This window comes from Humulus lupulus, chromosome 4 (assembly GCF_963169125.1).
Source record: "Humulus lupulus chromosome 4, drHumLupu1.1, whole genome shotgun sequence".
Lineage (NCBI taxonomy): Eukaryota > Viridiplantae > Streptophyta > Magnoliopsida > Rosales > Cannabaceae > Humulus > Humulus lupulus.
Window position 1 is genome coordinate 147,187,602 of NC_084796.1, and position 69,216 is coordinate 147,256,817.

At 42.0% G+C, this 69,216-nt stretch overlaps 1 protein-coding gene across 3 annotated transcripts; it reads right to left on the reverse strand.

Moving 5' to 3' along the window:
- Nucleotides 1-23,750: 23,750 nt before the first annotated feature.
- Nucleotides 23,751-52,519, reverse strand: LOC133830889 (non-specific lipid transfer protein GPI-anchored 10). Of its 3 annotated transcripts, XM_062260995.1 has the most exons (4): nt 52,031-52,513; nt 24,719-24,968; nt 24,281-24,370; nt 23,751-24,100 (listed from the first exon to the last, which is right to left on the reverse strand). In XM_062260995.1, exons 2-4 carry the CDS (start codon nt 24,822-24,824, stop codon nt 23,958-23,960), a joined length of 339 nt encoding a protein of 112 aa, XP_062116979.1. In that variant the 5' UTR covers nt 24,825-24,968; nt 52,031-52,513; the 3' UTR covers nt 23,751-23,957. The 3 variants fall into 3 exon arrangements, 2 of the variants coding, with proteins under 2 accessions (XP_062116979.1, XP_062116978.1); XM_062260994.1 differs by lacking the exon at nt 52,031-52,513 and having other exon boundaries at nt 24,719-25,264; XR_009892265.1 differs by lacking the exons at nt 23,751-24,100; nt 24,281-24,370; nt 24,719-24,968 and adding an exon at nt 26,868-33,572 and having other exon boundaries at nt 52,031-52,519.
- Between the last annotated feature and the right edge of the window lie 16,697 nt (nt 52,520-69,216).

Here is a 69,216-nt window from a genome sequence, read left to right on the forward strand (position 1 = left end):
GGGTATTTTCTGAGAGAGCTTAGAGAGAGAAAGCTTGTATTCTCTAGAGAGAGAAACTCTGTATTTTTCTACTTATACTTAAGAAACTCAGTTGGCTCATGTTCATCTGATCTTAAGTGTAGGATATATATATCACAACTCCAAGTGGATTAGGCTATTACCAACGAATTGGGGTTGAACCACTATAAAATTACTTATGTTATTTATTTTCTATTCAAGGTTTATTGTCGTTTTTGCGTCTACTTGCAGTTGGCCAATATCTTGGTCAACATTTTTGGTGCTTTCATTAAGAGCTTGAATAAAAGACATACACTGCTATCCTACCAATATGGCGCCCAAGAATACCAGTATGGCATCCAAAAAGCCAGATACATCAAAAGACCCTGCTAGATCATAAGGTCCTGGACCTCAAAACCCTGAGACTGAGCCCAGGGTCTTTCTCGAGGAGACAACTCCAGAGGTCGAATAACTCCGGGAGGCCATGGGGGATTTCCAGGAGGAGATGATGCAATTTAACTCCCGACAGGAGTCTTTCGCTAAAGAGATGACCAGACAGAGAGCTGCGTTAGAACAACAAAGGTGCGATATGGAGGCCAAAAGCGAAGAGATCAGATAACAACAGGAGGAAGTCGACCGAGACATCGTGAAGCAGCACTTGCTCTAGAAGCGACTGCCCAATTGGCCCAAGCCAATGCTCAAGCCGTAGCAAGAGCAGCCGCCCAAGGAGCACGAAAGGACAACGCTAGTCGAAAGTCCCCTGCTGGAACGACGGACTCTCGGGGGCCTGACCGGAGTCGAACCAATCAGATTGGTCGGGCAGATGATGGAGTCTGCTCTAGAACTGCATCAACACAAAGGGAGAGCTCTAAAACCCCTTCCAGAAGTCACCGGTCAGAAACTTCCTAGTCAGAGAGTTACCAGTCGGATAGTAAGCACACTCCACTTGGAAACAACTAAACCAAAGCTCCTCGAGATAAAAAAAACTCCTAGCTACAAAGATGGACATGGTCGAGATGAGAGGGACAGTCATTAGACCGATTGGTCAAAAGAAAAAGAAAAGGAAGGCACTGACCAGCAAAGAGGAAAAGACTACCCGAGACATACCGAAAAGCCACCCCACATCCCGACTAGTAGCATAGTGGGAGAGAGCAGGTCCTGCATAGCAAGCCCTCTGAAAAATCGAAGCGTACTGTGTTCGATCGACTAGGAGAGCATGCTTCCCGGAAGGATGACATTGTCACCAACAAGAGGAGGACCATCCCAGTCAAAGGGCAATATCTGAACCGCCCTGCCAGTAAAATAGAAATACTTGACGACAGTGCTCCAGATGGAAATGCCCGACCAGGAGGTCAAAACCTTGGAGCCTCGTCAGTTGCTCCAGCCATCCAAGCCCAGCTTGATGTGCTAACAGCTGCAGTGCAGGGTTTATCAAAACGACCTTTCGGAATGGATGCTGTAAACCATAGGAGTGGCAGTCCATTTTGTGCCCGGATTAGAGCAGCCCAGCCGCTGGCAAAATATAAAGCACTGGTGTAACGCCCTGGATAGCCAAGACCATTACACTGTGTGTTTACAAATGTGCAAGACTTGCTAATCAAGTCATTTAGTTAGAAACGTGTTACTGAAACTACAGTTGAACTAGGGTTAAAAGATTTTGGTCACAAAAGTTTCATTTCTTACAATAAAAAATTCTTACATGGGATCCCAAAAGTAGCAACGTTAAAAGACAGTTTACGAAATTTCAGGACAAAAGTACAATTACTAGCCACTCTAAGGGCAAAACAAACAATTAGGCTCTTCTTGTCCTGTACCACTCCTCGTCCGTGGCGGCCGATCAGCTGACTATGTACATTCAGCCCCAAAGCTCTCCATCTCAGGACTGGTCCACTTTGCCCTTGCCTTTACCTGCACCACGTAGCACCCGTGAGCCTGCCCAACAAGAAAACACAATAATGGAGCATAATCATCAAACAATCAACCAGATAATCCATACAGTATAATCATATACTCAACAATCCAAATATTCACAATAATCAAGTATTTAGCATACCAAGTTCATCATTTCATACTAATAACCAATTCACATATGATAACCAGGGTCAACGCCCTTAGGTCGCACCCTCTATTTATCCCACTGACTCCGGCCCGCTTAAACCAAGCTCATTGAATATCAAGCTGTCCTCAGCTACTAGTGCCCGAGCCGCGCCCTGTGCGCAAATATTGATTACAACACTCTTAGGTCGTTTATCACATGTCCCATGGCATAATACCATCTATGACACCATACAGATATAGGGAGCTCTTAGTCCCAACACAATCACATAACCGGGTACAGTTTTCTTACCTTTGGATTCTGGTAGCTTTGATCAATGATGACACCCCTCAAGCACGATCCCTTCTGAGCCCTAGCATACACCTAGTCATAGCCATAGATCAGAATCATCACCAAACTTCAATCCCAAAACCTAACCTCGGGAAGCCCTAATACCACCAAACAAGGTGGTGGAATCAAACCCCGAGCCCCCGGGCAAAAAAACCCTAGGAAATAACCCAAAAATCCTCTTCTGGGAACAGGGTAGCGCTACAGTGCCCTAAAGTGGGTGTTACAGCGCTACAAACAGAAGCCAAAAATCCCCCTGACCACAAGGCCTAGCGCTGTAGCGCCCAAAGGCTAGCGCTACAACGCTAGTCACAGCACAGCCAACCCTGTTTTCCTTTTCCTTCGATTTTCCCCGAGCCAAACTTTTCCAAAACTCAACCAAACCTCAACCATACCCCAAAGCAAGCCTACCAACATCTCCAACTCACACCAAATGACCTAACCATATGAAACTCAATCACACACACCCCAAAACAAAGAAATCACCATGGTTGAGCTTAAAGCTCAAAACTCAGCAGAACAACAGAAATCTCAGATCTTAAAGCTAGAACTTCTTACCTTTGATGGATGAATTCGACCTAGGTTATCTTCCACACTTCCTTAGCTTTCACCTCCTCAAATCCTTAGGCTTAATTCCCTAGAATTCCCACAGAAACTCAGCTTAGAAAACCAGTTCAACACTAAAAACTAGGAACTGAAAAACAACCTTGAAACTTACCTCAAATGGATGAACTACTCTTGCTAACTCCTCAAGCCAAACAAGGACTCTAGCCCCAAGCTCCAGCCCAAACTCTCCCTGAGTTACAGCTCCAAATTCCTTCAAGAAATGGGGAAGAAACCTAAACCAAGAGAGAGAAGGAAAGACTCCTATTTTTCCTTCTTTCCTTTTCCTCCTTTTCCTTTGTCTCAACCCTTCCTTCAGACTTCTACTACTTTTTACACATTCCACTAAGGCAATAAAGAAAAATAATACTTATCTCTACTTTTAACTCAAATGACCAATTTGCCCTCCCATAATAAATCCTAAGCCATTAAATCATTCTAAGGGCATTTTGGTCATTACGCCCAATTCCCGTTAATTCCTCGAATGTCTCTAATATTTACCGCTTACTTCCCGACACCTAACTAATCACCAATTATATTTCTCAATATCAAATAGACTGCAATATATCTCCTAAATTTCACATAACCACTCACTAGGATTGCCTCGAGTCACAATCTACAAATATATCCACATAATAATGTGGTCTCAACAATTTATCACAGATATTTACATTTATGCCCTCAACGGGCCAAAATTACGAATATGCCCTTCTAACCTAATCGGGGCCTACATGCATACTAATACACATAGTCATGCTTCACATATATCCAAATAATCAAATAAACATGCTTTTAATCATTTAAATCACATATAATCCAGTTATGCCCTCTCGACACACTAACCAAGGCCCTTAAGCCTTATTAGTAAATTTGGGTCGTTACAACCAGTGCTGCTGGTATATACAAAAAAGGCAGATCCCATTAGACATGTTGGGAAATTTGAGGACTAGATGGAAATGTTCGGGGTAAGTGATGATTATCGGTGTAGAGTTTTCCCGACTACATTGTCAGATACTGCCCAAGAGTGGTATTGATTGTTTAAGCCAAATTCCATCACCTCTTGGGAAACATTTAGGAAGGAGTTTTGTAGACAATTCAGTACTGCTCGGACTCCACCAGTTTATGCCAACCACTTGGCAGATATCAAAGAAGGAAAGGATGAATCTCTAAAGAATTATATACCGAGATTCATGAGAGAGGCCAACATAGCAACTGTTGTAGGAGGTAAGGGGAAGATGGTTGTCATATCCTCTGGAATCACTTACCGGAGCCCTTTGTGGGATAGTATAGATAGAAATCCAATTTCAACACTTCAACAATTTCTTGACCGAGCGGACAAGTATATGAAATTGGATGATGCAATCGAGAAAAAGGAGAATGGCATAAAAAATCCGGGTGGATCAGCTGACCCTCCTAAGAATGGTGGAAAGAAACGTGGGAATAATGGGTCTAGCCGCCATGATGAAAAGAAGGCTAATTCAAGTTCAAACGAAAAGTCAACCAAGTATGAGCCTCAGTTCACTAATTACACCACTCTCTCGGCTAGCCGGGCGGAAATATATCTTGCTAGTCATGAAGAGGTTCCCTACAAGAAACCTCCACCCATCAGGAAAGAGATGAGTAAGAGAGACATGAATAAGTTTTTTCGTTTCCATGGAGATTATGGTCACGACACGAATGAATGCAATCACCTCAAGGACGAGATAGAATTTCATCTCCGGTCGGGCAAGTTGAAAAGTACCGGGCAGAGACATCCCAAGGAGAAGGAGGCAGCAACAATCCTGGGTTCAAACGACAGAGATCTCCACCCTTGCAATCCGGGCATGTGGAATTTACCTTAGACACTATATGTGGAGGTGCACACTTGGCTGAGGATAGTAACAAAGCAAGGGAGAGAGGTATGCCCAGACACTTTGACATGAGCGGGAGTGCTAGGATCATATTTGGTGAACGGAGCCTGATTAGGAACCACTGGAATGGCGAGCATCTGAGGATATATTATCACTAAATACCACTTTCAGAGTGGTAGCTTAATTTCAAGATGTTTATCTTGTTATTTGAGTTTGTTTTTATGAGCTGGTTATTTGCTAACCAGTCATGTATTTTTTTGAACAATTTTTGTTGTTTAAGACTCGTTATTAGACACGTTTTTTCCTTTTTTTAATTTACGAGTAATAAAAGAGACTACGCGCAGCGTGGTCGATTCTTGGTACAAATATGAATGTGTGTTAATTTTTCGAACAGTGTTCAACTGGTCGGTAAAATCAGACAGTGTTCAATTAGTCGGTACTTTCAAGCAGTGTTCAACTGCTCGAATATTTTCCATATATTCTATGTGTTTCATGAGTAATTAACTGCTCGAACAGATTCGGTCAAGTAGCAAGTGACCAAGGATCTTTCAACCCTCGATCACTTGGGGGGAACATGGGGTATATTGGTATATAATTTAACACAGGAAATAAGAGCATGAGTTAAGATATTTGTTTTTAGGCTGACTTGTAAATTTTTAAAGTAAAAAAAGGCCATTAAGCTAATTTGTTTGACAAAGCTTAAGTAACTTAGAATTTTTCAAAATTTCAAGTTAGAAGTAGATATTCGTGTAACAATAAACATTATGCTCATATAATGTTAGAACAATAAGAGTGTGAGAAAGTATACTTAGTAGGGAATTATGAAATGTCTAGAATTTCTAAGTTAGAAAACTAAGTACTCATGTGAAAATACAAGGCATACATCAGAGTGAATTTACTATTCACAAAAAACTTATAATGTTTTAAGTCTAAAAAGACTTAGAATGTTTCAAGTTAACAAAGAAAAGTAAAGTATAAATGCCAACAACTCGGCTGTACGAGAAAAATATCAAAGTTGCTAAACAGCAATTGTCTTCACAAAAGTATAAGAAAAAAGAGTAAACTACTGGCCAGGTACAAAGTTTAGCTGGTTAGGTGCAAAGTTTTCCTGGTCGGGAGAGCAGATACAACTTCCCTGGTTAGCTGAGCATGTATCACTGGTCGAGTAGGAAACTCTGTTGTTAGATAGGAAGCTCTCAGGTCGGCTAAGAGTATTTACTGGTCGGGTAAACTAGTCCCTGGCTAGTCCACCATCGTCGATATCCAGGACCTCCTCTGGTCGGAGTGATAGATCAGGAGAGGCAGGCACAGTGTCAGCTGGAAGAGCTGCCTCCTCTGTGACCTTGGCTTCGCATTTGGTGAGTTCTTCAGCCTTGGCTTCTTCAGAGAGAAATTCAAGATTGAGAGGCTTGTTTAACTTCCCAATCTGATAGAAGTAGTTGAAGCAGATTTCTTCAAAATGAGCCAAATCACTTTCCTTCTCATGTTTCAGCTCTTCATTATCTTGAGTCTTCTTTTTCAGCTGGTCGATCAATGACTTATTGGCCTAGACTTTCTTGTTGTTCTCATCAGTCAACTCCTTCAAGGTTCCATCCCGGTCAACAATTGTTTTCTTAGCCTGCTTAGTCTTTTCTTGGAGATCTTTCTCAGACTTAGTCAGGCTTTCAATCTTTCCCGGGGCTTCCACCAATTGATCATTCAAGATATTGACCAGCTTCTTATAGTTGTGTAACGCCCTAGATAGCCAAGACCGTTACACTGTATGTTTATAAAGGTGCGAGGTTTGCTAATCAAGTCATTTAATTAAAAACGTGTTACTAAAACTATAGTGGAACTAGGTGTTGACGCGGTTCTTCGCCAACAGAAAATTAAGAAAAGAAGAGAAAGGGGTTAGTGCTAATGTTGAACCGAAACAGATATATGATCTTAGAAATGAAAAGGTGACTCAAGACACGGTTTTTAAGTGGTTCAAAGGTTAAAAATCCTTCTACTCCACTAGTCAGTATTATTGCTATATACTGGATATTTGATTACAGGGTATTTCTTACAAGAGAGAATCCAACCCCTATCAACTCCCAGGGTCTCCATATTTATAGGAGAAGGCACCTGGGAGTTGGTAAGAAGGTCATCCCGTGACCTTCTTACCTATCGTATCAACTCTGTGACATTCATGATTAATTCCTAAACCTGACACATAAGTGTGGTCAAATCAATAGGTAAGGAGATAATGGGCCGCACGGCCCAACCCGGTCGTGGGTGTCTGAATACGCACGTTCCTGCTGCGTGTCCGAGAAGTCAGGGGCATATCAGACACGTGATGTCTGATATATGCACGTTTACCTTGCGTGTGTTGACTTTACAAAGGGTCATAGCCTCCAACTCTAGTTCGTACCACGAGCCGGATACCTAACTTGACCTTCGGCCTTCAGAGTCTGGACTCAGTTTTCAGGCGATCTTGGTGAACCCTGGGTTTATCTCGAGCTAAGGAGGTACGATCTTATGATGGAAGCTCCGGTTTTGGGGATGTCCACGAGATAACCATGATTAGGCTGCAGCTCAGCTCGCTAATCAGCTCGCGGGAAAATCAGGGCGTACATCTGCCCCCAAGCCCCTGCTCGTGGCAAACGACGTCGTATAAGGCCACAGTAGGGACTTTTAGGCTTCCCCATGAACTCTCCACATTCCACACTTTACGCAGGCGCCTGATACGTGGAACATCGTGGTTGGTGACGGTACGTCTTCCGAGAACCGCATTTAATGGCCTAGCCTATGCCCAGCCGTCGTTTCATATTTCGAGTGGAGGGCCTTGGATCCCACATCAGGGCCATCCAACGGCCCCTCTTTACGTGACCCTTCACGTATATAAAAGGGGTGGCCACCCTACGCACGGGCCACCCTACGCACGGGCCACCCTTTCATTTGAAATTTCTCAGAACTCCTCTCCTTCTTCTCTCTTCATCTCAGAAGAAAAACCCTCTTCTTGCCGACTGCCATTTTCAGCGTTCAAGAAGCTCAGGCGTGAGGACTCCTTCAAAGCTTTGGAAACAGATACTCCGACGAAGCTCCCACCTAGGTGACACCTTCATCCACCTCCCAACCAAACTCCTGACCATGCGTGTTTTGAAAATATTTTTACTGTAGCTTAGGTAAATATTTACTGTAGCCACATGCAAGGGTTTACTGGTTTTTGTGGGTATGAAGAGTGAAAGCCTTTTAAGTTAGGGTATTTTTGCTATAGGAAATCGTTTAGGAGTACGGTTTACAGGATGCATTTTCTGGGAAAATTTCTGGGTAGGAGTTTTGGAATTTTGGGTGCAAAACCGGGTAGCTTAGGGGACACGCTTCACAGGCGGTTTTGCCCTCTTTGCCTACTGAAACTTTCCCCCCAAGGCAAATTCTATCCTGACCCTCCTGGCACACGAATTTCGAGTAATCGGGGATCTGTTGGGAGCACAGGCGCGTGTTCATAGAACCGCGTGGTCTCACTCTCCATGAGCTGGGCTTATCTCAGCTCGTGCAAAGAACACTTGATTTTTCCTCACGCTTGGGTCGCCTTTCCTGAAATATTTTCTTTTGTTCGCTAGGCGACTAGATGGCACCGAAGAGGAACGCTCCAAAGAAGACCGTCGGCAACTCGGCCTCCCAGAAAGACAAAGGAAAGGCGGTGATGCCGGACTCGCCGATCCCCAACTTTGGGCCGGCAGTGGAGCAGGAGCTCGAGGTGGCTCCTGATGCATATTTCGAGGCGGAGAGGATCGTCTCAAAGATTACCGACCAGACGAAGATCAACAAGCTATTCCTCTCCCACAACATCGGGCTGGGGAGAGCGTCAGTGGTTTCCCGACCTCCCGCGGAAGGAGAGCGGAGCTGTGCGCCGCTCGACGAGGAATTCGCGGCCTGGAGCGGCGAGCATTTCAAGGCGGGGGCATTCCTCCTGCTGGACCAGTATTTTGCTGACTTCCTAAATTATGTGAAGTTGGCCCCATTTCAGTTCCCCCCCAACTCTTATCGGTTGTTGGCGGGGTTGAGATATTTATTTTTGAAGCACGAGTGGGAGTTCCCCACTCCAGCAGACATTTTGTACTTCTTCTGCCTCAAGGCCAACCCGGATCAGCGGGGGCGAGGCGACGGGTTTTACTACCTAACCCGATTTCCCAATACGGCTGCGGTCATCGAGCTGCCCAGCCACCCCAATGATTTCAAGGATCAATTCTTCATGTCGACGGGGTTCAGAAACTGCGAGCTCCACTATTTCAATCGTCCTCGTAAGTTTTTTTCATCCTTAGCTCGTAAGTTAAGTATCGTTTAGCTCCTCCTGTATTCCTTTCTAACTTAGATTAATCCTGCAGCCATCTTCGCGAGGACAGAGAAATCTGTGACCCTCGGGGCCCAGTACGAGACACAGGCGGGCTTGCCCCCCAGTGAGAAGGATTATCGTGTGCTCGTAACAGACGAGACGATGGTAGCCTGCAAGCTGATTTTCCCAAATCAGACTTTGAACCTAAGGAGGCCCCGGGGGCTTCCCCCTGCTCGCGACACCAGACCCATCATCGTGGAGGAGGTCGCGGGGAATGAAGATAAGGAGGATGAGGATGAGGACGACGAAGTTCCCCTCATGAGGAACAGGAAGCGGGCGCTGGAGGTCGCCCAGAGGACGGGCGAAGAGAGGATCCAGTCCGGAGCAGCCGCGGGTCCTTCTGGCCAAGGTAACCCTTACTTGTTTAGGAGTTTAGATAGGGCCACAGCAGACCCCCGGCTAGCTAGGTTCAACCCTAGGCAGCTCATCCATCGTCACCAAAGTGATCCGGATCTAAACACAACCCTGCTCCACTGTGTCGATCGGCTTGTGCTGGACTACCAAGATAGCCGGCCTAGGGGTACCGTAGTAGTAGATAACACCCTAGCCTTTAGGTCGATCCTATTTGAGGAGTATGGGACCAACCTTCGGTCCTGGGCATCACTCCGGAGGGGTGCCGTAGCTCCGGGGCTTAGGCAATATGTAGAAGAATCTAGCCCGGAACCGGAATCAGATACAAAACTTTCACCAGCTCGAGAGATAATCGACTTAGATTCTTTTGCGGGAGCTCCGGAGCCGATGGTCGTAACCATAGGTTCTTCTAGCCCGGGGGGTAGGATCCCTTTTAGTATACGTATACTTTGATTTCTCTTTTTCCCCCTTTGTTTTTGTTTCTGTGTGATTGCTAACTTGTACCAATCATGTCTTTGCTTTGACAGAAGAGATGTCTCAGCCCGAAGAGAGCTTGCGAGGTGCGTTTGCTGGGGGGAACCCCACAGCTGGCGCCGCTGGGCCAAGAATGAAAAGGCTCCGGACGTCCAAGCACGCCGCCGGGACCCCTACCAAGTCTCCTGCAAAGGAGAAGGAGCAAGCCCCAATTGCCCAGGTCGTGGGAGCGGTCCCTTCCGCTGCAGGGGGAAGCAACATGCCCCCACCCCCTCCGTGAGCTCCGGCCGCCGCCCAGGACGCAGGAATGGAGCTCGAGGCTTCGGCGATTGTGCCCTCTGAGGTACGCATCCCAGTCAATCCCCAGGACCTGGAGAAGATCCCAGAGGCCTTTCGGGGAACGATGTATGAGTCGGCGAACTACGCCGTTAGCCACATATACAAGTTCACCAAGAAGGAGCTTCGGGCCATCGAGACAATGAGCCCAGTGAGCGTGATGGAGTCTTCAATGGGCATGACCCTAACGGTAAGCTGACTTACCCTTTTATGGCTTTTTATTATTACACTTTGCCCTATTTTTTTTTCTCTTCTCTTTTTTCTAAGGCAATTATCCCTCATTTATCGCAGGGCGTCGTTGCTCTTTACCGGAGTATCGCCAAACCAAAACTCAGCTCGAGGATATGAGGAGCGAGCACCAGACCTCTCTGCAGGCGGCTAAGGATGCCTTGGCGGCCTCGCAGGCCAAGTTGGAAAAGACACGCTCGAAGGTCCAAGAGCTCGAGACCGTCCTCGCCACCTCACGGACAGATCTAGATGCCGCGAAGGCTGAGGCCAAGGCCACCCTGGAGGCCGAGCAGACAGCTTCGGAAAAAGCCTTGGAAGACCTGTTCTACCATTGCTGGGTCTACAACCCGGATGCTGACTTCTCCTTCCTGTCAGCGAGCCTTTGGGAGCACTTGCTGGTGAAGTTCCAAGCTCGCCTTGATAAAGAAGCGCCCTCCAAGGCCGAGGAAGGCTCTGGAGCAGCTGAGCAAGGCGAGACGGCGACCTCCAAGGGGCCACCTGGCGGAGCTTAGGGCTTTCTTCTCTTGTGCCCTTTCCTTCACTATTTTTTAATACTTTTTGTGTAACCTTTGCATGAGGTGTTTCCACCTCGAGACAATTTGACTCAATTTTGCTTTTAATTGATCTTCTTTCTTGCCCCTACGTATTTTGGTTACAATCTTTGAAAAACTTAGTTCGCGTTAATCTTTATCCATATCTTGAGCTCTTTAGGAAGAACAACGATCAATAGATTTAAATCAACTTCTAAGTTTTATGACCCGGTTATATCCAGGAACTTAATTTGAAAACTTAGTTCGCGTTAACTTTTATCCATATCTCGAGCTCTTTAGGTAGAACAACGATCAATAGATTTCAACTTCTAAGTTTTATGACCCGGTTATATCCAGGAACTTAATTTGAAAACATAGTTCGCGTTAACTTTTATCCATATCTCGAGCTCTTTAGGAAGAACAACGATCAATAGATTTAAATCAACTTCTAAGTTTTATGACCCGGTTATATCTAGGATAAGACTTAGTTAGCGTTAATCCTTATCAATATCTCGCGTTTTTTAAGAAAAACAACGGTCAATTGACATGAATCAACATCTAAGTCATTAAGGAGACCTAGTTATATGCAGGTACCATATGCCCCCCAAGTAACTGGGAAAGGGTCTTTCGTGGTTACTTTAGATTACACATGAACATGTACAAACATAAACAAAAAGCTGATTCTCATTGCTTAATACATAAAAAATGGCCTTCTAGGCCTTACAAGTGAATCATTGATAGTATTTCTTTAAATGGATGGCGTTCCACGGGACTACCCCTCCATCAAGCCGAGCTAACTTATAAGTTCCCTCCTTAATGACCTCGATGATTTGATATGGTCCTTCCCAGTTCGGTCCCAAGACTCCATCTTTGGGGTCCTTACCGGCTAAGAAGACTCTCCTTAGGACCAGGTCGCCAACGCTGAAAGCGTGCTTTTTGACTTTGGAGTTGAAATAGCGAGTGACTTTCTGTTGATAATGGGCGAGCTGGAGTTGCGAATCTTCCCGCCTTTCATCAACTAAGTCGAGGGAATTGCACAGTAGCTCGTGGTTACGGTCCTGGTCGTAAGATTGGACCCTATGCGAAAGCACCTTGACCTCCACGGGGAGGACTGCCTCACTCCCAAAGGTTAGGGAAAAAGGAGTGACCTGTAGGAGTCCGATGCAAGGTCCGGTATGCCCATAGGACCTGGGGGAGCTGTTCTGGCCAGACCCCCTTCGCTTCATCTAATCTCTTCTTGAGGCTTGCCTTTAGAGTCTTGTTGACAGCTTCGACCTGGCCATTCGCCTGGGGATAGGCCACGGAGGAGAAACTTTTCACAATTCCGTACCTTTCACAAAACTCGGTGAACAGGTCGCTGTTGAACTGAGTGCCGTTATCGGAAACGATCTTCTTGGGCAGGCCGAATCGGCAAACAATACTTTTAACCACGAAGTCAAGCACTTTTTTGGACGTTATCGTCGCCAGAGGTTCTGCCTCAGCCCACTTCGTAAAGTAGTCGATGGCCACCACGGCGTAACGGACCCCGCCCTTTCCAGTAGGGAGGGCGCCTACCAAGTCGATCCCCCAAACTGCGAACGGCCATGGGGACGAGATCATCTTCAGCTCGACTGGAGGAGCTCGGGCAACTGCAGCGAATCGCTGGCACTTGTCGCATTTCTTCATGTATGAGATCGAGTCTTTGGAAAGAGTGGGCCAGTAATATCCTTGCCTTAGGACCTTTAGGGCCAAGCTCTGCCCCCCAGTGTGATCTCCGCAAAAACCCTCATGCACTTCCTGCAGGATGGCCTTTGCTTCGCCTGGAAGAACACATCGGAGGGGAGGTAGGGAGTGCCCACGTCAGTATAGCATCCCGTCCACCATCGTATACCTCGGTGCTTGATACAGGACTCGTCGTGCATCATTACGCCCTTCGGGCAACTTTCCCTCGACGAGGTACTCAAGGATGGGGGTCATCCAGGTCGGCCTGGCATCGATCATCTCGACCTCCGTCCTGACATCTTCTATGCTTGGTTGTTCCAAGAATTCTATTGGTACTAACCCCAAGGTCTCCGTTTCCCCAGAGGTGGCGAGCTTGGCAAGAGCATCTGCGTTAGCGTTCTGCTCCCGAGGTATCTGCTTGATCGAGCCTCACTCAAACGCGGACAGCTCAACTTTTACCTATGCCAGATTGGCGGCCATCTTTGGTCCCCGAGCTTGATATTCGCCCAGAACCTGATTTACCACGAGCTGGGAGTCACTGAAGCACTGGACGGAGCTCGCCTTCAACTCCTGGGCTATCCCCAGCCCGGCCAGCAAAGCTTCGTATTCGGCCTCATTGTTGGAGGCCTTGAATCCGAATCTCAGTGCCGAGTGGAATCTATGTCCCTCGGGGGATATCATAATGATTCCAGCTCCAGAGTCGTTCTCGTTGGATGAACCATCCACAAAGATCCTCCACGATGCCTGGGGCGAGGTGACCTGGGGTGAGTCCTCCGCGGGATCCTCCTGGAATCCCGCACATTCTGCCATAAAATCGGCCAGGGCCTGACTTTTTATAGCAGTTCGCGGAGTGTACAAAATCTCGAACTGACTGAGTTCGATTGCCCACTTTAACAAACGTCCCGATGCTTCAGGTTTTTGCAAAACCTGCCTTAAAGGCTGATCGGTCATGACGTGTATCGAGTGGGACTGGAAGTACGGTCTGAGCTTTCGAGAGGTCGTGATGAGGCAGAATGCCAATTTCTCCATCAACGGATACCGAGATTCAGCTCCGAGAAGTCTCTTGCTGATGTAGTAGACTGGTCTCTGAGCTCGGTCTTCTTCTCGTACCAATACAGCACTAGCTGCATCCTCCGTGACAGCTAGGTAGAGAAAAAGAGGCTCTCCTGCCTTTGGTTTGGATAGTACGGGCGGCTCGGCCAGTTGTGCCTTCAGGTCGAGGAATGCGCTTTCGCACTCCTCGGTCCATTCGAACTTCTTGTTTCCTCGGAGCAGGTTGTAGAATGGCAAACACTTATCGGTGGACTTGGAAATAAACCGATTGAGGGCTGCCACTCTTCCTGTCAGGCCTTGGACATCTTTTCGCGACCTGGGCGAGGGAAGCTCGAGCAGTGATCTGATCTTGTCGGGGTTTGCTTCGATTCCTCGGGTATTGACGATGAACCCCAGGAATTTCCTTGACGTGACACCAAAAGTGCACTTCTGTGGATTAAGCCTCATGCCATATTCCCGTAGTATCTTAAAACATTCTTCCAGGTCGGAAACATGGTCGTCGGCAGTCTTTGACTTGACTAGCATGTCATCAACGTACACTTCCATGTTTTTTCCGATCTGGTCCGCGAACATTCTATTGACTAACCTTTGGTAGGTAGCTCCGGCATTCTTCAGCCCGAATGGCATGACCTTGTAACAATAAATGTTAGTCGGGGGTCATGAAACTGGTGTGCTCCTGATCCGCTGGATTCATGGCGATCTGATTGTAGCCCGAGTACGCGTCCATAAATGACATGAGCTCGTGCCCCGCCGTGGCATCTACCAACTGGTCAATCCTTGGTAGTGGAAAACAATCCTTGGGGCAGGCTTTATTCAAGTCGTAGAAGTCTATGCAGGTTCGCCATTTTCCGTTGGGCTTTGGGACCAGCACGGGGTTGGCAACCCATATTGGAAACTTGGCTTCACGGATATAGCCACATTTTTTGAGCCGGGCTACTTCTTCTTTTAGGGCTTCAGCCCGGGTCGTCCCTAGGCGTCTTTGCTTCTGGGACTTGGCGGGAATGCTTTTATCCAGATGAAGTGTATGCATGATGACACTCGGGCTGATTCCCACCATGTCCTCATGGGACCACGCAAATACGTCCAGGTTATCCTGCAGAAATCGAATCAGCTCCGCCTTCCTCTTGCTGCAGAGGTTTTTCCCGAGCTTGACCATTCGTGATGGATTCTACGGATCAATGTTCACTTCCTCGAGCTCCTCAATAGCCTGGAGCTCGGATCTGTCCTCGCCTATTCAGGGGTCAATATCCTCACTTAAGACGACATTTTCCCCTTCGGCGCTTTGAGGTTTTTCAATCTCAGGATCAGCTAAGGGTTCCTGAGATTCCTCTTCACCACTTTGGATGGCCATTGCCAGCTGCCCGGGTTTAGATTTTCCCTTCATGGAAATGCTATAGCATTCCCTGGCAGCGAGCTGATCACCATGGACAGTGCATATTCCCGTGGAAGTAGGGAATTTCATCGCGAGGTGGCGAATGGAAGTGACGGCCTCAAACGCCATGAGCGTAGGTCGTCCCAAGATTGCGTTGTACGCAACGGTGCAGTCAATGACCACGAACTCGAGGAGTTTCGAGACTGTTCGAGGTCTTTCTCCCAGGGTGATCACCAGCTCGATCGTCCCTATGGCCGCCGATCCTTCTCCCGAAAAACCATATAACATCATGGAGGTCGCCTTCAGCTCGACGACGGTCAAACCCATCTTCTCTAACGTGGACCAGAATAGGAGGTTCACCGAGCTCCCGTTGTCGATCAGCACCCTCCTCACCCTTCGATTGGCGAGTTGAACCGCCACAACCAAAGGGTCATTGTGAGGGAATTGGACATGGCCCGCATCTTCTTCCGTAAAAATGATCGGTTGCTTTTCCAATCGCTGCTGTTTTGGCAGGCGCTGCTCCGAGACGAACTCTACTCCATTATGAGCCTTCAGTTCGTTCACGTATCTCTTCTAGGCCCCCCTGCTTGTGCCAGCCAAATGCGGTCCTCCAGAGATGGTGGATATCTCCCCTCCAACCAAGGGAGGAGGGACGTCCTGATCTACCCGAGGCCCGGGCTGACTGGCCGGGACTTCTGGAGCAGGTCGACTTGCTGGAACCCTGTTCCGTGCGTATTGAGCCAAGGGGCCGGCTCGGATGAGGGTCTCGATCTTATCTTTTAAATGCCTACAATCGTTGGTATTGTGGCCAACATCGTTATGAAAACGGCAAAACTTGGAGGTGTCTCTCTTCCCCTTGTGGTGCTTTAATGGCTCCGGCCTCTTCCAGGGGACTCGAGCAGAGTTGGCTAGGAAGATATTCTCCCTAGACTGGGTGAGCTCTGTATAAGTCACGTAGACGGGCTTGAATTTGTCTATGGAATTATTCATCTTTTGGCCGTGCTGGCCGCCTTCACCATTCCCCTTTCTTTTGCCTCCACCGAGCTGGTTGTTCTGTGTGACGTTTTGGGTCGCTGCCACGACCACCGTCCCCACTCCAGCGGGCTGCTCAGGGACCTAGCTGGTTCCTGCAGCTGAGGCTTTGGCTTCCTCCAAGTTTATCCATTCCTGGGCCCTGTTAAGGAATTCGTTAACCGAGCTGACTCCCTTTCTTTGTATGTCTTTCCAAAGATCCCCTCCGACGAGGATTCCAGTTCTCATGGCCATGAGCTTGGAGCTATCATCCACGTCTCTGGCCCGAGCAGCGACGTTTGCAAATCTGCTCAGGTAGGCGTTCAGAGTTTCACCGGGCTGCTGCCTCACGTTAGCCAAAGAGTCGGTCTGAACGCGGGCAGCCTGGGAGGCTCGGAATGCCCTTTTGAAATCTGCTGAGAAAGTCTTCCAGGAGCTGATTGACTGTCTTTTACCTTGCTTGAACCACTGCCTGGCAGGTCCAGTCAGTGTGGAAGGAAAGATTAAACATCTCAGCTCGGGGCCAATGTTGTGGGCCATCATTAGGGTGTTAAACATCCCTAGGTGATCCGACGGGTCTCCGTCTCCATTGAATTTAGACAGGTGCGGCATACGGAAACCAGGAGGGTAAGCCGTTGCTGCTATGCTGGGGGCGAAGAGCTCCATCTCATCCCCAGAATCATATTCATCCTTTTCTTTTGCTGACAGGAGCTTCCTCATCAGCTCCTCCATCTGAGCTAGGCACTCGAGGCTTTGGTCCTGATGCCCTTGGTTGTTCCGGGGCTGTTCAACAGCTCCGGATCCATTGTACATATTTGGTGGGTTATTTCCCCTCCTATCTTGAGATAGGTTATTTGGGGCATTCCCTCCGTTACGTACTTCGGACAGAGCCCCCCCTGAGCGAGAATGGCTGTCTCCTCCTACATGCTCCCCTCTATGGGAGTTAAGGCGATCTCGTAGGTCGCCTCCCTGGGTGGTTTGATGACTTTGTGCCGAACTCAAACGTTGACGCAGGTCTCCCCCAAAGAGATCGCTCTGGCGACTGCCGGTCCAGTGGCTCCTGCTAGATAGGCTTGGAGTCCGCCCTTGGTGGTGAGGATCTGGGCTTTCCCTTGGCGCCCTGCTACGTCGGGAAGGTCCAGCTGACGGCAGGTTTCTCCTACTACTTCTGTAGGCTGGAATATCTCAGACGGGCCGAGGAGGAGATGGATATCTGATTGGAGATGGAGGATGCCTGACTGGAGAGACGATCCTGGTTCTGTCTGGACGGATCAAGTTTGGTGGGGGCCTCTCGGCCCTACCAACTTGTTGGTCCCGAGCCTGGCAATCTGGACGAGGCGCAGGACGATTGTTGGGGACGGGCTGATGCTGCGAGCCCTCCCCGGATCTCCTTCGGGAATTTCCTCGAGCTCCCCTGGGCGCTCTCGAGGATGGTTGGGAGCTAGGAGTCGACGTTCTGACCGAACGACTGTATTGCTGTTGCCTAGCTCCAGGCACTTCTTCGAAGCTTGCCTCTCGATGGTGTGATGAAGGAGTGGAGTTGGCTGTCGAAAATCTGTCCGAGTGGCTATGCCTGGAGCGGTTACCCCGGCGAGACTTAGGAGCCTCGCCTTGCCTCTCTCCGACGTTAGCGTCGGTTGTGAGAGGGGGTAGTCGGGCCAGCACATCCTTGATCTGTTGCCTAGCTATTGCTAGCTGGCTCCTTAGCTGAGCGTTCTCCATCTCCACCGCTGTGTAATAACACAGGTTTGGATTAGGTGGCCGGGGTGCCGAACTTCCGGTGTCATCTTGGCCCGCCGGCTGCTTTCCTGGCCGCTGCTGGGCTTCAGGAACTTGTTCACCAGGGATGGCAGTATGATGAGCCTCCTGCCCATCATGCTGTTCTGCCTCGTTACCGTGCCTGGATCGAGTAGTCACCATAGTTGGATGTTTGCGACAACACTTAATCGAACTTGCTCTCAATGAAAGCACCAAATTGTTGACGCAATTCTTCGCCAACAGAAAATTAAGAAAAGAAGAGAAAGGGGTTAGTGCTAATGTTGAACCGAAACATATATATGATCTTAGAAATGAAAAGGTGACTCAAGACACGGTTTTTAAGTGGTTCAAAGGTTAAAAATCCTTCTACTCCACTAGTCAGTATTATTGCTATATACTGGATATTTGATTACAGGGTATTTCTTACAAGAGAGAATCCAACCACTATCAACTCCCAGGGTCTCCATATTTATAGGAGAAGGCACCTGGGAGTTGGTAAGAAGGTCATCCCGTGACCTTCTTACCTATCGTATCAACTCTGTGACATTCATGATTAATTCCTAAACCTGACACATAAGTGTGGTCAAATCAATAGGTAAGGAGATAATGGGCCGCACGGCCCAACCCGGTCGTGGGTGTCTGAATACGCACGTTCCTGCTGCGTGTCCGAGAAGTCAGGGGCATATCAGACACGTGATGTCTGATATATGCACGTTTACCTTGCGTGTGTTGACTTTACAAAGGGTCATAGCCTCCAACTCTAGTTCGTACCACGAGCCGGATACCTAACTCGACCTTTGGCCTTCAGAGTCTGGACTCAGTTTTCAGGCGATCTTGGTGAACCTGGGGTTATCTCGAGCTAAGGAGGTACGATCTTATGATGGAAGCTCCGGTTTTGGGGATGTCCATGAGATAACCATGATTAGGCCGCAGCTCAGCTCGCTAATCAGCCCGCGGGAAAATCAGGGCGTACACTAGGGTTAAAAGATTTTGGTCTCAAAAGCTGCATTTCTTATAAATAAACATTTTCTGTTTACACGGGATCCCAAAAATAATAAGATTAAAGCCTTTTACAAAGACTTAAGATTTAAGTACTAGCCACTCTAAGGAAAAACAGACGGTTAAGCATTTCTTGTCCTGATCCATTCCTCGGCCATGGCGGCCAAACAACTGGCTATGTACATTCAGCCCCGCAGCTCTCCGTCTCAAAGTTGGTCCAACTTGACTTTGCCTTTACCTGCACCACGTAGTACCCGTGAGCCAAGGCCCAGCAAGAAAACACAATAACAGAGCATAATCAATCAACATATAATCAAATATCTCATATTGCATAAGCATGTACTTAATCAGTTTAAGCTTTCATGACAATCAAGTATTCATCACACCAAGTATATCAATTCATATCAATAATCAATCCACATATGATAACTAGGGCTAGCGCCCTTAGGCCGCACCCTTTGTTTATCCCACTGACTCCGGCCCGCTTAAACCGAGCTCAGTGAATATTAAGCTGTCCTCGGCTACCAGTGGCCAATCCGCGCCCTGTGCGCTAATATTGTATACGACACCCTTAGGCCATTTATCACATGTCCCATGGCATAATATCATCTATGACATTATACAGATATCAGAAGCACTTAGTCCCATCACAAACAAATAACCGAGTGCAGTTTTCTTACCTTTAAATTCGCTAGCTTCGTTCACTTTGATCCATGAGCACGATCCCTCTTGAGCCCTAGCGCACACTTAGTCACAACCATAGGTCAAAATAATCACCAAACCTCAAGTCCAAAACCTAGCCTCGGGACTAATCATGAGCCCTCGGGAAGCTCTAATTCCACCAAACGGGGTGGTGGAATCGAACCCCGAACCCCCGGGCAAAAACCCTTGAAAATAACTCAAAAACCCCTTTCTGGAAACAGGGTAGCGCTACAGCGCTCTAAGGAGGGCACTACAGTGCTACAAACAGATCCCAAAATTGCCCAGAACACTTGGCCTAGCGCTACAGCACCCAAAGGCTAGTGCTGTAGCGCTAGTCACAGAACAGCAAAACTTGCCATTTTCTCCTTCGATTTTCCCCTAGCCAAACTTGACCAAAACTCTTCCAAACTTCACCCAAACTTAAAAACATGCTTACTAACATGTCTAACTCATCCCAATCATCCCAACCATACACAACTCAACCACATGCACCCAAAATCAAAGATTTCACCATGGTTGAACCTAGAATTCAAAAACTCAGCAAAACAGCCACTGAAACCACAAAGTTCAAAGTAGAACCCCTTACCTTTGCTGGATGAGTTTAGCCTAGGTTGTCCTCCTCCCAAGCTTGAGCTTCTCCTCCTCAAATCCTCAGTCCAAAACTCCCTAGGATTCCCACAAAACTTTGCTTAGAAAATCAACTCAAAACCAATACTAAAATTGATGAACTACCTTGAGTCTTACCTCAAATGGATGGTTTATTCTTGCTGAATCCCTGCTAATTCTTCCAGCTAGATCAAAGAAATTAAGCTCAAGCTTCTGCTCTGATTCTCCCTAAGTTTCTGCCCCAAAATACCTCAAGAACTGATGGAGATATGCCTAAACCGACCTTGGAAATGGCCTGCCCTTCTTTCCCTTCTTTTCCTTTCTTTCCTTTTCTTTTCTTTTCCTTCAGACTCTAGAATTTTCCCACTAAGGCATAAAATCTGATAACACTTATCCTATAGAAGTCAAATGACCAATCTGCCCTCCCTTTAATTCTAAGCCTTTAAATGCACCTAGGGACATTTTGGTCCTTTCACCCAATTCCCACTAATTCCTCGAATATCTCTAATATATACCGCTTACTTCCCAACACCTAACCAATCACCCATTATATTCTTAAATGTCAAAATAGACCCCAATATATTCTCTAAATTCCCATTTATACCCCCAGGCTCGCCCCGAGCCGGGTATAAATCCCCGCCGTGACTTTTTCGCTAAACTGCTCACTAGGATCGTCTCGAATCACAGATCACAAATATATCCACATGATAATGTGGTCTCAACAATTTATCACATATATATACAGTTATGCCCTCAACGGGCCAAAATTACAATTATGCCCTTTCTAACCTAATCATGGCCTACATGCATACTAATACACATAGTCGTGCATCTCAGATATTCAAATAGTCATAAAGCATACTTTTAATCATTAAATCACATATATTCCAATTATGCCCTCCCGGCACACTAATCAAGGCCCTTAAGCCATAATAGTAAATTTGGGTCGTTACAAGTTGACTGCTCGGCGTTGAGCATGACTAACAAAATCCCTGGAGTAAACTAAACCGAAAATGAGTGCAAAACAAAAAATATATACACTACTCTGCGAAAATAATTTCTTTGAGGAGAGGAATCAATTTTCCCCAAAGAAAGACATTTAGGGGGCTAATAATACTACTGAGAGATATAAATAAGGTGTTTTAAGTGTCAAATGGTGTTCAGAGGGATAAGGTTTAGGCTATGTCGTGTGCTTAAGCGGCTATGCCGTGTGCCTAAGGGGATGTCCTATGTGCCTGAGCGGCTCGTGAGGCACGCCGAGGGGGGTGCGCATCCGAGGAGCTCTATGTGTCCGAGCGGATCGAGGGGCACGGCGAGGGGTGCACATTCGAGGAGCTCTGTGTGTCCGAGTGGATCGAGGGGCACGCCGAGGGGGGTGCGCATCCAGGAGCCAGGCATGTCGAGGGCTGCCGTCCGAGGCTGCGCGTCCGAGAGGCTAGACATATTTGAGGAGTGGTGTCCAAGGAGCAAGGCATGCGTCCGAGTAGCAAAGAACAAAGCACCGAAGGGCTAGCAGTTAAGAAATTATTTTGGTCCCGAGGAACAAATAGGCATTTCCAATCGGCTAAGCAAACACAAGTTTACTAAAAAACGTGGAGCACAAACATGTTTTCCTATTCATGGAGTACAACAACAAGATCAAAAAGGGAACTTCAAGGTTTCAACAAGTTTCAAGAAAACTTCAAAGTTCATATAAACCCATGAACCCGAAAGTGCGATGGAAGATGGGAAACTGATAACTACCGTTTTCATGGACTGAAAAGTTTAATCGTGGGTTTACTTGAAAAGCCGAGAGAATATAGAAGGTCATTTTTGGAATTTTAAGACACAACAATTATTAAATTTACTGCAGATCCTTGCAAGGAGTTAGACGAAAAGTTTATCATATGAGAAAATCATATAATAAACTTGGGGGGCAAATGTTATCCCCAAAATTTCATTCAATGACGTGGCAATCAGATGGACAAGTGGCAGGGCATAGTCAATAAATGACAAATTAATAGTCAATAAATGTGTTATTTAAAGAGGTGAAAATGCTGAGAATTGACCTGAGGAGTTGTGATATTACTGGCCAGGAATAGGTTTAGCCCGACCGGTGGTGTGTCATGCCCGACTAGAGGTGTGCCATGCCCGACTGGTGGTGTGCCATAACCAACCAGTGGTGTGATTTGTCATGCCCGACCAGTGGTATGATTTGCCATGCCCGACTGGTGGTGTGCCATGCCCGACCAGAGGTGTGCCATCCCCGACCGGTGGTGTGCCATGCCCGACCAGAGGTGTGCCATGCCCGATCAGTGGTATGATTTGTCATGCCCGACCGGAGGTGTAACATGCACGACCGATGGTGTGCCATGCCTGACCAGTGGTGTGATTTGCCATGCCCGACCGGTAGTGTGATTTGGCCAAAGTTGTCTTGGTCGACCAGTTACTTCGGGAATGGATTTGGTTGGAGAATCTTAGAAGTTACCGTCTAGTGACTCTTCAGTAAAGCCTCAGTAACAGCTTCAACCCGAATCGCTCGTAACTACCGCGAGAATCTCTCAAATATCCTAGAATAATAGCTATTTTGTTCTAATTTGACTTTATTTGTATTTTATTAAATAAAGTTGGTTGAAACAACCAAGGACCCCGTCAAATGGGATATTTCTCATGTACGATCCATGAGCCTATAAATAAATTGCTCATGGCATCATTTAGGCTGATTTGATCTTTTTGAGACTTGAGAAACTCTCTAATTTTGAGACTTTGAGACTGTTACTTGGGGCATTATTGGGGTATTTTCTGAGAGAGCTTAGAGAGAGAAAGCTTGTATTCTCTAGAGAGAGAAACTTTGTATTTTTCTACTTATACTTAAGAAACTCAGTTGGCTTATGTTCATTTGATTTAAGTGTAGGATACATATATCACAACTCCAAGTGGATTAGGCTATTACCAATGAATTGGGGTTGAACCACTATAAAATTACTTGTGTTATTTATTTTACAGTCAATGTTTATTGTCGTTTTTGTGTCTACTTGCAGTTGGCCAAAATCGTGGTCAACAACTTTATATTATTATTTATTACAAAATTTTAAAATATTTTGATTTTTATAAATATAATTATTAATTTTTTATCTAATATTTTTTTAAAAAAATAAAAAATTATTTTTAAAAAATATTAACAAAACACTTCTTGTTTTTGAACTCCAAAATCTATTTTTTTGTTTTTATTTATTAACAAAATTTAGAAAACAATACAGCGGCCCTTTAACTTCTCAGCCTATTTTTGCTCCCTACTTCAAGGTTGAATATACATTAACACCTCTCAGCCTATTTTTGGTCTCTTACTTCACCGGTTAAATATGCATTTTTGGTAATGCAGTACTTATTCCATTGCTTAATTGAATCTGCCATGGTATATTTTTTTTGCGGGGTTCAAATCAAATAAAAATAATTTCAGTAAATTTTCTCATATAACTCTAAAAACTCCAAGTTAACATGATAGAAAATAGAATTATAATAAGATCTGCTTAAAAATGTCATAGAATTGAAATTAGCAAAATAGCTTAAAAATTCATAACACTACTACTTGTCAGTACCTAAAAGTCACAAAAACCCCAATATAGATTTGGTCCCTGTTTAACATTTTCAGATTATAAAATATGACTTAAGTAAGCAGAGAGGTAACCAGAGCTGCTACCATCACCACTGTAGTAAGATCACTGCCCCTCTTCAACCTGATGCTTTCACCTTCACTCAACCCATGTGCAGTATTCGGAGATCGTGGTACTGTTTGAAACATTGGAGCAGCTGACATATCCCATTCATCAAAAAAGGAAAAAAGAAAAATAGCATAAAAACTTGTGGGAATTATAATTAGATGTCTATATTTATATATCAACAGCTGTGTGTACAAATCAGGACCAATAGCATAGCACAGAAAAACAAAATGTGAGACATAGTGTTCTAAGTAAATATATTTGTGCGTACCTGCAATGGTAGAGTTTACACGAGTAGTGGAATTGTTGTTTGTCGACCCTAGAGACACTTGAGACCCAGGAGGACTAGTCACATTTCTCCCTAATAATTAAAATGTGACTTTAAATCAATCGCACAAGATTATTTCCACTAATCTGTTAAAAACAAATTAAATATATTGGTGCTTCTAGTAGATTAAACACAACGTATATGTACACGTAACTGTTTCTAACAACATGAAATGCCATAAGAACAATCTTTTTAAAACATCAAAATTATATTGTAATAAAATGGTACACAAATTTAATTAATGATTTGTATAATTTTTTATCATTCGGAAACTCATCATAAAATTATATATTGTTCACTAGACAAAATTCTTTCAAAAAGAATTTCCAGCATTTTCATTGAGTTCTGCTTGTTTTTTTGAATATGGTAGCTAGAACTTACCTGAACAAATAATGATGTCTACTTTAAGACTGCACAGAATTGGCAACTGGAGAGCAAGTGTGGTATTGATCGGAAGAGAGTTGAGTGTAGTTTCGTTGAGCAGCATGCAGAGGCACCGTGGCTGCTGAGCATAGAGTTGCTTGAGGTTGTTGCAGCACGACTGGGCTGGTGAGAGGGCGGTACCCTGCACAAACGTGGCACAGGGCGCAAGTGGAAGCAGCTTTGGGGCGCACTGAGCCACGGTTGTGTCCTGCGAAAGGGTGATAGAAGGTGAAAGGGAAATAGTGAAGAGGAGAATGAAGAACGTAAAAGAGGACATGGTGTGGTATCTAGATCGAGGAAATTGAAAAGATGATCGAAGCTCTAGTTGTGAGCAGTAGTGCTTCTATTGGCTAATGATCTTGAATGTGGAGGAGAAATTAGGAGTAAAATAGTTGAAATGGTTGCATGCTTGGAGTGTGAGTTATTACATGCATCGAGTGTGTTATTATCCATGAAAATTATATGCCTATACCAAAAGGTGCATAACTAACATGCTATATATTATTATTCAGCATAAAATAGATATATATATATTTAAACCAAAATATTATTTATAATTTTTTAAATATATATATATATATAATATGATACTCTTTTTAAACATAAATGAATATTTTATTTAAATAAAAATTAATATTATGTATTATATATTATTATAATAATGATATTTTATAATATTTAAATTTATATTAACATAAGTATTAAATATCTAGTCTTGTATTGCATATTATTCTAATAATAGTATTTTATATTATTTAAATTCATATTAATATAATTAGTAAAAACTTAGTATGGTATAATATTATCGTAATAATATTTTATAATATTTAAATTTATATTAATATAAATATTAAATATCTAGTTTTGTATTATAAATTACTATAATAATAATATTTTATAACATTTGAATTTGTATTAATATAATTAATAAATATATATTTTTAGTTAGTATAAAAATATATTCTGTTAAATATTTTGTTAAAGTTAACAAAACAAATTTTTTGTTTTGTTATCTACATACTTTTTATACAGAAGAGATATTCATATATATGTATATATATATATATATATGAGTGCATTCTTAATGGTTACTACCCATGGATGGTTACTTTAACATTACCTATTGGATTAAGATCAATAGTCCATATTTATAGTTGTTAATTAATATTTCTAAAAATAAATTTGAGTTTTTCAAATTTTTTGAAGGGTTACCTGATGAAAAATGTGTATTTATTATGAAAATATAATATTGTAAATTTTTTCATTTTTCAAATGTATGTCAATTTCTAAATATAGCTAGTGTTTTTTATTGGTCGAAAACACCATGAATTATAGAAAAAAAATTAATTAAATTCGAACTTAATGTAGAAAAAAATAACCATCGATAAGTCTTCTATATATATATATATATATATATATATGGAAGACTTCTCAATGGTTACTACCCATAGATGGGTAATAATAATTATGATGATGTGGCAACATAGTGACTTGGTATAGCAAGTCACCAACAAGTAAATATTTTTTTTCTATATTAATTTCGAATTTAGTTATTTTTTTTGTCATAATTAATGGTATTTCGAACTAATGAGAAATAATAGCTATATTTTGAAATTGACATGCATTTGAAAAATGAAAAGCTTACAATATTATATTTTCATAATAAATACACGTTTTTCATCAGGTAATATTTCTAAAAATTTGAAAAAAAATCAAAATTTACTTTTAGAAATATTAATTAACAACTATAAATATGGACCATTGATCTTAATCCAATAGTTAACATTAAAGTAACCATTCATGGGTAGTAACCATTAAGAGTGCACCCATATATATATATATAATTATGGAACAATTCTTTTATAGGAGCTTCACTTTAAGCCCTACCGGTAGGGCTCTCAGTGTTTCTCAACCCGTGAACAGTTTTCGGCGTGATTTTTTTATGACCGTGTATATTGTAGCTATTTAGAGTATCCTGCAAATTTTCAGAAAATTCCGAATAGTTTACAGTACTAAAAACTAGGTTCAAACATGTTGCTTTCCACGCGCATTAAAAAAATTAGTCACACGTGCAACATGTTTGAGTTTAGTTTTCGGTACTGTAAACTATTCGGAATTTTCTAAAAATTTGCAGGATGCTCTAAATAGCTACAATATATACAGTCTTAAAAAAAATCGCGCCAAAAACTGTTCACGGGTCGAAAACACTGAGAGCCCCACTGATAAGACTTAAAATGAAGCTCCTACAAGAGAATTATCTTATATTTATTTTTATATATATATATACACGGAGAATTCTCCCCATATATATATAAATATTCGATCGATTCCATCACGCCCGCCTCATACAGAAGGGGATGATTCACACTCCATTTCTTTGTTAATTAAAGATTTTTTTACACAAAGCTAATAATTGTGGCAGTTTTTGTCGTACAAATCGTGATAAACCCTAGTTGCTTATATAGGTTATGATCCCACATTGAATAAATTAATTAATATTTCACCTATTACAACCGATTTTGGTGACGCTGTCACTTTTATATCATTAAATTTTTTTTGTGGATAAATGAGGTTGTATATGTAATTGCACAAAAACTCTAATATTTTATTATTTATTTAAGGGTATGATTGATAATTTTGTGCGTCTGACACGCAGTGTAAATGCATAAGTAGCAAAATACGTAAATTAGCGTGACACATTAATATGTAACAAAAACATAATATTTTAGTCTTTAGACACAATTAAGAAATCACATTAATCTCAAGCTAATCATATCATGAAATTAGGTTACATGCTTCCCTTGAAATATTTTAAGGAGATGGAGAAATAAATGAATTAAAACTACAAGAGTAATTCGCAGTAAAAATACTTAAGTTTTTCAAAATTAGAAGTTTAATACCAAATCTTTTTTTACGGTATAAATACCTTCCCTCAACATTTCTTGACAATTTAGGTAACTGATGTTAAATTTTTTGTTAAGTGCTAAGGAAGCACCTACATGACAACAAGTGATTGACCCGCGTTTACTTTTAAAAAAATCATTAATATATATAAAAAAATTATTTATAAATGATTTAAAATATAATAAAAAAATCAAAATAAAATCCAAAAATTCTTTTAAAAAGTCATTTAAAACCTAAACATATTTATTTTAAAATTTTAAAAATGATTAAAAACTGTTGTACTCTAATTTAGTACGAGTTCACTTACTCAGTTTGGGTACAGCTGGTAGGTAAATACATGGAAATATAATCAAGTAGAATATCTGGTTATTAACCGAGCAGCTCGAGACTCGAAATGGTCAAATGTAGTATTAGGCATCCTGGACTTATTACGAGCCCGGAGTCAGATAGCTATCAAGCTTGAGCTCGTATCAGATATACAGCTCGTGAATACCCAGATATAACACATACTAAAGGATCCCAAGAGACTTGGGAATTATTTATACATTCATTATTGACCAGGCTGAATCATATTTATGTCATTTATAACCCAAGATAGCAGGAACATGTTTATTATGTTATCTGATCATATCCCAATGTAAATGGGAATAATCTGTATTAATTATATATCATATGTGTAATTACGTGTTTTGTTTACATGGTAACCCAAGTCTGTCCATGGAATTCCCCTATAAATACTGGGAATATTGGACAGGAAAGGGGACCATTATTCTGTACTACCGAAACTCTGCCAAAATAGAGAGAGAAACAGTAATAATATTGACTCGTGAACTAGGTGAATTATAACCATTGAACCACGTATAAGTTCGGTACTTTTGAGTGAGTTCTTGTTATTTCATTATGGTTTACTACTAAGCACTAATCGACCATTTTTACTTCTTAATTTCTCGTTGGCGAAAAACCACGTCAACAGTTTGGTGTTTTCATTGAGAGCGAATTAGTGCTACACAAGTCCCCGTTCATTTTTTGTCATGGTGGTCACTCGCTCAATGCACAACAATGAGGCAGAACAGCCCAGTGGGCAGGAGGCCCATCATATCGGTGTTCTCGATGAAAGGGGACCGGATGTTCAACAATGTCCGGGAAAGCAGCCGGCGGATCAGGGCAATACCGGGAGTTCGGCGCCGTTACCGCCAAATCCTGATCCAGTCTATTTGACTGCCATCAAAATGGAAAACATGCAGTTGAGGAGCCATCTCGCTAGGGCAAACAAGTAGATTGATGAGGCTTTGGCTCAGTTAGCCCCTCTTGCAACCAACGTTAATGTCGAAAAGAGGCGAAGTGGGTCTCATAAGTCCCACGGGTCGAGATCACCAGAATGCTCGGTCCAGTGACTATGCCTGCGGGGCAAGATCACCAGAATGCTCGGTCCGATCCAAACCAAATAAATCTATCAGGACCACCACTCCAAGTTCTATGCCTGCGGGGCGAGATCACCAGAATGCTCGGTCCAGTGACTATCACATGGGTTGTCAACATGTCAGTCGGTCAGTCAGGACTGCAACCCTAAGTTCGGTGCCTTCTTCACAGGCCCCCAGGAATGTCCATGACAATCCACGAGGAGGGGCTGGGACAGGCTCGCGAAGGCTTAATGCTCCAACAAATCCTTCCATACCATGATCGGATCACCGGGCACCGAGATCTAGGGACGTTGGAATAAAACAAAGACAGGCTAATCTAGTCCGTCCTGATAGAACAAGGACAACCTCACCAATAAGGCATCCTCTGTCACCTATAAGACATCCAACACCACCTCGTCCTCAACGAGATATTTCAGATTATGGGAATAGCAGGAGAAATCCTCCCCCATCCGCAAATACCTCCTCTCCACGAACGAGTGTTGAGAATCCAGGCCCTCGATCTCAACCGCGAGTTGTAAGCTTCGTAAACGGAAGTTACTGGATCGAAAGTCATCGTAGCGACAGATCCGAGAGCGACCTAAGAAATCACTTGAGTTCAGCGCAAAGCCCTCAGTATGACTCGCAACCCGACTTGCGCGATCATCCGAACTCGCAGAGAAGGTATCTAGCTCGGGATGAAGGTGTTAGCTATACTCGACACAAAGGAGGTCCGTCCATAGTACGCGACAATGGGAATGCCCTACCAAACCAAGCCCAAGCTTGGAGGGACAATAACCCATCAAACACGTACAATAGGACAGGAGCTGTTGAACAGCCCCCCAGTTAACCTAGGGACTAGGGACCAAACCCTCGAGAGACTAGCTCTAATGGAAAAGCAAATGAAAAGACTTTTATCTGGAAAAGAAAAGGATGATTGTGACTCAGATGAGGAGCTCGAGCCTTTCGCTCCAAACATTGTGGCAGAAACATATCTTATGGGTTTTAGGATGCCCCACATGTCAAAATTTGATGGAAATGGAGATCCATCCGATCACCTCAGAATGTTTATGTAATGCCCCGGGTTCCCTATTATGGTTAATGGCTGGATTAGTAGGCCGGGAGGGCCATAACTGTTTAATTATGCCATTAAATGTGTTTGTGCATGTTTATGAGAATTATATTATCATATGATGTTAAATGCATGCTTGTGAGTCCACATTTGTTTACAGGGGTATTATGGTAATTTGGCCCGTTGAGGGTATAATTGAATATTTGTTGTATGTTAATGATATATTGTGAGACCACATTATAATGTGGATTGGTTCGAGTATTCCGACATGAGACGATCGTTTAACGTGATTATCGGTTTGGTCATAACAGGTTTGAGCTCGGGGCTCGGGGTGAGTCTCGGGGTGATATTAAAGGTTATAGCGTTACCGGGGATTTTAGGGTAACGGGTTATGAAATATTGGTGTTTGAGGATATTGAGATTAGCGGGAATTGGGAAGCGTTAATTATTATTAACGGGTTTAGCGGAATGTACCAATTTTGCCCTTGGGGTGGCTTTGGAGACTTAAGATGACATAAGGGGTATTTTGGTCTTTTTGGAAGGCTATATGTGACTAAGTAACTTAGAAGGCTGTAGATAAAACAGAGTAAAACAGGGGTTAGTTTCTTCTCTTCCCGTACCTTCTCATAGCCTCATCTTCTCCATTGCCTTCTTTGAGAGTTTTGAGTTCTTGGTGGAGGTTCAAGCTAGAGGAACTTAGGGCTGGGTTGGAGACTTGGTTCTGCTTGTGTGGGAAGTTCAAAACAGGTTCTAAGGTAAGCTTTGACCATTGAATTCAAGTTAAGCTCTGTTTTTGTTCTAGCTTTTGAATCATGAGTTTTGGTGTGGAAAGTGTGAATCAATGAGGGTTTTAATGTTAGTTTGATTGGGGTTTGGTGTGAGTGAGATAAGGATGTTGTTTGGGGGTTCAATTACATGTTTGGAGAAGGTTCTATGATGGTTTGAGAGACTGGTTTGAGAGGAAAACGAACAGGGAGAAAATCTGGTTCGTGTGTGGTCGTTCTAGCTTTTCTGGGCTGGGTGCCGCGGCACGGCTTTTGCGTGCCGCGGCCCATGCGCGTCTGGAAGATGGGGGGGCCTCTTTGTTTGGGGCGTGCCGCGGCACAACTTTTGGGGGCCGCGGCCCATGAGGCCAATTTTGCTAAAAAGTGGTTTTTAGCTTAGGGATTCAAACCATAGGCCTCGGGGTTGGACCTAGTACCCGGTTGGGTAGTATTTGAGGTCTCGGGGGCTGGGTTTTGGTTTGGGAAACCCTCAGTTATCATTTTTATTGATGAATCCTATATTTTGGTTATGACCAGGTGACCGTCGAGGAATTTAAAGGTCGATCGTTCTCAGGGGTCGTTCATATAATTATTCTCACTCGAACCAGAGGTAAGAAAACAGTGTATGGATACAGTTGCACCCTGTATAGGTATATGACACGCATGGTTTGAAATAAAGGCGTGTTGGTTGACATATGTGGACATGGATTGCATATTAAATGCTGTTGAACGTTGTTTACCTGTTGAGACACTGACTAGTCAGGGACCGACTCTAAAGTCGAGAATCATGCATTGAATGGCTCTATAGCATTAATGCCAGATCGACCCTAGGGTCGAGGAACTTATAAGTGCTTGCCTGGCTTACAACCAGATGAATATAGCCAAGGTATGAGGCCCCGATGACTGTTTGTCACATGGCTAAGGGACGTTGTCCATAGTTTCGACTCCAGAGTCATGAGGAAGGTTATGTTGGTGACTAATCACCATGCACCTGTCCTAAACGAACTTATAAATGAATCACTATTCAGTTAAGCCCTGGTGACCCTATCGTCACATGGCAAGAGGGAGCGATGCTCATTACTGTGACTTTTAGCTATTGTCACCTATTTGTTGGACTGATAGTCCTAACTGGTTATTATGATCGTGGATGATATTATATCATGTTTTGTTATGTTTTCTTGCTGGGCCTCGGCTCATGGGTGCTATGTGGTGCAGGTAAAGGGAAGGAAAAACTTGGCCAGCCTTGAGTGGAGAGCTTGGGCGATGTGATGTACATACAGGGCCGCTTGACTGCCACGGTCAAGGAGTTCTCAGAGGGACTAGGGGTTTTCCCTATTTTTGCCGCTTAGGCCGGCGGAGATTGTATATATGGGACTGTAGCAACTCTTTTGTAACTTGAACTACTTGTAAACATTTTAAAAGACCCATGAGCAGTTTATTTACTTAATGAAAAGTGCCATTTCCTTTTTACTGGTTTTACATCTTAACCTGTTAATAATACTTAGATCACGTTTTTAACCAAAGGACTCGGGTAGCGGGTCAAATTTCTGGTTCACCGTTCACCGTAACTGTTCTGGGGTAGCCAGGGCGTTACAGTTTAACACCATGACGATGGCCCACAATGTCGGGCTTGATCTAAGGTGTATCCTATTCCCTGGAACTCTGGTCGGGCCTGCCAGACAGTGGTTTAAGTAATACAAGAGGCATTCCATAAGCTTGTGGAAGAAATTTTCTTCCGATTTCAAAAAAGCATTTCGAGCTTCACAGGCAACTCGGGTTGAGGCTGATTCTTTAGCCAACGTGAAGTAGCAACCTGGCGAGACATTGAAGGCATATCTAAGCAGATTTGCCAACATTGTTGCACGAGCTAGGGATGTTGATGACAATTCCAAGCTCATGCCATTGAGGACGAGAATCCTTGTCGGGGGCGACATATGGCAGGAACTTCAAACAAAAGGAGTTAAGAGCGTAGACGAATTCTTGGCCCGAGCTTAAGAGTGGATAAACCTGGAGGAGGCGCGAGCTTCAGTGGTAGGAACTGGCCAGACCCCTGTCCAACCCGTTGGAGCGGTAACGGATGTTGCAGCAACGACTCAAATCGTTTCCCAAAATAACCAAGGGGGGAATAATAAAAGGAAGGGGAATGGTGAGGGCGATCTGAGTGGGGCGAAGAAAACTAAATCCGGGGAAAAATTCAAACTTGTCTACGCTACTTATACTGACCTAACGGACACCCAAGAGCACATTTTTCTAGCAAATTCTAATTGCCTTCCATGGAAGAAGCCAAAACCGTTGAGGAACCAAAGCGCGAATGTAACACCCTAAACTCCAGGGACCATTACGGTGTGCCTTGTAAACAGTGCTAAACTCGCTAATCAAGTCATTTGTCCAAAATCGTGTAACTAAGTATGATTAGTGGTTTAGGGATTAAATTTTTTGGTTAAGATATAACGTTTCATTAGAACGTTTATTATATACATTGGGATCCCAAAAATATAATTTAAAGGTCTATTACAAGAAAATATTTACAACCAGCCAGTCTAAGCGGCAAAACAAGATTTAACCCTAGCTCCTCTCCTTCAAACCTCGGCCGTGGCGGTCGAGCAGCTGCATATGTACACATTGCCACCTAAGCTCTCCAACTCAAGGATGGTCCAACTTTCTTTTACCTTTACCTGCACCACATAGCACCCATGAGTCGAAGCCCAGCAAGAAAACTCAATATACTCATGAACAGTAATAACATGTCATCAAATCATAAGGCACACGCCTAGCAGATATAGCCCTAGTCAAGCAGGCAAACAAATCCACGTAAGGATGGGTATCCCGGATAAGGAATCTTGCCCTCCTGATGGGATGACTATCAAGTCAATCACAATAAGATAAGTGAATTATCATTGGTGGTTCCGGTAACCATATCGGGCTGATAGCCCTGAATAAAAGAGTGACAATGGTACAAGTCACTAAAGTGGGTTCCGTTCCCTTTATAAATAAGTGATCCTTTCACTAGCTTAAATAAGATAGGTGCATGATGATTAGTCACCAACATAACCTTCCTCATGACCCTAGAGTCATAGCTATGGAACACTGTTCCCTAGCCATGTGACAAGTAGTCACCTAGGCCTTAGGCCCTGGCTCTGAGTAACTAGTCCTAGACTAGCCAATCGCTTATAATTTTCATCGACCTTCGGGTCGGTCCAGCATTAATACCCCATATGAATCCTTCAACGCTGATATCAATTAGATCTAATCTTCATTCGGCCCTGTGTCCTCGACGCTTATGCCGTTTCTGACTCTCAGGTCAGTGATACGTGGCCAGTGCCGATCTTGAACAGTTTGTGCCACACACAAGCAAGCAATGCTACCAAACATATATCATATGTCAAATATCCAAATATAGGGCATTCAGCATGCTTACTTAACAACTACCAGCATAATTAGGACCATGCATAAACACAGAGGCTGAAGCTCTGAACAATCTCATATATAATACTCAAAGCATGCCCTAGTCACATGTTTCTCGTGCGGCACATGCATCACATTTAATCACTTGTCATACCTCAACAATAACCATGCATGTCACATATACACAGGGTGCAGTTTTCTTACCTCTGATTCGAGCGACCCTTGAGAATGATCAACCTTTAAGTCTTTAGTGGTTACCTAGTCATAACCAAATATGGGACACCATCAATAAAATGAACACCAAAGGTTCCTAAACCAAGATCTAGCCTTCGGGACATCAATCCCCACTAATCCGGGTAGTAGGAACAATCCCGAGGCCTAAAACCAAGTTCACGTGGCCAAAACACTCAAACGGGCTCAAACCTGTCCAAGGGCTGCGGCCCTAACCCCTTGGGCCACGGCCCCCGGCCACTCCAGGAGCAAGGGCCGCGGCGCTCAGCAAGGCCAAAACCTCCCCAACTGCTTCTTCGAGCTAGGGCCGCGGCCCCCAACCCAGAACCATCCATAAACCTGTTTTCCATCATCCCAAGCACCCCAAAAACATACCTAAACACTTCCAAATCATCAAATCAAAGTTCCCAAGCTTCCCAATGATCCAAAACCATCAAATCCCGTGGCTCAAACGAACCAAAAACTCAACGATTCACAAAGTCCAATTCTAAGCTTAAAATCTTTAAAAACTTAAAACTTGAATTACCTCCAATTGAGTTATTTCCAACTAAATCCTTCGGCTTATAAGCTTCCAATCTTTCCTAGGATCGCTATGCCTCGGTCCTCGCTTGAATCCGATTCCTAGAACTCGAGATTTCTTCGAAAATGCTTCAAACGGTAAAATGAACTATCAGGAAGAGAAGAGAGGTTTTCTAACGTACGGTTCTATCTGACAAGCTACTTCAAGCTTAAGTAACCTCAAATAAAACCTAGTGCTCGGGGTCCCAAAAACACCCCCGGGGACATTATAGTCAAAACTCCCACAATTTCCTCCTGATCTCAATAAATCCCAATTTATCATCAAATAACATCCTCATAACTCAATATCCCAATAAAAGATCCCCGTTATGACAAAACCGCTAATCAATAATATAAGACGGTCTCATGCGGAATAGCTCGAATATATCTCCATAATAATGAGATCTCATTCACAAATCACAATATGCACCCAAATATACAAATATGCCCTCAATGGGCCAAAGTACCAAAACACCCTAATAATCAAATGTGGACCCACATGCATGCATATAACTTCATATTATAATATAATTCACATAAACATGCATATTATCAATTAATAGCATAATTAAACAATTATGGCCCTCCCGGCCTACTAATCCAGCTATTAACCCGCATTAGGGATTGCGGGGCATTACAATTATCCCCTCCTTACAGAAATTTCGTCCTCGAAATTTACCTAAACCGCCCGGAATATAAATTATGCACAACTGATTCCAGTTTCCCAGGTCGTTTCCTCGACCTCACTGTCTCTGTAACATTACCCTAACTCAAGGTACATTTTGTTCCTCCGAACCTTATTCTTTCTGTTCCATATCTGGACTGGCTATTCTTTACAGGATAACTTAGTCTGAAATCCCCGATTCTCATAACTCGACTTGTGAGTTTCTTTTAACCCATGTCCTCAGCATGGAAATACAAAATACACTGTATATACCTGGCAGCGCCAAAGATAAGGTCGAACCAAAATCAACCTAACTAGTCTTATCTAGGACTCAAACTGTTCTGCTACGCTAGGGCTTAACTAGCCCTTAACCCGTCACCCCTTTTTATGATGATACTTTTTAAAGAAGATATAATCTTCTTCTTGAAATTCCATGTTCCCGCTTTTCAATTCATCAAAACTTTTCCATTTACTCTGAGAAGTGAGCATCCAAGCTTCAATCTCTAGTCATCTCAATAGTCCCCTGAACCATCTCAGGATCCAAATATATATTAACTCGTTCATCTTATAAGATGTTCTTCAAATAATAATTGGATAACCCTCTCTCTCTGATTTACCATCAGTCTGAGAGTAATAAACTTTACTGAATTCCATCTATATACTCATCGCCTTCTTATTCCTTCCAAAACCTGTAAGTCGCAATACAGTCTTCATCTGATAAGACAGACCTTGGGTTTCATGAAGGCGCTCTATCCCTCTCACAAGGAGATTTGAATATTGATCAGTTGTACTATTCATCCTTGCTGACAAAAATATACTCAGTTGGACTACTGGTCCACAATGACTCAATGTCAACTCATACTGGCCCACTAACCTGGGAAATCCCACCGCGAAACCCATCACGATGCTATCTTATTTCCATTATAAAATACTCAGAGGCTACCATGGCCTCACCGATTTCTGATACTCTGATATGACCTGCTATCAGGCTAAGAACTTTACCACGCATTCAATTACATCCCTCTCCATCTCAGGCCACCACTATGAAGCTTTCATATCCTGTTACATTTCCATAATGCCTGAATGAAGAGAATAAAATAATAGCATGAGATTCATTCAGAATTTCCCAATTAATCTCAGTGTCCATCGGATTCCAAATCCGACCCTATACCACAATAAATTCATATTTGATACTGCACAACTTTCAGCTAATCCAGCTAAGACTTTCCACTCAATCTTTCCTATCTGTGGTTCACTTAATTGTTTTCCTCTTGATCTTCTCTGAGATAATAATCTCAAACATAAAATTGGCCACCTGGCCCACCAGAAACTCTACTCTAGTTCTGGTCAAATTCTTTAACCAACATATTGCTTAGGCAATTACTTTTCTCTGTCACTGAGATGTCATAACAACCTCCAACTGATTCTGATCTGCAAGAAGACTCAGAAATATTTCCCAAGGCACCTGAAATATCTTTACCACCCAAGGACACTCCTGCCCCTAAGGCATTCTTTATCCTTGGAAAATCTCTGCAGAGAAAATACCACAATACCATCATCCAAGACGATCACAAATCTTATTCAAGTAATCCTTTAAATGCTTTGTTCATCTGATTCATAAACACTTGGCATTAAACAAATTCCCAAATCATAACTCAGCGCTCCCAGTGCCCTTATCTGATACAAACACAGTCTTTTATATAACTTCCTCTCTGGTCTCTAACTGGTCCTAACCAGATCCAAGATCCACCTTGGAGAACACCATCTTACTCACTGCTGAGCTTTTAATTATAACAACTCTGTTGAGCCATACAAAACAGTGTCCTAAAACCTAAATCCATTCCTGGCACCAATCCAATCACCACACTATCTCTCCATATAAAAAAAACTCTGGCAAACCTCTTGGAAACACATCAAGAACTCACAGATTAATCCAGTTTGTCCTGACTCCACTGACACAATCTAAGTGGTATCCACCACACTAGCTAAGAGTTCCATGCACCTCTCTGCAATAAAAATCTAGCTCTCAATATAGTTACCCTAAGCATACAGAACCATGCACAGTGCCAACTATCACAAGGCTTTCCACTCTCAAGCCCAAGAGTTACTATCTTTCCTTGCCATGTAAAATTGCCCCACTCTTGGCTAACCAATCCAAATCTAGAATCATACCGAGCCAGTCATAACCAGCTTTACCAAAACCACTGATGAGTATTGTTTATCATAACCCAACTCATCTCTTAAGTCACCAATGTGGTATTGCCTTCCCATCACAACATAATCATGTGATCTGCATAACAACTCTATGCTTCTCTATATGCAACAAATAAAGAAACAACATGGCACCAAAACCAATCAGTATAACTTAGAAATCAGAACTAGCAAACTAACCTGTCACCCCTAAGGAACTAGTCTCAGTCTCAAATTCTGACTGCATCGGAATGAACACTCAAGCTGGGGTCGAGCTGTCCATCCCCTTTCGCTCATCCTTCCTTCGCATTTGGCAATCCTTCTTATGATGTCCAAACATATTACATGAGAAACATGCCCTTGCTCGGCATTGTCCTAGATGATGCCTTTTGCACCGAGCGCATATTGGATATGTCTTCCGGCTTTCCTTTTTACTTGGCTCCAATTAGTGGAGGTACCATTATTTGAGCTCCGTGCTCTCCAGCACTCTACTGCCCAATCTGATGTCCTGCACTCTCAACAACAAGAGTCTTTCCTACCACCTGAGCATAGGTAGAGACTTCATGCACTGGGGCAATCCTAATGCCCTAAACTATTCTGGGATTCAACCCCTGAATAAACCTTTCCTTTCGAGCTGCATCTGTGGGTACCATGTCAAAAGAAAACTTGGCCAACCCATCAAATCTACTAACATACTCGGTTACTGTTGCCTTTCCCTGAACGAGACTCAGAAACTCATTCATCTTAGCAGTCTTGGCTACATCACAATAATATTTCTCATTAAACAGCTGCCTAAATTCTTTCCAGTCCATCACAGCTGTGTCTCGTCTCTGGGATACTACCTCCCACCACGTCCGGGCATCATCCCGCAGTACACATGTAGCACAGATCACCCTATCGTGACCCACCAGTCCCATACTATCAAGAATGGAACCGATCATGCCCATCCATTGCTCAGCTCTGAATGGATCTAGGCCTCCCTCGAAGACTAGAGGGTAAAACTCCTGGAATCTTCCACATAGGAATTCCCATTTGTTCTCAACCCTAGGCTGAGCCAAAGCTGGTGCCACTCCTGGCACAACAAAGGAAGAAGTACTCCCCAACAGTTTCCGCTGTTGCTTCAAACACCTAATCTCTTCCTCATGCCTCTGCAATCTTGATTGCAAATCTGTGATCATCTGCTGAAAATTCATAGGGGCAGATGAAGAACTGATACCCTGGCTGTAACCCCCAGCCTCTGTTTAACCACCACCAGGCCTCATTATCTGCCTTGAATATAAACCTGCTGATTAAATCTGCAGTCAATTACTTGACCCATTAATCATGATGAGCATATCAAGAGCTTTCCCCACGGGAATAATCTTACCACACCACAATCACAACCACTTGTAGTGCTAAAGACATGCCCAAAGCATTCATACATCAATCATAATCCCTGCTCTTCCAACATTCATACCATGCCTCCAACTCCAGCATGCAAATATCACAATTATATACTCACAGAGCAGGTAATCATATAATCACATCCACATATATATATATTCACGGAGCATATAATCATATAGTCAAGAGCCAGGCTCTATCAGAATCTCATGCTCCCTAATACAATGTGCAGGTAAAGCATTTACATTCTATTTAAGCAGTTAAGCACATAACTACATAAATAGTTACCATTCCCTGAGTGAAGCTGTCTTCAGTGATGAGTGTACATGCCCAGCTTGTCTTCAGGAACCATAAACCTTGGCTCGCTCTGATACCAAGTTGTAACGCCCTAAACTCCAGGGACCGTTATAGTGTGCCTTGTAAACACTGCTAAACTCGCTAATCAAGTCATTTGGAAAAAATCGTGTAACTAAGTATGATTAGCAGTTTAGGGATTAAATTTTTTGGTTAAGATATAACGTTTCATTAGAACGTTTATTATATACATTGGGATCCAAAAAATATAATTTAAAGGTCTATTACAAGAAAATATTTACAACCAGCCGGTCTAAGCGGCAAAACAGGATTTAACCCTAGCTCCTCTTCTTCAAACCTCTGCTGTGGCGGTCGAGCAGCTGCATATGTACACATCGCCACCTAAGCTCTCTAACTCAAGGATGGTCCAACTTTCTTTTTCCTTTACTTGCACCTCATACCACCCGTGAGCCGAAGCCCAGCAAGAAAACTCAATATGCTCATGAACAGTAAGAACATGTCATCAAATCATAAGGCACACGCCTAGCAGATATAGCCCTAGTCAAGCAGGCAAACAAATCCACGTAATGATGGGTATCCAGGATAAGTAATCCTGCCCTCCTGATGGGATGACTATCAAGTCAATCACAATAAGATAAGTGAATTATCATTGGTGGTTCCGGTAACCATACCGGGTTGATAGCCCTGAATAAAAGAGTGACAGTGGTAAAAGTCACTAAAGTGGGTTCCGTTCCCTTTACAAATAAGTGATCCTTTCACTAGCTTAAACAGGATAGGTGCATGATGATTAGTCACCAACATAACCTTCCTCATGACCCTAGAGTCATAGCTATGGAACACTGTTCCCTAGCCATGTGACAAGCAGTCACCTAGGCCTTAGGCCCTGGCTCTGAGTAACTAGTCCTAGACTAGCCAATCGCTTATAATTTTCATCGACCTTCGGGTCAGTCCAACATTAATACCCCATATGAATCATTCAACGCTGATATCAATTAGATCTAATCTTCATTTGGCCCTGCGTCCTCGACGCTTATGCCGTTTCTGACTCTCAGGTTAGTGATACGCAGCCAGTGCTGATCCTGAACAGTTGGTGCCACACACAAGCAAGCAATGCTACCAAACATATATCATATGTCAATTATCCGAATATAGGGCATTCAACATGCTTACTTAACAACTACCAGCATAATTAGGACCATGCATAAACATAGAGGCTCAAGCTCTGAACAATCTCATATACAATACTCAAAGCATGCCCTAGTCACATGTTTCTCGTGCGGCACATGCATCACTTTTAATCACTTGCCATGCCTCAACAATAACCATGCATGTCACATATACACAGGGTGCATTTTTCTTACCTCTGATTCGAGCGAGAATTAATATAAGAACGACCCTTGAGAGCGATCAACCTTTAAGCCTTTAACGGTTACCTAGTCATAACCAAATATTGGACACCATCAATAAAATGAACACCAAAGGTTCCCAAACCAAGATCTAGCCTCCGGGACATCAATCCCCACTAATCCGGGTAGCAAGAACAATCTTGAGGCCTAAAACCAAGTTCTCGGGGCCAAAACACTTAAACGGGCTCAAACCTGTGCAAGGGCTGCAACCTTAACCCCTTGGGATGTGGCCCCCAGCCACTCCAGGAGCAAGGGCCGCGACGCCCTACACCTAGGGCCGCGGTGCCCAGCAAGGCCAAAACCTCCCCAACTGCTTCTTCGAGCTAGGGCCGTGACGCCCAAGAACAGGGTCGTGGCCCCCAACCCAGAACCATCCATAAACCCATTTTCCATCATCCCAAACACCCCAAAAACATACCTAAACACTTCCAAATCATAAAATCAAAGTTCCCAAGCTTTCAATGACCCAAAACCATTAAATCCCAAGGCTCAAACGAACCAAAAACTCAACGATTCACAAAGTCCAATTCCAAGCTTAAAAACTTAAAACTTGAATTACCTCCAATTGATTTGTTTCCAACTAAATCCTTCGGCTAATAAGCTTCCAATCTTTCCTAGGATCGCTATGCCTCGATCCTTGCTTGAATCTGATTCCTAGAACTCGAGATTTCTTCGAAAATGCTTCAAACGGTAAAATGAACTATCGGGAAGAGAAGAGAGGTTTTCTAACATACGGTTCTATCTGACAAGCTACTTCAAGCTTAAGTAACCTCAAATAAAACCTAGTGCTCGGGGTCCCAAAAACACCCCCGGGGACATTATAGTCAAAACTCCCACAATTTCCGTCTGATCTCAATAAATCCCAATTTATCATCAAATAACATCCTCATAATTCAATATCCCAATAAAAGACCCCCGTTATGACAAAACCGCTAGCCAATAATATAAGACCGTCTCATGCGAAATAACTCGACTATATCTCCATAATAATGGGATCTCATTCACAAATCACAATATGCACCCAAATATACAAATATTCCCTCAATGGGCCAAAGTACCAAAACACCCTAATAATCAAATGTGGACCCACATGCATGCATATAAATTCATATTATAATATAATTCACATAAACATGCATATTATCAATTAATAGCATAATTAAACAATTGGCCCTCCCGACCTACTATTCCAGCCATTAACCCGCATTAGGGATTTCGGGGCATTACAACGAAGAGAGATTCCTCAAAATTCTATCGATTCCATGACGACATCGGTCATAACACTAATGACTGTCGGTAGTTGAAGGATGAAATCGAAACTCTCATCAGAGCTAGACCGTTGGCCCAATATGCCCAAAATCGGATAGTCCCTAATCAGCCCATCGGGCAGAACCCTCAACCAGTCCCTGAAGCTTTGGTAGGCCAAACTAGAGCACAGGAAAATCAGGTCAAACCCCCTCAATCAGTCACTATTGCAGGAGGACCACATTTCGCAGGCATGAGAAGTGGGGCCCAAAAGAGGTACATTAACGAGTTGAAGGCGCATAACAGGGTGGAGTTCATCCCGGAGCAACGATTATCGAAACAGCAGCAATTAGAAAAGCAACCAATCATTTTCACGGATGAGAATGCTAGCCATGTCCAATTCCCACATAATGATCCACTGATGATAACCGTTCAGCTCACCAACCAAGGGGTCTGAAGGACACTAGTGGATAACGAAAGCTCTGTGAATCTACTTTTCAGATCAACCCTGGAAAAAATAGGGTTATCTGTGACTGATTTGAAGGTGACCTCAATGACTTTATACGAGTTTTCGGGTGAAGGGTCAGTAGCCATCGGGACAATCAAACTGGTGGTGACATTGGGAGAAGAATCACGAATTGTTTCCAAAGTACTCGAGTTTGTGGTAATCGATTGTGCGACCGCATACAATGCGATTTTGGGCCGACTTGTGCTGATGGCATTTGAATCCATAACCTCTATCAACCACCTTGCAGTGAAATTCCCCCCAGCTATGGGGATATGTACAGTTAGAGATGATCAACTCGCTGCTAGGAAATGCTATAGCATTTCTATGAAGGGAAAATCTCAACCCGGGCAGCAATCGATGGTCATAAATGACGAAGGTGAGGAATCCCAGGAAGTGGAAGTAGAAGTAACTCATGGGACGGAAAAACCTCAGCAGGAAAAGGATAGTGAAGGCGCCCAATGCGACGACATTGACCTGCAGGTTAGAGAAGACAGATTAGAGCTCAAAGCCATAGAAGAGCTCGAGGAAGTAAACATCGATCCCAAGGAATCTTCAAGAGTCGTGAAGATTGGAAAGAATCTTGATGACAAAAGAAAGGTGGAGCTGGTCAATTTTTTACAGAAAAACCTGGACGTCTTCGCTTGGTTGCATAGGGATATGGTGGGAATCAATATGAATATAATAATGCACGCTTTAAATTTGGACAAGAATGTGCCTGCAAAATCCCAAAAATAGAGACTTTTGGGAACAGCCTGAGCTGCAGCCCTTGAGGAAGAAGTAGCTCGGTTATTGAGATGCAGGTTTATCCGGGAGGCAAAATACCCAATCTGGGTAGCCAATCCCGTGCTAGTCTAGAAGCTGAACGAGAAGTGGAAAACCTGTATCGATTTCTCCGACCTAAACAAAGCTTGTCCCAAGGACTGTTTTTCGCTGCCAAGGATTGACCAGTTGGTAGATGCCATGGCAGGTCACGAGCTCATGTCTTTCATGGACGCGTACTCTGGATATAACCAGATCCGATGAACCCTGTGGACCAGGAGCATACTAGTTTCATGACCGAGCATAACCTATATTGCCACAAAGTTATGCCATTCAAATTGAAGAATGTTGGGGCCACATACCAAGATTGGGAGAAATATGGAGGTGTATGTCGATGACATGCTTGTCAAGTCAAAGATTGTCAAAAACCATGTATCTGATTTGGAAGAGTGTTTTGGAATATTAAGGAGGTATGACATGAAGCTGAATCCCCATAAATGCACTTTCGGGGTGGCATCTGGAAAGTTTCTGGGATTCATAGTCAACACGAGGGGAATAGAAGCAAATCCTGGAAAAAATTTAGATCATTGTTAGAAATGCCTTCACCCAGGTTGCGTAAAGAAGTTCAAAGCCTAACTAGAAGGGTGACGGCTTTGAATCGCTTCATTTCAAAATCCACTGACAAGAAATTTGAGTGGATCGAGGAGTGCGAACATGCATTCCACAACCTAAAAATGCATCTGGCTGAGCCCCCAGTATTGTCTAAAACAATATATGGAGAGTCTCTATTCCTTTATCTGGCCATGACAAAGGATGTAGTCAGCGCTATGCTAGTTCGAGAAGAAGACCGTGCTAAAAAGCTAGTGTATTATATAAGCAAGAGGCTTCTCGGAGCTGAGTCACGATATCCACTGATAGAGAAGCGAGAATTCTGTCTAATATTGGCTTCCAGAAAGCTCCGGCCATACTTTCAGTCCCATTATATCAATGTCTTAACCGACCAACCTTTAAGACAGGTTTTGCAAAAGCCTGAAATGTCCAGACGTCTTTTAAAATGGGCAATCGAACTCAGCTAGTTCGAGATATTGTACAGGCCACAGACTTCAATCAAGAGTCAGTTCCTTGCTGATTTTATGGCTGAATGCACTAGCTTTCAGGACAAGTTCATGGGAGAGTCGGTGCAGGAATTATGGAAAATCTTCGTTGACAGATCGTCAAACGAGAACGGATCAGGAGAGGGGATCATCTTAATCTTGCTAAGCGGGCATAGGTTCCATACAACTCTGAGATTTAGATTTGAGGCATCTAATAACAAAGCAAAATATGAAGCCTTGTTGGCAGGACTAAGGGTGGCAAGAGACCTGAAGGCGAAAGCCGTCCAGTGCTATAGTTTTTCCCAGCTCGGAGAATACCAAGCTCGATGCATCAAGATGGCGGCCTACCTAGATAAGGTAAAGGGGAAACTTTCTGAATTTGAGTACAACTCTATTAAACAGATACCCCGCGAGCAGAATTCTAACACTGAAACTTTGACACGACTTGCTACCACGAAAGAGGCTAAAACTTTAAATGTAGTGCCATTGGAGTTCTTGGAGAGCCCAAGTGTAACAGGAGAAGCAACGAAGCTCAGAATGATTGATGTAAGACCAACCTGGATGACTCCTATAATGGAGTATCTCGTAATTGGAAAGTTACCTGATGACAGAAAAGACGCGAGAAAAATACTCTATCAAGCTCCAAGGTACATAATAGTCGGCTGAACCTTATATCGGCATGGCCATTCGTTGCCTCTCCTGCGATGTTATCTGCCCGGGGAAGCAAAAACCATTTTGCAAGAAATACACGAAGGTTTTTGTGGAGATCATGCTGGGGGGAAAAACCTAGCACTGAAGGTACTAAGACAAGGCTATTTTTGGCCCACTTTAACGAAAGATTCGATCTCGTATGTCCAGAATTGTGACAAATGCTAGTGTTTCGCCATAGTTTCCTGAGCTACTCCAGTCGATCTAACAATGATTACCTCCCCGTGGCCATTTGCAGCATGGGGAATTGATCTGACATGTTCCCTACCAATGGGAAAAGGAGGAGTTCGATATGCGGTAGTGGCAATCGATTATTTCAAGAAGTGGGTAGAAGCAGAACCTCTGGCAACCATCACTTCAAAGAAAGTCCTGAATTTTGTGGTAAAAAATATCATTTGTTGATTTGGACTCCCTAAGAAGATCATGTCAGATAATGGGACACAGTTCGATAGTGATCTCTCCACAAACTTTTGGGAAAGATATGACATAACAAAGAGTTTCTCATCGATAGCATACCCACAAGCCAACGGGCAGGTCGAGGCTATGAATAAGAACCTTAAGGTGAGCCTAAAGAAGAGGTTGGATGAAGCCAAAGGATTATGGCCTGAACAGCTCTCGCAAGTGCTCTTGGCCTACCGAACTTCTCACAGAACCTCCACGAGGCACACTCCTTTTTCCCTAACTTTTGGAAGCAAGGCCATGCTTCCAATTGAAGCAATGGTAACTACTCACAAGCAAATGATGTTTGATCAAGAATAGAATAATAGGCTACTTAACGTATCTCTCGATCTGATCGAAGAAAAACGAAAGGAATCGCAATTACAGCTCGCCCATTATCGACAAAAGATCACTCGCTATTTCAATTCAAAAGTCAAGGGGCGTAGACTGGGATTAGGCGACTTGGTTCTCCGAAGGGTCTTTTTGGCAAATAAAGACCCTAAGGATGGTGTGTTGGGCCTAAACTGGGAAGGACCATACCAGATTGTAGAGGTCTTACGCGAGGGATTTTTTAAGCTAGCTCGGCTGAATGGGGAGGTAGTCCCACAAACTTGGAATGCTATTCACTTGAAAAAGTATTATCAATAGTACTACCATCAATGTAAGACTTGTTTATAAAAGTCATTTCAATTAAATAACAGATGGATTATTAAATAACCACTTCTTAGTTTTATTATTACAAGCTCATGTTCTCATAATTGTAAAAGCAACCATGAAATTTTATACATTCTGGTTGCTTGGGGGGCACATAACCGAGGTCGGTGAGGTTTTTTTTTTATAAAAAAATTAAGCCTACTCTAATAAGATTAAAAACTTAGAAGCTTGGAAAAATTGATTATTCAATGGCTTTTTAAAGCTCTAATTTTCAATAAACCTAGCACAAATTAAGCTTTAATTCATCTAAAACCCTGGATATAACCAGGTCCGAAACATAGAAGCTGGAAAAAATTGATTATTCAAAGGCTTTTTAAAGCCTGAGTTTTTAATTAACCTAGAACGAACTAAATTTAAGTCATCTAAAACCCTGGATATTACCCAGTTCGGGGCCTGATTCTCAACAGGTATAACGCTATTAAGCTTATTAAAAACCCTGGATATAACCAGGTCCAAGGCCTGATTCTTAACAGGTACGATGCAAATAAGCGAGCAGAACCTTGGATACACCCAAGATTGAAATAATCTACTTCGATCTAAAGACGATTCTTAAGATTTCGAATGTACAAAAGTCTAAGAATTCATAAACATGAGAATAGTAAAGAAGACAAATAGATTACAAGTCGGATGTATATTCAAAAGAAATCCTCGAGCTAAGCTTGGAGGCAATTGTTTTTATCCTAAGGGATTGTTGGAAAATGATTAAAAAAGAAAATCATAAATGATATCATTGGGCACCGTCAGCTCACCCTGCCAAAGTAACCTCCTCACCATCTCCCTCCGCTGCTCCAGAAGCCTCAACAGTTTCTGAGGGTTCTTGGAAAGGTTGAGCCTTGAATTTAGCAAGGTATGGATCCCACAACTAGGGCTCCATGAAGGAGAAGTTCCCGTCCTGGTTGAAAGCCCAGCAATGGTAAAGCATCTCCTCCATGGTTGACGATGACAGTGCCACTTCCTCCTTGGATTTAACTTTAGCCTCGAGTAGCACGGCGGTTCGCCTCTGCGACCTAAGCTTGGGGGGCGAACTATGCGGTCTGCTCGCCTACTTGGGAAGAGATAAGAGCAGCCTTAGCAACATGCTCATTCTTCTGAGCAACTATCATGGCAGCTTTGGCGGCATGCTCACTTTCCTGAGCAACATTCAGGGTGACCTTGCGGCCAACTCGGCTCGAATCTCTTCGCTTATGGCCTTAGCATGAGCTATGCTTTGGTATTGGGCCAGGATGGACTACAGAATAACAAAACAAGTTAAAAAAATAGAGGAAGAACACATAGTAAACAAAAAAGAATCAGATGTGGGAGAAGGACTCACGGTGAGGTTCATCCCCGTGGCAGATTCGAGGACATCTACCGGGCTGCGCTCCTCTATGGCCCTCAGATCCCTTGTATATAGGCTTTATATGCGTGGCCCACCATGTGACTCGCTATCTCATACACTATACCCAAAAGGGCCTCGGGGATCTTTTCCAGGTCTTGTGGCTCAACCGGTATTCAAACAATGGGGGCCTCGACTTGAATTACTTGGGGAGGTGGAGGCATGTGTCGAGGGGGAGGAGAAGGAAGGGAAATTTTGTAGTATCCCCCATTTTAGGGGTGGCCTTCTTTGTCACCCTGGGCCTCTTCACGACGGGGCCCGTTCCGGACCTTTTAGCCTGAAAGGCAGTCCTTAGGTCGAGAGCACCTATCGATTCCATCTCTTCACCTGAAAAGAACAAAAGGGAGTTAATTCACAAAAGTAATGTTTCAAAGATATAACAAAAAAAAAAAAAAAGGGAAAATAAAGAACCTACCCTCTGGGCTAGGGGAGGAATCTATCATGACCAGCTCGGGTGTATGAACCAGGCTAAGAACGACCTCTGGCTCTGGGATTAACGGAGGGGAGGGGGAGTCTAAGGCTACAATTTCTTGGATCCTAGGGGGTTCAGGTCTCTCCTTGGGGCTGAATTCATCTACATACTGCCTAAACCCAGGAGCAAATTCTCCCTGGAGCAAAGAAGGCCAAATCCTAAGGTTGGTTCCGTATTCTTCGAATATAGAAGATCTAAAGTTCAGCATTTGTCAACTACAATGGTGCCTCTGTTATAGTTGTGGTTGTAGCATACCACCATGCGATCCACGCATTGGAGGAGAGTTACATTTAGGTTCGGATCGATGGGATGGCGGCTCACGAGCTGGTTAAGTTTAAAACGTATTAACCTAAAGCTAGCAATAGCCCAATCTAACTCTCTAGATAGGTATGGGTTAACTTGGCCGGAGGGGCCGGCTGTTGCCCCTGACGCAACTCGGTTAGGATCGGGACACTGATCAGCTTTGGGAGCCCCCCTTTTTCGCACGAGAGGCACCCCATCCTCTTCCTCAGTGGTTGGAAACACCTCTTGAGAAGAGGGAAGTTCGAGGATAACTAGGAGCGAAGCTCGGGTCCTCAGGGCTAGTGTTTGACCCTCGCTGATCAAATTACATGCCAACATCGTGACATGATTCACGACCTGGCGATAATCTTTTTCCTAGGGGAAAGACTGGACAGTTTCTCATACTAACCCCCGAGGGTCACAGATTTGCCCGTCCTTGAAAATATAGCTTCACGAGGAACAAACTCAATCAGAGCCTAAAAAAAGAATATTTTTGAAAGGGACATAGTTCACGTATTGGGATTACAGAGATAGAGGACTTACAAGGACGATTGAAGTATTGATGTTCGTAGTTCTTGAACCCATTTGACCTAAAGAACAAGTCATTATAATCGTTTGGATGGCTGGGGAGCTCGATGACAGAGGTGGAATTTGGAAACTGCGTAAGGTAGTAGAACCCATCACCTTGCCCTTTTTGGTCGGGGCTCGATTTGAGACAGAAGAAATATAAAATATGTGCTGGAGTGGGGACGTCCCACTCATGCTTTAGAAACAAATATTTTAGCCTCGCCAAAAGTCTGTAGGAATTTGGGGGGAGCTTGAAGGGAGCCAACTTGACGTAGTTTTAAAAAATCCACGAAATATTGGTCCAGGGGAAGAAAAGCACCAGACTTCAGGTGGTCATCACTCCAAGCCCCATAATCATCTTGAAAGGGGGCAGAACTCCGCTCTCCTTCAAAGGCAGGTTGTGCGAGGAGACCGCCAGTTCCTAGCTCGATGTTATGACTCAGTAGAATTTTGTTTACCCTCCCCTGAGTCGTTATCTTAGAGACTATGTGTTCAACCTCAAAGAAAGCGTTGGGATTGACAGCAACCTCCCTCTCCACCACAGAACCAAAATGTGGGATAGGAGATTCGGAGGCGACTATTTGCCTTTGTGCTTGTGCTGGGTAGATGAGCTTGCGACGGTCTTCTTTGGAGGCACCATAATTCAGATCGCCTGGCGACAAAGCGGCCTAGTTAGTAGGTGACCTAAGATGGTCTATAACTATGGTCGTGGAGATACGGAGGATGAAGAGAAGTACTTTCAACATTTGAAAGTTTATACGAGCTAAAGTTGGTCCTAACCTCATCGCGTGATGCCACGCGATATCCTAGGCTACGCTCTTTGGTTTCTTAAAATCTCCAGATACTTTGGGATCCACGTGTCAGAAATGTTAGACCCACCTAAGCTACCTGGTATTAAACCTAAGAACCATTCGGTTTCTATACCCCAAACATGTATTCTTTAAAACGATTTATCATTAGGGCTACCCAAGATTAACCCATAAATTCGCCGAGTTTTATGAATGTCTTATTTTCAAAATACTTTTGGGTTCGCTCATGGAGCCGCAACCGAAACCTATTTCCTATTAGCACTTAGAAACAACCTAAAGATACCAAATAATGAGCATTGTTAAAAAAAAAAATTCTCATTGGATAATAAAGGACAAGGAAAAGGAAAACTTTTCAAACCAGAGGATAAATCACTTATAGGAAATATGTGCGATTCGAAGAAGATGTATACACAGCCACAGGAAGCTCCTAAAAAGCTCCTGAAGGTCTGGGATACGATGAAAGGTTTTGGGAATTCTGGAGAAGAAGAAATGAAACTTGAGAAGTTTGAAAAGGGGGGTTTTTCTGAATACAAATGTGGTGAGGTCTAAGGACTGATCACCCTATTTATACGTAAACTACGAAAATTAATCTGGGCCATCCAATTGGGTTAGCACGAGATCCAAGAACCAAGATTAAATAGACCAGATGGTGGCAAAAAGTTGACAAGACAATTATTTCAGTCCTCGAAACCCGAACAGACGCCAACCACAGGAGACCACATGTCCAATACTTGAGTAGTAAGTAGAAACAATTTTGTATGACATAAGTCTAAAAGCCCCAACTGTATATGTCAAAAAGTGACGACATCAAACACGATCAGGAGCTTGGGGGCAAATGTTGTACCCTAACTTTATCACGAGTTCACTTACTCAGCTCGGGTAGAGCTGGTAGATAAATACATGGAAAGATAACCAAGTAGAATATATGGTTATTAACAATGTGAGAAGCTCGAGACTCGAAATGGTCAAATGGAATATTAGGCATCCTGGACTTATTACGAGCCCGGAGTCAGATAGCTGTCAAGCTTGAGCTCGTATGAGATATTCAGCTCGCGAAGACCCAGATATAATGCATACTAAAGGATCCCAAGAGACTTGGGAATTCTTTATACGTTCATTAATGACCAGGCTGCATCATATTTATGTCATTTATTACCCAAGATAGCAGGAACATGTTTATTATATTATCTGATCATATCCCAATGTAAATGAGAATAATCTGTATTAATTATATACCATATGTGTAATTACGCGTTTTGTTTACACGGTAATCCAAGTCTGTCCATGGAATTCCCCTATAAATACTAGGAATATTGGACAAGAAAGGGGGCCATTATTTTGTACTACTGAAACTCTGCCAAAATAGAAAGAGAAACAGTAATAATATTAACTCGTGGACTAGGTGGATTTTAACCACTGAACCACGTAAAAGTTTGGTTCTTTTGAGTAGGTTCTTGTTATTTTCATTACAGTTTACTACTAAGTACTAATCTGCCCTTTTTACTTCTTAATTTCTCGTTGGCGAAAAACCGCGTCAACAAAAACTAATTAAAATTATATTAAATTAAATGAAAACAAAAATTTACAATTGCATGGGGGTTCTTGAGCTAAGATCTAGATTTGTGTTCATCTTTCTCATATAAAAACCCAGATTTGTGTTCATCAATCTATCACAATTTATACCTAAAATCTCAAAACACATATCAAAATCAAAATGAAAGCTTGTAATTACAAAACATACACACAACAAACACAAACACCCACCTAGATTTGTGGTCATCAATCTGCTCATGGTATTCATCAATCACACAACAAACACAAACACCCACCGAGATTTGTGTCTTTAAATCAAACAATCTAAAATTTATACCCAAATACAAAATTTATGCAACAACACATTTCAACCTACAATATTCATATTACCATTATAAATCACAAGAAAAAAAATGTCAGATCTCAAATTGAAATAATTTTGAAATATATAAAAATCAAATATGGAAAATGGCAAACCTTAATCGAAACCGAAGCCTCCTTCTCCCTCAAACCAACTCCGCCATCGAAGATGTTTTCCCTATCAAAACATATCTAGTGTTGAAGCCCTTCCTCCCCAACGCCTGAAGCCTTATCGCTTGAAGATCAACTCTAGCTATATCTGTTCATTAATTTGTCGGTGCAACAGTTAACAAAGCCACATTGACAATGAAGGAGGATGAAGTGCTTGCTGGCAGTGATGGTGACTTCAAACTAATAGTGTGCTTGCCCTGATCCCATCCCAAAGTTCCGACGAATCAACACCCTGAAGCAGATCCATTCGTCCCAATCATTGCCGTCAATCCGACCTCAGCTCCTCCCAAGCGCAGGCTCAATTTCTCCTCCTCAGCCTCGCTTGGATGCTGTCTTCCCTAACGTCATCATGGACAGATTTCAAGCTACCCATCCATCCATATCTGAAGTTACACGATTTCCGAGGTTATCTACTTTCAGCTTTTTATTTTCTTTATATTATTTAAGATATGAATTTTAAATAATATTTTATTTTTATTAGATTTTAAATAGTTTTTATTTAATTTTTTAATATTTGAATGATTTTTTTAAATATTTTTTTTTAAAAATAGACATGGTCAATCACGTGTCACCACGTAGGTGCTTCCTTGACACTTAACATAAAAAAAATGTTGACAGAAGGTACCAAGATTTTCAAGAAATGTTGACGGAAGATATTTATACCGTAAAAAAAAATACTTAGGTATTAAACTAATAATTTTGAAAAATTTAAGTATTTTCGCCGCCAATTACTCAAACTACAATAATAATGAAAATAATTTCGAATTGATTTGGATTACTATTTTTCAATATTTTTTAAAATGAAAGTACTAGTTTATTTAATAATCTCTAAGAACATCCAAGAAACAAATTAATAATAAATTTTGAACACCCAAATGAGATACATCAATCTCAAAGTTTATAAAATTAGTTAATGAACTCAAGAAAATTATCAAATAAAAGATACCATGGTAACTGCAATAGAAAAGAAAATAAACTAATGTAAACAAAGTTGGAAAAGTAAGGGGTATGTTGGTGTTTAAAGTTCAAAACGGCTATACATGATCGATATTGCAATATTGTGTAGCTACCCCTAAATTGTAGGCCGCAAATGTCAGGTCAGGAATAGTTTCACTTCCACTTCCCAACTACACACATTAGCCATTTGATTAAAAACAATATAATGGATGGCGGAGATAATGAGGCGATACAAAACCAGCTACTGTACTAAGCGGGATATCATCTCGGTATATATATATATATATATATATATATATGACAATTTTTTTTACATTGCTTCACTTTAAGCCCTATTGGTGGGGGCTCTTAGTGTTTCTCGACCCGTGAATAGTTTTCGGCACGATTTTTTCTTATGACCGTGTATATTGTAGCTATTTAGAGCATCTTGCAAATTTCAGAAAATTCTGAATAGTTTACAGTATCGAAAACTAGGTTAAAACATGTTACTTTCTACGCGCATAAAAAAATTAGTCATGCGTGCAATAACATGTTTGAACTTAGTTTTTAGTACTGTAAACTATTCGGAATTTTCTGAAAATTTGCAGGATGCTCTAAATAGCTACAATATACACGGTCATAAAAAAAATCACGCCAAAAACTATTCACGGGTCGAGAACACTGAGAATCCTATCGGTAGGGCTTAAAGTGAAGCTCCTATAGGAGAATTCCCCTATATATATACACAAAGTGAATATAATGCATCTATTTTTTTTCAAATACCAGTACATCATTTTCTATTTTCAGTTCATAGATAATATAATTCTTTTATATATATATATATATGACAGTGTCCATTGTATTTATTTAGTACATTCCACAACTTTTCAAGAAATTATGAATAATTTATGGTGCCGAAAACAAGGTTCAAACAATCGAATTTCACACATATATAAAAAAAGATACACGCATAATAGGTTGTTTGAAACTTGTTTTTGGTACCATAAATTATTCAAAATTCATTAAAATTTGTTGGATGTTCTATAATAACTACATGTAAAATATCATATAAAAAAATATTAGGATTATAACTATCCACGTGTTGAAAAACTAAAAAGAAATGTGTCGGTGTTGCCAAAAAAGTGAATGCGCTATAATCGTTCTCTATATATATCGTTACAATATACTAATGGCGTATAGTTGTGTTGTGGAAAAAGCAAATGCAGCTGTGCTGTGGGGAAAAACTACTAAATTTATAAATTTTAAAGTGTCGTGAGTTGGAAAAGTTGTACAATAGTGTTTGGTATAATGTATATGATGAAAGTGTTGTTAAATATTAAAAGACCAAAATAAAGTTATATTTATTTTATTAAAACAAATTTACACACACTAAACATACTAAATATAAATATTGTATCTAATTAAAGAAGTTATAATTAAAATATATTTGATAAGACACTAATGAAGTGATCATCAACAAAAATGTTATATTATACAATATACACATATATATATATATATTTATGTATATATATAACTAAAATTCTAATTATAATGATCATGATATAATAATCTAGTTCAAGATATAATCACAAATTTATAAAACTTAAGTTATTCAAAACTCTCACTTTTTATGTCTTTAATTGTTCAATTTTTTTTCTTAAAGCGTAACATTAATATGTGTTTGATAAATTATAATTTTAAAATACTATGAGATGAAAAGAATAATATTATAGTATCTAATAAACTCTATATTAATATTGTTTGTTAATATAAAATTACTAAAATAAAAAATATTAAAAAATATCTAATATAAAATTATAAAAGTATTTTTAAAATAATATATGAAATATATAAGATTTAAATATTATTTATTTTATTATCCTATTAATTTATTTTAAATATTTTGAATAATATATGATAAATAAGTAAATATATTAGCTCAGAAAAACACATTTGTAGAGTTTTTTTCAAAAAGTAATTTTTAGAAATATATATTTTCGTGGCAAAGGTGGATGTGGACAGTGGTCATCGACAGAACACAAGATAGTATAGTTTTGTTCAACCTTCCCCTTCTTCATTTATGTGTTATTGGATCTTTGAATATGAATCTTGTTTTTTTTTTTAATCTCTTGGTTTGTTAAGGTGCGGCTGTGGATGAGGACTAGGGGTGAGCACGGTGTGGTTTGGGCGGTTTGAACACTTTTTAATACACCACGCCACAAGTGCGGTTTAGTAACTAAAACACACCATGCGGTTTGATTTGGTTGCACCAAACCGACCAAACCAAACCATTTTTTGCGGTGTGGTTTGGGCGGTTTTCCACGGTTTGTGTTAAAAAATATGCCATAACAAAATTTAAATTTTAAAAAAAATACTAAATCCTTAGTTCATAACAAATCCTTAATAAGTTCTAAACAACATCACAAGTTATCAATTAAGTTCAGTGAAACACAAAAAAAATATACAAGTCTCCCATATTGGGTAACTATAAAAAATGGTATACATGTAAAGTTTATTTTTTTTAATATATTTGTAAGTATGCGGTGCGGTGCGGTGCAAACCAAAATTTCACACCGCCAAACCGCGCACCGCACCGCGCAGTTTAGCTAAAATACAAACCATACCGAACCATTACACTTTTGACACCGCGGTTTGCGGTGTAGTATGGTGCGGTGCGGTCGTCACCGCGGTTTGTCGGTTTAGATGCTCACCCCTAATGAGGACAATGCTTTTGACCTTGGTGGTATGGTTGGGGAAGTCGTGTAACATCCAACTTTTTTTATACTTGAAATTTAGTGGAAAATAATATTGAACTAAAAATTTATTATTTATGGAATTAAATAAAATATTATGGTTTAAGACCATAAATATATTTTTTCTCTTAAATTATATTATTATTTATTGGAATAAGTAAGAAGAAGTCTTTGATTTTGATAAAAAGAAATGTATTTGAAATAGATATTGCTCCAGGCCTTTTTTGGATATGCTTCCATGTTAGCGATTCTTGACACATGGCCTTATATATGGCCCATCTCCCGAGGAGTCCTCGCGAAGGTATTGCCACGTTGACTACTTTTGAGGAGTGATATGAATCCAAGTAGCTATTTACCCAAGAAAGGAGCTCAGAACCCTCCGTGAGTCTCTGTGGCACAACTCCTCGGGAAACCCCCGAGGCCAAGCTCGGGAAAGAAGCATTTGTGTCAACATTTCAGAAAGCCTGAGGTGTCTCGCTAATGGTTTAGTAGATTTCTCGGAGACCTGGGGACCACAGAAGATATGCTCAGCATGGACTTTATTTTGGGAGTGGTCGTGGTACCTTTCCTTAGAAATTAGGAGACCACCTCCTTTTCCAGGTTGGAAGGCCGCCCAATCAATCTTATCACCCAATGACACATGTTGTGTAACGACCCAAATTCACTAATAAGGCTTAAGGGCCTTGATTAGTGTGCCTGGAGGGCATATTGGGAATTATGTGTGGTTTTACTTATTAAGATGCATGATTATGAGTTAAAGCATGTTATATGACTATCTGAATACTTGAGATGCATGACTATGTGTATTAGTATGCATGAAGGCCATGATTAGGTTAGAGGGGCATAATCGTAATTTTGGCCATTGTGGGCATAACTGCTTTGATATATGTGATAATTGTCGAGACCACATTATTATGTGGATATATCTGTGATCTGTGACTCGAGACGATCCTAGTGAGCAAAGTAGCGGAAAAGTCATGGCGGGAATTTATACCCGGCTCGGGGTGAGCTTGGGGGTATAAATGGGAATTTAGCGAAAATACTAGAGTCTATTTTGACATTGAGGAATATTATTGGTGGATAATTAGGTATCGGGAATTAAGCAGGAAATATTAGAGACACTCGAGGAGTTAGCGGGAATTGGGTAAAATGACTAAAATGCCCTTAAGTGGACTAAAGGATTAGAAATAAAGCGGAGGGCATTAGGGTCATTTGGCATGTAAGGAATAGATATGCTGAGGCTTTTTGTTATTGGGATTTGTAGAATATTGTAGAAGTCTGAAAAAGAAAGAAAAGGAAGGGAAAAGAAAGGAGGGAAAACAGAGAGAGTTCTCTAGGTCGGTTCATGCTTTCTTCACCTGTTTCTTGAGGATTTTTGGAGAAAAGCTCAGAGGAGAATTGGGATAAACTAAGCATCAAGGATTCTAAGTTAAGTGTGGGAATTGACAAAGGTTTAGCAAGATTAAGCCATCACTTGAGGTAAGGTTCTGTAATTTCTTCAGTTACTGGTTTGGTTTATGAACTGTGGTGTATAAGTTGAGTTTGATGGGGAACTTTGGGGAAATTCAGGGAAAAGGTTAAGGAGAAGCAAGCCAAGGAGGTCTAGAGACAGCTTGTGGTCGAAATCCTATCAAAGGTATAAAGTCTAAACTCTAACTTTGTTGTTCAGCTGGTTTTTATTGAGTTTTAGAGCTTAGGAGTGGCTATGGTGAATTTTGAGTTTGGGGATACATGTGCTTGAGTTCTAGGTATTTGGGATGCTTGGGATGAGTGGAGTATGGTCATAAGGTTGTTTTTGAGCTTGGGAAGGAGTTGGAAGAGTTTTGGTTGAGGTTGGTTCGAGAAAATCGCAGAAGAGGAAAATGGGTGTTGGTCTGTCTGTGACTAGCGCTACAGCGCTAGCCTTAGGGCACTGTAGCGCTAGGCCATAATGCTGAAGGGAGTTTGGCTTCTATTTGTAGCGCCCTCCCAAGAGCGTTGTAGCACTACCCTGCCTTCTGAAGGGGATTTTAGGGTTATTTGCAAGGGTTTTTGACCTAAGGTTTGGGGTTTGTTTCTACCACCTTGTTTGGTGGAACTAGGACCTCCCGGGGACTCGGGATTGGCCCTGGGGCTAGGTTTTGGACTTGAGGGTTGATGATGACTTTGGCTATGGTTGTGTTTAGGTGAGCGCTAGGGCTCGAGGGGGATCGTGCTCAAGGAGTCGAGAGATCAAAGCCAGTGAGTTGAAAGGTAAGAAAACTGCACCCGATTATATGTCTGTGATGGGACTAAGTGCTCCCAAGAATTGTATCGTGTCAATGATGGTATTACGCCATGGGACATGTAAAGCGGCCTAAGAGTGCTGTACTTAGTATTTGCGCACAGGGTGCGGCTTGGCCATTGGTAGCCGAGAATAATCACTGAGCTCGGCGTAAGCGGGCCGGAGTCAGTGGGATAACGGAGGGAGCATCCTGAGAGCGCTAGCCCTAGTTATCATTTGTGCAGTGATATATGATGTGAATTGATATGCTTAGTATGTTGAATACTTGGTCATGTTGAATGATTACATGTCTGAGAACTTGTGATGCAATGTGGGTTATGGATTTGTCTGTTGATTGCTTATTCTCTGTTGTTGTGTTTTCTTGCTAGGCCTTGGCTCACGGGTGCTGTGTGGTGCAGGTAAAGGCAAAGGCAAGCTGGACCAAGCCTGAGATGGAGAGCTCCGAGGTGGAATGTACATAGCCAGCCGTTCGATCATCATGGTCGAGGAGTGGATCAGGACAGGGTTTACCTAACCGCTTGTTTTGCCTTAGTATGGCTGGATATTGTATCTGAATCTTATAACTTTTGTAAACGATCTTTGAACTTGTATTTTTGGGATCCCGTGTAAACAAATAACGTTTCTTAATGAAAATGTGGCTTTTGAGACCAAACGTTTTAAACCCTAGTACCTTTATAGTCTCAGTAACACGATTTTGTTTAACTGACTTGGTTAGCAAGTCTGACACTTTATAAACACACAGTGTAACGGTCTTGGCTATCCAAGGCGTTACATGTTGGGTGTTTATTGTGTAACAGAAAATTCCCACTTAATCGAGAAATCAATGTAAACATTTTTATATTAATTACTCACTTCCTAATTCCCTCATGCTGCCTATAAATAGGGCATGAATGGGTCATTTGTAAATATTTGAAATCCTACATTTTAGACTCCCATTTTATTTTGGAGCAAGACAATCCTCTGCCCAAGTTGTAAAATCCTAAAAGTTTGTGATTCCGGTGAGCTTTCCTCAATACAATTGACTCGTGGACTAGGCATTATTAACAACCCAACCACGTAAAAATCGTTTTCTTTCTCTTATTGCTTTACAACGAGCTTTCGTCTATTCTTTATAGTAGACAGAAATTTGGGTCAACATTTTGGTGCTTTTCATTGAGAGTTGTGGAAAGCTAAAGAAATATCTCTTGGTATTAAATGATCAAATGAGAAGTACGCAGCAGAATATATGGACCCATTTTAATAAATATTAATACCAGCCAAGATCATATACATATATAAATATTAAATCACATACAAATAGATCAGCGATTACCTCTTGTAGCCTATCCAATATCCTTGAGTCTTTTTTGTATAAATCAGCGATATTCCTATCAGTGTTCTGAGATCTCACACCCTGATCTTCCAGACAATTCCTCGAACACACAAGGATGTGTGTGGACACGTAGGATTCAAAATGTTGATTTATGGGACTCCTTAGATGTGCTCAACACATGAGATCTAGAGAGTTTTGACAGAAAGAAGATTTAGAATAGTTTTCAAGTTTAGAGAAAACTATCGCTTTTAGAGGGAGAGTCCGGCTAACCATTATTTTCTGAATATCACGTACATCAAATTTATAAATATATTTAATCTAATTAAATATATTTATTTAATTAAAATATAATTCAAATTAAAACGATTAGATATTTTTATTTAATTATCTATTTAAATCATATTTAAAAAGAATAATTAAATAACTGATTAAACATATTTATTTGAAATTCAAAATTCAAATTCCAGGGATAAAAACCCTGATGATAGGCGCCACACACTGTACTGTACAGTGTGTGTCGCCCAGCCCTATTAGGGTTGCCCTAATTTTCTCATTTGTTTATTTAATAAACTTTTAAGACAAGATATGTATTCTAACATAAATATCAGTTAATTCAAAATTAACTTTATCTTGAAATATCAGTTTTAAATTAAATAAATAAATATCATATTATAAATAAGATATTTATTATTTTCTCTCTTTATATTAATCCAAACAAGATTAATATTAATTTTAACCTATAGTTTTTCAAAATAAAAAGTATATAGTTAAATAATTAATTAATTAATTCACAACTAATCAATTACCCATAATTATCAAATAATTATTTCCTTGCCCTGGAAAATTGATTTCTTTGCAATTTAGTCATTTCTCTTAACAAATATTTCTTTTGACATCCTTACCCTTGACAGTGTAGGACATAGGTGACATCGTTATTCTAATAATCTTATTTGTTAATTCCATGATTACTCCACTATAAATATGAAATTGCACTCTAAGTATTTATAGAATTATATATATATATAGATTTTTCTCTAGTAGTCCATTGATATAATCAATATATGTAGTTATGTCCTCCATTATTGGTTCGTTAATTAGAGCTGGCCAAAATTACTGTTCTACCATTCTAATTACCTCTTGATCCTTAAGTGCCATTAATTCACTAGTGAATAATTAATCTATAATCTAATTATATATTTGAGCTCAATAACTATTTAGTTCCAGAATCAACCCTTAAGGGAACCAATATTCGATCCGTTAGGAAAGCATGGATTCCAATATTGTAATTCATGTTCCCTGCCATCCATGATATTGAATCTCCAAAACAAAAGTCATTAGCCTCATTATTCCAAGAGACCTTAACTAGTGAATCAAAAGATCCAATAAACATAAACATGAGTTCATGAACACTCTGGATTTAGACTGATCATGTTCCTTGGATTATTTACAAGTGGTATTCAAGCTCTTATTTTTGCAACTTTAGCTGCGGCTTATATAGGAGAATCCATGGAAGGTCATCATTGATTAGTTTTCGCCATAGTCTTTTTTTAGCTTAGCCTGACACAATGTATACGCGTCGCAAGGGAATCCACTTAGGCTTAGGGAAGATAGGGGTTTACAAAAAAGGAAATTTATAACAAAAAGAAACAAAAGGTTAAAATGATCACATGTGTAACGTCCCAAAATTACCTAATAAGGCTTAGGGCCTTGATTAGGGGGCCAAGATGGCAATATATGGAGTTATATGTTTATTTGTTATATTCAATTGTAATTATGTGGATTATGTTATAATATGACTAGTTGTGCAAGTTTAGGAGTATTAAATATGCATGTGGGCCCGTTTCTTATTAGAAGGGAAATTTTGATAATTTGGCCCGTTATGGGCATAATAGTATATTTATGTGCATATATGTGTGAGACCACATTATTATGTGTGTTTATTTTAGTTACTAGGCATGAGACGATCCTAGGGAGCAAGTTAGCGAGAAAGTCACAATGGGACCCAATACCTGACTCGGGGCGAGTCAAGGGGTATTTTAGGTATTTGGCATTTAATTGGGTTATCGAGTAATGGAAATGAATAATTGGAGATATATTCGAAGTTAGTGAGTTTAGGAGGGAGTATCGGGGAATTTGACCATTTTGCCCTCGGGGACGTTTTTGGTACCCTGAGCCTCGGGATTAGCTTAGGTTACTTAAGCCTTAGGAAACAAAAGACAAACAGAAGAAGCACTCAGAATTACCTCATTAACTGACTCTCTCCCTCTTCCTATTTTTCTCTCAACATTCCTAGGGAATTCCTTATGAATTAAAGGAGAATTTCTACATGAAGCTTGGAGAATTGAAGCCTAAACTTGGGGAATTAGTTCTGTTGCAGCTTATGAGATTAATCACCAATGAGGTAAGCTCTAGATCATGTTTTTGTCATTGAAATTCTATGTTTTCTTGGTTGTTTTAGAGAGTGTTCTTGAACTTTTAGCTTAAGAATTGAATTGGTGTTTTGCTGAGTTTTAAGACTGGATTTTTGTTGGGTTTCGTTGCTGGGAAGAGATTAGAGCTGTTGTGGGGTTGAATTATGGTTCTGGGGTGAAATTGGGTTAGTTTGGATTGAATTTGGATGTTGGAAAGTGTATAAAACTTTAGTTCGTGGGGCCAAGTCACGACTTTGTTCTTGAGGGGTCGTGACTCAGTTTGATCCTAGGCCTTGGGAGGTCTCTGTCTAGGAAGCACGCCGCGACCCCCAAGGGAAAGTCATGGCCCACGTCCCTTTGACAGAGGGGGAGGCTCTCGGATAGGAGGGGGTGCGCTGCAACCCTCAGGGTCAGGTCGCGGCCCACCTGGGCATTTTTGGCCTTGGGGAGTTTTTAAAAATGGGAACCTTTTCCTTAGGGCTTGAGTTTGTTTCCACTACTCGGTTTAGTGGAACTCGAGGCCCCAGAGGCTAGGAATCGGTCCGGAAGCCTTTATTTTCTCATTATTGATGGAATCCTACATTATGGTTGTAACTAGGTTATTGCCAGGGGCTCAGAACCGGGATCGTGCTCAAGGGCCATCCTTATTTCACGCTATACTCGAACCTGATGTAAGAAAAATAAACCCAATACTTGTTATATGTGATTAGGGCTTGGCCCGACTGTTATTAATAATTATGATTAGGGCTCGAGCCCCTGAGAATGTTTATATTTAAGCTATTATTTCACATGCTTGTTGATCCTACTTGAGTATTCTATACCTGCTTAAATGTTTCATGATTGTTGTATGAATTCTGTGGTTAGGGCCTGAGGCCCGTTAAATAAGTATGATTAGTATTATGAGTACGGTTATTCGATGGTGTTATGTGATTAACATATATGCGTGCTTGTTTTGTTAAGATATGCTTATTCATATTTGTTTATGTATGGAAGTTTAAATTCTTGGATCAGGGTATTAGTCAAGGACGACAAAAGCGTGCTGGTCGAAAGGCTTAGGCCTAAACCAGCAACGTACTATTACGTTGGCTGACTCTATGGTCGTTGGAAAACCAAAGGTGTTGAGCTAGCTTTATGGCTAGTTACTCAGAGCTAAGGGCAAGGGCCCCAGGTGACTCTATGGTCACATAGCTAAGGCATAGGACCTGAGGTTAGATTTATGGTCAACTATTCAGGGCAGCGGCCCCAAATTGGTCCAATGACCATTTGTTTGTAACTGAACAACTGTATATGTAGGTTACTATTACTGGACATGCTAGATAAGAATCTGGGAATCTGTATCTTTTTGTTTATGCATATGTTGAGTTTTCTTGCTGGGCCTTGGCTCACGGGTGCTTTGTGGTGGGAAAGCTTGACCAGCCATGAGTTGAGAGCTTCAGTGGCGGTGTGTACATATGCGACTGCTCGTCCACCACGACTGAGGATATCTCAGGGAAAACTAGGGATGTTGCCCTGTTTTTGCCACTTAAGTCGGCTGGATGTAACATTTGATATACATACACCTTTTTAAGAATTCAGTTGTAATATTTTGAGGATCCCACAAATGTATGAAACTTTTAAAATATAAGTCAGTGGTTTCTTTGACCAAAATTTTTAACACTAACCCTTGACATTAATCATAGTTGCACGTTTTAAGCCAAATGACTTGATTAGCAAGTTTGACACATGTTTAAAGTACATAGTGTAATGGTCCTGGATTAGGAGGACGTTACAATCTGTTATGACAATAATTAAATCTTTACGTCAAACGACAAGTTTATAAAGAAAATTAATTCTTATCAGTCTTGCCATATGTAATCTTTATTATATATAACACCTTTACTAAGATGTCTATCCATATCAGTAATCTGAATCTAGATTACGTGCATCTCGTATGCTTAGCAAACCGTACTAGTAACCATTCAATAAGGATTCCTTACTTTAATATGTTACTGACTATTTTATTCATTATATATGATCTTAATTCTCTCGTAGTAATACATGATCATAATCTCTTGAATGAATAGGGAATTTTATTGATATTATTATATAATTAATTCAAACAATAATTATAACATTCAAATATAATAAAAATGTACTTTTATTTAAAACCAATAAAATGTCTTTACATGCTTTTAGGGCATTAATCCTAACAATCTTGACCATGGTAGACATATGAAATTGGTCTGGAATGAATCATGACTTGCCTCCGCATGACGAGAGGCACAATGAGCTTCCCCCCATTGTAGATCCCCTAGCGGCGGAAAGTGAACTACTTCAGGATGAGGAGTATTATCCTTAGGAAGAATATGACAGTTATGAGTAAAAAAGGACTGCGCTGCTGATGAAGATTATCTCTCAGAGGACGAAATCTCTAGAACTGCACATCCTCAACATTTTGAAAACACGGAGGTAATTGACCTCCAAAACCAAGTAGCCGCCCAGCAACCTGAGTTGGAAGCCCAACAGACCAACATGGCTACTTTCATGGAAAACATGAATGCCATGCAAGCCGCCCTCATGACTCAGGGGCTTCTTGTAGATCCACTAGCTCTAGAAGCTCCCCAAGGAAAACAAGTACCCTAGTGATCCTTCTAGTCCCAAATGCTAAAGGGAGTGGAACTCAGTGGGCCCAAGCAGGTCTTCGACAACCTTCCCAAGAGCCTAGGATTCCCATACCACCACTAAGACCTCCACTGAGAGCCCAAAGGTCGATCAATATGTGACTAGGAGCTCGGATTCCACCCACGTGCGACCCTCAGTTGCCTCGGGAAAACCTAGGACTACGGCTTGTAGGACTGGCTGAGCTCCCCTGCACTATACAAATATCAGTATTTTCATCAACAACGATTACAAGCATGGCGAGAACTTCGGTGAGGAGGAGTAGTACGCTCTCGATAACCCAGATCTCCTAGATGGTTTGAATGATTGGCGAAGAGGGCTTAACTCCTTGACCTATTAGAAGGTTTGAATGGTCGCAGGGGTGGGGCCGTACTCGGTAATGACCACGAATTTAGGCCAGAGCAGCCCGATCTCCTAGACAATTTAGATGCCTATAGGCAGGCTCATCAGCCCTAGTGGCTCGAACACTTGGAAAACGATTTGATTGTCGTTGAGCTTACGAGAATGCAACAACAAATGGATCAATCTTTGAAATGCTAGGGACGGGACTTGGACTTGGATGAGGAAGGAGGATAGTTGTAGCGTCCCAAATTTGCTAATAAGGCTTAGGGCCTTGATTAGCGTGCCTGGAGGGCAATATTTGATTTATTGTGTTAAAATGCATGTTTAGGTGAATTAAAATGCATGTGGGCCCCATTTGGTTGCTGGGGCATATTTGTAATTTTAGCATGCTGAGGGAATAAATGCAATATTTATGTATATTGTGATTGACACCACGTGTGAGTGGTGATATATTTGTGATGCACGATCCGAGACAGTCCTAGGGAGCAGTTTAGCTGGAAAGTCACAACGGGGTCAAATACTCGGCTCGGGAGGAGCCTAGGGATATTTTGGGTATATAATGTGAGTTTGGGATTTATTAAGTATCGAGTAGTAATTTAGTAATGATTTGAGTATGCCAGGATTAATGGGGATTTTTAGGTGTACTCAAGGACTTAGCTGGATATGTCAAATGACTAAACTACCCTTTGTGATATTTGAGGACTTAGGTTAACTTAAGGGTTAATCATGACTTTTGGCAAAAGTTGTACTTATTTGGGAGCTGGAGACTCTAGAAAATTTTAGACAAGCAGAGGAAAGGAAGGAAAAGGCTCAATTTCTCTCAACTCTCTCTCTTCCAACCGGTTTCTCTCTCCTTCTCTATAGTGCATGTTTCTGAAAGATTTAAGGCCAAAAATTCAAGGGGTTCTAGGCTGGGATTTGGAAGACGTAGCTAGGTGTAAGGGTAAGTATTTAACTCAATTCCTTGTTGAACTTAGCCAAGAAGTATTGTGGTTTGAAAACTGAATTGTGTTTTGCTTTGTGGATTTTGAGATGAAGTTTTGGCAAGGTTAAGCTTAGGAATTTGTGGATTTAAGCTTGGAACTGGATTTGAAAGCATCTCAGGTTGAATTCCTACTTAAGGTATGAATTCTATTGATTTTCGAAGTAAATATTCTGATGTAGTTTAAGTTTTGTGGAGTTTTAAACCACTAGGTGATTTTTGAGTTTGGTTGAGTGTTTGAGTTTGTTGCTGGTATTATTGAGTTGCTATACTGTCTATTTGAAGTTTTAGGTCGAATTGGGACTTGGGTGTACTTTTGTAGTGATTTGTATGAGTTTTGGCTCGGGAAAAATGTTAGGGAAAACCTAGTTTTCTGGGTTCGCATATGAGCGCCGCGACTCTGTTCTTCCGTTCTGCGGCGCTGGGTTGAATCAAGGCAGGGAAGCCCTGTTGGGCGCTGTGGCCCCTATAGGGCTGTGTCGCGGCGCTAGGCCATTTTCAAGATGTGGGATTTTGTGTTTTTAGGGTTTTGGCTCAGGGGGCTCGGGGGATGCTTTCGTTACCTTGTTTGGGGAAACGGGAGGCCCTGAGAGCACGGAATTGGTTTTGGGGTACAATTATGAATTGGTTAGTAACGAGAGTGTTACTTGTGTGTTGTGACTAGGTTTTCAGCGAGGCTCGGGTTAGAGGACTGTGCTCGGGTTTTCGGTGCTCAAGAAGCTCAGGACACAGGTAAGAAAACTGTTGTACCCATGGAGCAAGGCGTGGCCCTATAGTTTGTATGGCAGGGCATGGCCCTATGTGATTATGTTTGTATTTGTTTAAGAATTTGTTAAATTTATGCTATGTGTTTCATATTTGTAAATGAATGACAAGGGCCGGAAACGGCAAAGGCCGAGAACGGCAGGAAGTCGGGTACGACAAGGGGCCGAGAACGGCGTTAAGCATGTGGAGTGCAAGGCTGAGTACAGCAAGGGCCGGGAGTGGAGTTAAGCACGCGGAGTGCAAGTCGCTAGGGTGAGACCCTTCTCGGATGCCAGAGTCATCCTCACGGTGTAGACCGCGAACCCAGGGTCTGGTAAAGTGCCTGGGACGGCATGGCCGTTATGTGTTTAGCCTGCTGGCTGCTTGTTGTATGCTAATTAATAGTAATGTATATGTTGATTGCGTGCGTTGAGTTTTCTTGCTGGGCTTTGGCTCACGGGTGCTCTATGGTGCAAGTAAGGGCAAGGGAAAAGTTGACCAATCATGAGTACGGAGAGCGTGGTGTGACATGTACATGTTTGGCCTGCCTGGGTGCCACGACTAGGGGTATTTTTGGGAGTCGTTATGTAGTAACCAGATTTTTGTCATTTAGTAGACTTTAATCATATTTTTGAGTTGTAAATATTTCTAAACAAAAATTTTGGGATCCCAAATGTATAACGCTTTATAATTTTAAATGAATGAGTATGTTTTCAAATTATATGATTTTTATTATAGTTTAGCTACACTTTTAACCTGAAACCTCGATTAGCGAGTTAATTTCACATTCAAAACTCACTTAGTAATGAATCTAAGGAAGTAGGGCGTTACAATAGCCTTGGGCTCGCCACCTAGTCAAGGCGCCCATCGCTTTCGGTTTTAGGATATCTGTAATGGACTCCTACGACAGGACTACGGATCCTGGCAACCATTTGGCAAGATTTGAAAGGAAAATGACAGTACACAAGGTGTTTGAGAATGGACGATGTACCTAAGCGACAGCCGACCAAAAATATGATTAAAAACATAATTACAATTACAGTTTCACAAACAGTTGACCTAAGCGACAAAATTCAGACTTTAACACTGAGTCCCTCAATAAATCTCGACCATGGTGGCCGAACAGGCCAAACATGTATGCGCCGTTTAAAATCCCTCCAACTAATGGCTAATCAACATTCACTTTGCCGTTACCTGTGCCATAGAGCACCTGTGAGCAAAGACCCAATAAGAAAACCCTACATGGCATAACGAATATCCAAATAATCATAAGCAATAAGCAACATTCTTCATAGACACTGAATTCATCTATTCCAATCATATGAATCATAAACACGATTCACTATTTACAAGTATATTCACCCCATTCATATAAACCGCACACACGATTCATAGTTTATAAGCACATTCATTCCAATCACATGAATCATTTGCATGGCCTAGGAAAACAACCTTGTCGAATGGCCCAACCGAACAAGGTATGTACTCTGGGGTCAAGTTTACGGTCCATGCCGTGTAAGTTGGGACTGTACCCTCAAATTAGACTCATCTTCACAACCTTCACAACAAATGTTTATCGACTAGCCCCACATTTAACACGATGGACAAACATAGATTATACCAACCATTCACAGATAAATGCACTACAATAGATGCATTAAACACAATCACATATAAATATAGAACAATTCAATTATACACAGTACACGATCATAACCGCGTTCATAGGTCGGGACCAATGCCTAAAGCACGGTGCAAGAGCTAGTTTTCTAACCTCAAGTCCTGTGCAAGTTATGATACAACCCCGAGCACAATTCCTTTCACAAGCCTTGCGATTCACCTAGTCACATCATAAATAATATCCACATTAAGAACAAATCTCGTAAATAGATTTCAGGACTGTAGCGTCCCAGAATATTTAGTGGTGGTGGTGGTGGTGGTGGTGGTGGAGGTGGTGGTTGTGGTGGTGGTGGTGGTGGTGGAGGTAGTGGTAGTGGTAGTGGTAGTGGTAGTGGTCGTGGTGGTAGTAGTAGTAGTGGTAGTGGTAGTGGTAGCGGAAGTGGTAGTGGTAGAGGTAGTGGTAGTGGTAGTGATAGTGCTGGTAGTGGTAGTGGTGGTGGTGGTGGTGGTGGTGGTGGTAGTAGTAGCAGTAGTAGTGGTAGAACTAGTGCTAGTGCTAGCGCTAGTGGTAGGGGTAGTGGTAGTGGTAGTGGTAATGGTAGCGGTAGCAGCAGTGGTAGTGGTGGTGGTGATGGTGGTGGTAGTGGTAGTGGTCAGGGTGCTAGTGGTAGTAGCAGCTGCAACAGTATTAGTAGTAGCAGTAGTAGTAGCAGTAGCAGTAGTAGTAGCAGTAGTAGAAGTAGTAGTAGTAGCTGTAGTAGCAGTAGTAGTAGTGGTAGTAGTACAAGTAGCAACAGTAGCAGTAGTAGTAGTAGCAGTAGCAGTAGTAGCAGTAGCAGTAGTAGCAGTAGTAGGACTAGTAGTAGCAGTAGCAGTAGTAGTAGCGGTAGTAGTAGTAGTAGGGGTAGGAGTAGCAGTAGTAGTAGAAGTAGCAGTAGTAGTAGTGGTGGTAGCAGCAGTTGCAGTAGCAGTAGCAGTAGCAGTAGCAGTAGACGTAGCAGCAGCAGTAGCAGTAGCAGTAGTAGTAGTAGTCGTAGTAGTAGTAGAAGTGGTAGCAGTAGCATTTGAAGTGGTAGGAGAAGCAGTGGTGGCAGTAGAAGTGGAAGCA

What these genes read in the sequence shown, in the direction of transcription:
- LOC133830889 (XM_062260994.1), bottom strand. Translation starts at nt 25,037, where the DNA reads ATGTCCTCTTTTACGTTCTTCATTCTCCTCTTCACTATTTCCCTTTCA. An exon ending in AGACATCATTATTTGTTCAG is followed by an intron (nt 24,371 to 24,718) that starts GTAAGTTCTAGC and finishes TTTAATTATTAG; the next exon opens with GGAGAAATGTGACTAGTCCT. An exon ending in TGTAAACTCTACCATTGCAG is followed by an intron (nt 24,101 to 24,280) that starts GTACGCACAAAT and finishes GGGATATGTCAG; the next exon opens with CTGCTCCAATGTTTCAAACA.